This window comes from Chanodichthys erythropterus, chromosome 8 (assembly GCF_024489055.1).
Source record: "Chanodichthys erythropterus isolate Z2021 chromosome 8, ASM2448905v1, whole genome shotgun sequence".
Lineage (NCBI taxonomy): Eukaryota > Metazoa > Chordata > Actinopteri > Cypriniformes > Xenocyprididae > Chanodichthys > Chanodichthys erythropterus.
In genome coordinates, this window is record NC_090228.1 from 44,072,865 (window position 1) to 44,133,812 (window position 60,948).

The 60,948-nt window shown below is 41.3% G+C and overlaps 3 protein-coding genes and 1 pseudogene across 4 annotated transcripts; 3 read left to right on the plus strand and 1 right to left on the minus strand.

Annotated features, from left to right (window-relative positions):
• Window positions 1-18,249: 18,249 nt before the first annotated feature.
• LOC137025040 (microfibril-associated glycoprotein 4-like) lies at window positions 18,250-20,682 on the plus strand. Its single transcript, XM_067393059.1, has 5 exons — window positions 18,250-18,425; window positions 18,551-18,751; window positions 18,832-18,928; window positions 19,009-19,176; window positions 20,112-20,682. The coding sequence occupies exons 1-5, from the start codon at window positions 18,420-18,422 to the stop codon at window positions 20,366-20,368; spliced, it is 729 nt and encodes a 242-aa protein (XP_067249160.1). The 5' UTR covers window positions 18,250-18,419; the 3' UTR covers window positions 20,369-20,682.
• A 2,981-nt stretch (window positions 20,683-23,663) lies between these two features.
• On the plus strand, window positions 23,664-36,865 carry LOC137025297 (uncharacterized). The gene is made up of 3 exons (XM_067393304.1): window positions 23,664-23,830; window positions 33,595-33,839; window positions 33,920-36,865. The coding sequence occupies exons 1-3, from the start codon at window positions 23,664-23,666 to the stop codon at window positions 34,465-34,467; spliced, it is 960 nt and encodes a 319-aa protein (XP_067249405.1). The 3' UTR covers window positions 34,468-36,865.
• A 6,749-nt stretch (window positions 36,866-43,614) lies between these two features.
• Window positions 43,615-45,406, plus strand: LOC137025298 (piggyBac transposable element-derived protein 4-like; annotated as a pseudogene).
• A 9,745-nt stretch (window positions 45,407-55,151) lies between these two features.
• Window positions 55,152-59,793, minus strand: LOC137025032 (gastrula zinc finger protein XlCGF57.1-like). 2 transcript variants are annotated; one of them, XM_067393048.1, is made up of 2 exons: window positions 59,605-59,793; window positions 55,152-56,846 (listed from the first exon to the last, which is right to left on the minus strand). In XM_067393048.1, exons 1-2 carry the CDS (start codon window positions 59,687-59,689, stop codon window positions 55,969-55,971), a joined length of 963 nt encoding a protein of 320 aa, XP_067249149.1. In that variant the 5' UTR covers window positions 59,690-59,793; the 3' UTR covers window positions 55,152-55,968. The 2 variants fall into 2 exon arrangements, with proteins under 2 accessions (XP_067249149.1, XP_067249150.1); XM_067393049.1 differs by having other exon boundaries at window positions 55,152-57,649; window positions 59,605-59,664.
• Between the last annotated feature and the right edge of the window lie 1,155 nt (window positions 59,794-60,948).

The following is a 60,948-nucleotide window of genomic DNA, read 5'->3' on the forward strand; positions in this document are numbered from 1 at the left end:
TTTCACCTTAAAATACCCCCTAGATTTTTTTTAATGATTTTTTTAACTGCCTATTTTGGGGCAATATTAAATATTCGCCGATTCAGGCTGCGGCCCCTTTAATTTATCGTGCTCTCCGCCCCCAGAGTTTGCACTTGCCTTAAACAGCATAAACAAAGTTCACACAGCTAATATAACCCTCAAATGGATCTTTACAAGATGTTTGTCATGCAGTGTATCAGATCATGTAAGTATAGTATTTATTTGGATGTTTACATTTGATTCTGAATGAGTTTGATAGTGCTCCGTGGCTAACAGCTAATGCTACACTGTTGGAGAGATTTATAAAGAATGAAGTTGTGTTTATGAATTATACAGACTGCAAGTGTTTAAAAATGAAAATAGCGACGGCTCTCTTGTCTCCGTGAATACAGTAAGAAACGATGGTAACTTTAACCACATTTAACAGTAAATTAGCAACATGCTAACGAAACATTTAGAAAGACAATTTACAAATATCAGTAAAAATATCATGATATCATGGATCATGTCAGTTATTATCGCTCCATCTGCCATTTTTTGCTGTTGTTCTTGCTTGCTTACCTAGTCTGATGATTCAGCTGTGCACATCCAGACGTTAATACTGGCTTGAATACCTTGAACATGGGCTGGTATATGCACATATTGGGCACTGGTGTCAAAAGTATTCACATTCATTACTCAAGTAGAAGTATAGATACTAGGGTTTAAAAATACTTCTGTAGAAGTTGAAGTATCAACTCAAGCTTTTTACTCAAGTAAAAGTATAAAAGTACTGGTTTCAAAACTACTTAAAGTATAAAAGTAAAAGTAATGTAGGGGAAAAAATGCCATTAAGGACAAAAGCTTAGGCCGTGCCACAGGGGCCTATTGTGTACTCCACCTCCTCAAAAAAACATTTTTCTAAAGGCCATAATGACCATAATGTTATATTAAAATGTTAATGTTGAAAAATTTGGGATGCACTAGGCTACCCGTTTCAGCCGCATATATGTCCATTGAAAATGAACACATTTTAGTACAATGCAAATACATTAAAGCACCATATATGTGTACTACTGACCATTAACATGGGTTTCATGGAGTGGAAGATATCATGACTAGTTGCCTATAAGTATTCTAATGGTGCAAAAAGTCAAAATTCAGAGGCATTAATAACCTTTATTGGAATGTAAATGTACATCCAAGCTTAACTGCAGAAATTTGTGAGGGCAACGGACAAGAAAAATACGGGTAGTTTTGGTGTACCCAGGGCAGGCTTAGTAACAATCAGGGCTTGACATTAACACCTGCCAGCTGTTTTCAGCTGTTTCAGTTCACACCGCACCAACAAACGCCAGCAAACTCTCTGTTGGAGTTTGTTGGATAGGTGTTGGCGTTGGTCGGAGTCTGTTTACCCGACTGAACATGTTTAAAGGTGCCATCGAATGTTTTTTTACAAGATGTAATATAAGTCTAAGGTGTCCCCTGAATGTGTCTGAAGTTTCAGCTCAAAATACTCCATAGATTTTTTTTAATTAATTTTTTTAACTACCTATTTTGGGGCATCATTAAATATGAGCCGATTTATGCTACTGCCCCTTTAATTCTCATGCTCTCTGCCCCCAAGCTTGCGCTTGCCTTAAACAGTACATAAAGTTTACACCCTCAAATGGATCTTTACAAAGTGTTCATCATGCATGCGGCATGTATGCGTCGGATTATGTGAGTATTGTATACTGTTATATTGTTTACATTCTGAATGAATTTGAGGCTGTGCTCTGTGGCTAACAGCTAATGCTACACTGTTGGAGAGATTTATAAAGAATGAAGTTGTGTTTATGAATTATACAGACTGCAAGTGTTTAAAAATGAAAATAACGACGGCTCTTGTCTCCGTGAATACAGTAAGAAACGATGGTAACTTTAACCACATTTAACAGTACATTAGCAACATGCTTACAAAACATTTAGAAATACAGTTTACAAATATCACTAAAAATATGATGTTATCATGAATCATGTCAGTTATTATTGCTCCATCTGCCATTTTTCTCTATTGTTCTTGCTTGCTTACCTAGTCTGATGGTTCGGTTGTGCTGCTCCAGACGTTAATGCCTGCCCTTGTCTAATGCCTTTCATAATGTTGGGAACATGGGCGGGCATATGCAAATATTGGGGCGTACACCCCGACTGTTACGTGACAGTGGGTGTTATGTTGAGATTCGCCTGTTCTTCGGAGGTCTTTTAAACAAATGAGATTTATATAAGAATGAGGAAACAATGGAGTTTGAGACTCACTGTATGTCATTTCCATGTACTGAACTCTTGTTATTTAACTATGCCAAGATAAATTCAATTTTTGAATCTAGGGCACCTTTAATCGGCGTTTGTTTGGTCGTCTGAGCATCCAACAAACTCTGACGTAATCTGACCTGTTCACGAACCGTTGCCATGACGACGAGGCAAGCCCCCTTTAAAGACAGCTGTTTGATCGCGCCTGCGCCTCACGCGCACACAACAAAGCACTGGAAACGTGACATCGCAGCTTGTTCGTTATGAAAAATAAAATACAGTTTAAAAAAAAAACATATAAAAGGTACAATAGTCTGTAGTGCAATCCGTGCCATTCAGCAAGAGCACTGCTCCACTTCACTGAAAGAGAGAGGTATACCATGAAAGCAATGCAGGTTTACCTTAAGTTTCGTTTTAAATTAATTCGTTTTGGCTTGTTTAGTTACATGGTTGTATATGACTATGTGTCACATAAATAAAAGGGTCGCGCTTAAAAAAAAAAAAAAAAAAAAAGTTTAAAAACCGGTATACGATTTAAACGTCTCTCTATCGAACTAACATTACGTTACCTAGCTTAATTTGCAGAGGATGAAGAGAAAGCACCCGTTTGATAGCCTAAATGAGCCAGTAGTGTAGAAATAATAACTTATAAGAAATCATCTTTTTTGAGTAATGCCCCCAACACTGACTATTACTGCGTTCACGTCACCTCGTATTTACCGGAATCTTGACATGACAACACGTGACGTTATATTCGGAGCTGTTCACGTCCTTTTGGTCCTTGGACTAGGAATTATGCGTTTCCATGACACCACTATCAACACCTAAATGAATCTACAGCGGTCAGGTGGAACATGTGGGAGATCTCAGAAAACTACCAGCTTACAAGCTGTAATTACGATCTCTACGAGGACGTGAACGCTTTTTACAAGCTCGAATCTCGTAACTACAGGAATTACAAGGCCGCGTGAACGCACCTTTTAGTCCTCCTTGCTGGAGTGTGACGTGATTTGATGTGCAAGTGTGATGGATTACGTACAAACCAATAGGGTGTCAGAATGGTACGTTATATGTTTTATCTTCTCATCCAACCACAATCAAATTCACTCTATCCGGATGGCGCGATTTATCTGGATAGTTTTTTTTTTTTAAAGGCGGAATGAAAACAAGCCGAAATGAAATAAGAGTAACGAGGCTATTTTTAAAATGTAAGGAGTAGAAAGTACAGATAATTGCGTGAAAATGTAAGGAGTAGAAGTAAAAAGTAAGCTGAAAAATAATTACTCCAGTAAAGTATAGATACCCGAAATTTCTACTTAAGTAAGGTAACGAAGTATTTGTACTTCGTTACTTGACACCTCTGATATTGGGGGCGTACATATTAATGATCCCAACTGTTGCGTAACAGTCTGTGTTATGTTGAGATTCACCTGTTCTTCGGAGGTCTTTTAAACAAATGAGATTTATATAAGAAGGAGGAAGCAATGGAGTTTGAGACTCACTGTATGTCATTTCCATGTACTGAACTCTTGTTATTTAACTATGCCGAGGTAAATTCAATATTCCATTCTATGGCACCTTTAAGGTGTTGCTTGCTTTATCTGTGTTCTCCCACATGTGACAGCATTGTCAACATAAAAAAAATGATCTAACTTTCAAGATTAAATTCTTAATTTTCATTACCAAAAGCATTTATTAAACTAATTTTCCTTCCATAGACACAGTGTGGATCATAGGTAATAGCTGTGTCAGGCATGGTGCCCAGAGAGCTTCAGCAACCATGCCATGTAAACTCAGTCTGCGTGTCTGCTGGTTCGACTGAGGTGGAGAGGACTTCTCCCCTTCTTCTCCCACTCCCTGTGAGGAAGAGCAGCACCAGATGTCCTCTTCATCCACTGCGGTGGAAATTATATGGGGAGGTCAGCAGCATGCAGCTGGTGAATACCATGATCATGTTGTCGGCTGTGACCTAGAGGTGCTGTTGGAAGGCTGGTGTGAATCTGGTGAAAATTGACAAGTCTAGGAAGTTTGTTAACAGTATTGTAGCTTAAATGGTGGCATGATTGAGCACCGTCACAGTAGCTAACTGCCCTAGGGGTCACATCCTATTGCAGTGAACTGCTTACAGTTGGCAGTGTCACTGCTTTTGTTAAGACTAAATATAGCCCTGACTATCATGATGAGTTACGTCCACCCTTTATCCCCAACACCATCGCCTAACCTTCCCATGGACTCTGCAGCAATATCAACCTGAAGACTAAATGAAGCATGGCTGTCTACTTGTAGCACTTTTAAATAAATTAAATAGATTCAGTCTTACACCGTTGTTTGAACTCTTTTTACGGCATGCATTGATTTTTTTTTTTTTTTTTTCATTGCTTTATAAATTATTTTGGATTAATGTTTTCATAATTTTTTGAGTGTGATAAATAAATCAGATTTTTGAAGTGACAAGTTCTTAAAAGTTAGTTGCCACAAACACCACTTTAAAGGGATAGTTCAACCAAAAATGAAAATTCTGTCATCTACTCACTTTTAAGATGTTCCCAACCTGTATGAGCAGATCTCAGCAGCCATTGACTACCATAGTATTTACACATCTGCACTGTAAAAAGTAATTCTGTGGGTTTGTAGATTTCATTAAATTTAATATGTAAACTTTAACTAAATTAATTTCTTGTTTTTTAAAAGTGTTTTTTACTAGTCTAAAATTAATAAACACTTAGAAAACAGAAAAAACATTGTTTACATGTGATTCATTTAAAATACTTCTAAAATCCAAATATGATACTAAATCCCACAGAAAAAAAATTGTTACATGCTGCCTTTTAATTGGATCATTTCACATTATAAAGACAAACTTTAGCTGAACAAAGGTTAGGCTAATTCAAAATGTTTTCAGACAGAAAAATAACACAAGCAAGAACAAATTTTAAACCAAGCACAGCAATTTTCATTTTACAATGATCTCTCTGTGTGTACACGCGCATTTTGTGTGTATGAGAGAGAGCTTGTGCAGCAGCACTGAGACAATGGTACTTTTAAATGCATAAGTAACTAATGTGCTAGTTTTCATACAAAATAAGTAGGCTGTGTAACATAATAATTTTATAACACAATTTTTTCTTAAAATAATAAAAAGATTTCTGTGCCACCCCAGACTGGTTGCTGGCCCCTGCCTGGCCACCCCTATGAAAAAATCCTGGCTCCACCAATGAGTGTTTGTCATTGTTGAGGAGTAGGACATGAGCTGTTGGCACTACTTGCATCTTAGGCTGAAGCTAAAAAGAGAGAATGTCAAAGACACTACATACTATGTCAAAAAGACAATAGAGATGGTAGAAAGGACTATTAACTTTTTCCACTGTTTGAAAGATGAATTTGTGGAGGACATCCAGAAGTATCTGATCTCAGGAAATCTTTCTGCACAGAATCTCTCCTGGTGTTTGTGCTGCTGATGTCAGAAAAGACCCCCTGTGGTAAAAATCAAGTTTTTAATGTTGTTTATATGTCTATGTAGTGTTTTTAATATGCTTTAATATAAATAATGTGCAAATTCATAATTCAGCACCATCGCTAAGTATTTTATGTTTGAAACTGCAGTAAACCAAAAACCTGCGGTTTGAAATCGGTGGTGTTTGTGACGACACAGATGACCTTGTAACCAATCACAACAACGTGCCAGCAGGCTTTAGCATATCATTAACTATGACTGCTCTGAAGCAGGAAAGTCTCGAGAGAAGCCAGGTTATCCCGGTATATTTTCTGTTGATATGAAAAATTGTGTAGATTTATCAATATAGCGAGTCTATTACAATTTTATGATGAACTATAAGCCTTTCTCCACTGACGTTCTGAGTTGTTCAAAGCATTTGTAAGGATACTGATTGTTAGAAGGCAGCTGTCTGACTCTATCTGAGATGAAGAACAGGAACATGTGTGTAACATTAGCAACACATTATTAGCCATTTGATAACGCAGTCAAGCAAAAGGCTAATTATATTAATTCATATTAATTAATGACAGAACCGTTGCAAGGTCTGTGCCAAGTGTGCGAGCGAGACTGTCCTCCAAAAAAAACAACCCTATAGGTCGTTTTTCAAGCACCTTATTACGACCTATATTTATGTTTTTAAGTCATGCGCCCTGTGGGCGTAAAAATAATGACAGTGTTGTGTTACGTCTGTCGTCATGAAATGACGTATGGCTGTCATTACCAAATCAAAAAGCCTGTTCATTTACAGGTGCTGGTCATATAATTAGAATATCATCAAAACGTTGATTTATTTCACTAATTTCATTCAAAAAGTGAAACTTGTATATTATATTCATGATATATTTCAAATGTTTATTTCTTTTAATTTTGATGATTATAACTGACAACTAAGGAAAATCCCAAATTCAGTATCTCAGAAAATTATAATATTGTGAAAAGGTTCAATATTGAAGACACCTGGTCCCACACTCTAATCAGCTAATTAACTCAAAACACCTGCAAAGGCCTTTAAATGGTCTCCCAGTCTAGTTCTGTAGGCTACACAATCATGGGGAAGACTTGACAGTTGTCCAAAAGACGACCATTGACACCTTGCACAAGGAGGGCAAGACACAAAAAGTAATTGCAAAAGAGGCTGGCTGTTCACAGAGCTCTGTGTCCAAGCACATTAATAGAGAGGCAAAGGGAAGGAAAATATGTGGTAGAAAAATGTGTACAAGCAATAGGGATAACCACACCCTGGAGAGGATTGTGAAACAAAACCCATTCAAAAATGTGGGGGAAATTCACAAAGAGTAGACTGCAGCTGGAGTCAGTGCTTCAAGAACCACTTCGCACAGATGTATGCAAGACATGGGTTTCAGCTGTCGCATTCCTTGTGTCAAGCCACTCTTGAACAACAGACAGCGTCAGAAGCGTCTAAAGACAAAAAGGACTGGACTGCTGCTGAGTGGTCCAAAGTTATGTTCTCTGATGAAAGTAAATTTTGCATTTCCTTTGGAAATCAGGGTCCCAGAGTCTGGAGGAAGAGAGGAGAGGCACACAATCCACGTTGCTTGAAATGTAGTCTAAAGTTTCCACAGTCAGGCACGGTTTGGAGTGCCATGTCATCTGCTGGTGTTGGTCCACTGTGTTTTCTGAGGTCCAAGGTCAACGCAGCCGTATACCAGGAAGTTTTAGAGCACTTCATGCTTCCTGCTGCTGACCAACTTTATGAAGATGCAGATTTCATTTTCCAACAGGACTTGGCACCTGCAAACAGTGCCAAAGCTACCAGTACCTGGTTTAAGGACCATGGTATCCCTGTTCTTAATTGGCCAGCAAACTAGCCTGACCTTAACCCCATAGAAAATCTATGGGGTATTGTGAAGAGGAAGAAGCGATATGCCAGACCCAACAATGCAGAAGAGCTGAAGGCCACTATCAGAGCAACCTGGGCTCTCATAACACCTGAGCAGTGCCACAGACTGATCGACTCCATGCCACGCCGCATTGCTGCAGTAATTCAGGCAAAAGGAGCCCCAACTAAGTATTGAGTGCTGTACATGCTCATACTTTTCATGTTCATACTTTTCAGTTGGCCAAGATTTCTAAAAATCCTTTCTTGTATTGGTCTTAAGTAATATTCTAATTTTCTGAGATACAGAATTTGGGATTCTCCTTAGTTGTCAGTTATAATCATCAAAATTATAAGAAATAAACATTTGAAATATATCAGTCTGTGTGTAATGAATGAATATAATATACAAGTTTCACTTTTTGAATGGAATTAGTGAAATAAATCAACTTTTTGATGATATTCTAATTATATGACCAGCACCTTTAAATGCAATGTGTGGACTTTTTATACCATTTCTCCTATTTCAATTTAGCAAAACTATTGTTTTTATTAACGACTACAACCACCCCACCCCTAAACCGAACCTACCCCTAAACCTAACCTTAGTGATTTATAGTGCATATACACTTGTGTTCCCTGGGATCAAACTCACGATCGCACGATCACATGATTGTATATTGCTATTGCAATGCTCTACCAGTTGAGCTACGTGGAGGAGGAGCTCCGGAGGCATAAAAGGAGAAGCGACATCAGTGAAGGACGAGAGAGGACCAGGCCTGGACTTTATTTTATGTTTTATTATGTTTGTGTGGCTGGCAGACGTCCGCGAGGGTCTGCTGGCATTACTTTCGTTTTGTTGTTTGTGTATTTTTGAATTAAAGTTACGTTGAATGTTCGCCGGTTCCCGCCTCCTTCTTCCCATATCTACTGACCTCGTTACAGTCGTATTTCAGGGAAGTGACTTATATGGTCGAATTGGTTGGAGAACATGTTGGTGTGAGCGAATAGCGGCTCGCGCCAAAGTAAAGTGACAGCTGACTTGAAAAAAGCCAATAAAGTTCATATTTTTGTCCTTCTAAATATTTTAATACTATAAAACATAGCTAAAACAATATTGCCATAAATCCATAAATGGGTCAGAAATATCAGTGAAATACAAAGGAATCAGGAAAGGAGAAAGAAATTGTCAGTTTGGATACAGCAACAAATCCTGGAGTTTGTTCTGCACTGCTAATGGATTCACTGTCTGGCACAATAATAACAGAACTGCCATATCTACCCCTTCACACACCTCTGTCGGTACTCTGTCCTTCTACAGTGTCTCTGACACCCAAACACTAACACACTTACACACATTCACTGAACCCTGTGTAAGTTTACACAATATTAAGCATATGTGCAACTCAATTTAAATGCAGAATATGGAGGTCAAGAACCACCTGACATAGACAAGATTAAAAAAAAATAAATCAATCATCAAGTCATCAAATCATCATTGTTGTGAAACGATCATCACCCGGTTGTGGCTGGAGTCCCAGTCTATGGTAGCTGAGTCGAGAGACTCCTGATTTCAACCATCTGTAAGAAACTGTGTGCAGCATATTGAGAAAACAAGAACATTCCCAAAGTCTTAGATAACGTATGTAAACTTCTATTTATGACTCAGCACAAATGAAAGTGTTGATCATTAGTAGATGCAGCATATTGAGAAAACAAAAACTTTCACAACCTCAGCCTTGCATCTGTGAGGATTCTGCACGTCTCCACTGATTTTGAACATTTAGTCACTGACGTTCTTCCTTACTCATATTTGCTCGAGAGGCATGGATGTCTTGCGATTCCTTATTTAATTTAACCTTTACTTTATGAGTTAAATTAATTTGCTGTGTTTTCTCCACATTAGCCCTTGGAGTCTTTAGTGAACTGACCTATACTATTGTAACACCGTAAATATGTGAATGATTATGAGTAATTGCTGGTTTGTTTATTAAAACATATTTACGTGTTTACATGTAAATGAACAGCTGAAATTGTAAAGACCTAATGTTTTTGGAAGTAGATTAATGGTTTTAATGTTAAAAACAAATGTAATTAAAATGTAATACAAATGTATTAAAAATAAAAATACCTCATTTAAAATTTATCAAAATAAAATATATTTGGTATTTTATTTTGATAAATTTTAAATGAGGTATATATATAAAATACCAAATACTGTGGGGAAAAATGTACACTACAAAACTTTGTCTTAAAAATTGTACAATTTCATGAATAAATAAATAAATAAGCATTTTCACTGGATCAGCAACTACACAGCTTCTAAATAAAGCAACTAGCAGCATTTCATCAATGTTTCTTGGTCATCTCTTGGACTGCACTTCAGCACAATGATGACCCACAAAACTCCTTTTTTTGAGTACATTTGTGAAATTTCTTTACTTCATTACTCACACATGTTGTTCCACACCCGTAAGACATCTACATCGGTCATCTACGGAATACAAATTAAGACTTTTTTTAGATGAAATCCGAGAGGTATACGACTCATCCATAGACAGCAATTTAACCAACACTTTCAAGATCCAGAAAGGTACATTGTTAAAACAGTCGAGGTGACTGCAGTGGTTCAACCTTAATGTTATGAAGCGACAAAAATATTTTTGGTGCGCAAAAACAAAACAAAAATAACTACTTTATTCAACAATATCATCTCTTCTTGTAATGATGGGTCGACAGAATGGGGATCCATTTGCAGCTTTATTTAACAAAGGTATACAAACAGGTGGGACTTTGGGCAAGAGCATAAACAGGGACAGGCAAGGGTCGAGACAGGCGGCTTTACAATCAGAGTCCAGATAACAGGCAGTGTTCAAGGCAGGCGGCAAGGTTCAACAGAGGTAAACAGTCCAGTCAGTAACAATAGGCAGTACACAGGGAAAAACGCTTAGAAATGATCACCTTGGCAAATCAAGACTTCGCGAGGTATGTATGCATGTGAGAGTGTTATATAGTGTGAGAGTGATTGAGTTCAGGTGTGTGTGCAATCAGTCCCAGGAATGAGGGCCCATGGGAAATGTAGTCCGAATCAATGAAGTTCAATATTCAGGTGATGGCTCCCTCCGGCGGTCCGGAGGACGAGCCGAAGGAGCCCCATTCATGACACTTCTGTAGCATCTGAATTGATCAAACACAATTGTAAAGGTTACTCTACCAACCCTTCACCCATGCAGGCCCCGTAATGTCTGGCTCCCCAAATGAGCGCTATCACCCTTCTGCTTCAATCACACACTTCAAAGACACTTAGCACAATGATTTTTATCAAAACAAGAACCAGACATGCACATATAGAAATGGAATCCTTTCCACTAATTCATTCCCAAATTTGCTTAAATGAAGGAACATGCATTTGCCAGTACATTTTGTGTATTATTACTGTTTGTATATTGTTATTTTGTATATTGTATAGTGTTATGCATACCCGAGGACAGAACTGTTAGGTAATGTTGAAGCAAATGAGCTCAAAGGGGAAATATTCATAACTTTTATGATTAATTTTGAATATTCAAAACAGTTAATCAGACAATAACATTACAATCAATCAATCAGTTTATCCTGTAAACACTCGGTATTGATTATTAATTCTAAGAAAAGGGTATTTTTCACGGCCACAAAAAAATTATTCTTTCTTAGAATTGACAGCGCTTAGAGCGTGTAACACCACGAGATAATTTAAGTGACATTTATTTTCAGGCAGGGTGTCAGGACCAAATATGTATTGTGCACAAATTTTTACTAACTAAATCATGAACTAATCTTACAAACACAATCACACTTACATAGATAAGATGGAAAGTGACAGAATGAAGCCAGAAATGGCGACAGGGAATGAAGCTATGGAAAAGAGTAATTTAACCAGGAAAAGAACCACCAGTATCTGATTTCAAAACACCTCGTTAAAAGGGTTTTACTGCTTATTCTAAAACCTCTGTTTCATGAAAAGATTCAGTACTTACATGCCTTGCAGTAGCAGCAGTCTGTTGTTCTGAACAAGTTCTTGGTGATTCCGTGAATCGATGGTATTAAAGTTGCAATACATTTCTCCTGTGTTGAATTGAAGAAATGATGACAAAATTGCATGGTTAGTTTGACTCATGTAGTGGTGAAGAGTTCTCTCTCTTCTAGTTAAGCACATGGCAGGGTGCAGGTCGAGGCCTGTGAGGCACCCAGCAGATGCGGAATGTCGGTCGGAGGAGGCAAGAGAGAGATAGAGGACAGAACTTTGTGGGGACTTTTAACCTCTGGTGTTGGCCTCTCCTCCTAGGGGTCAGTGGGCCAATCATACTCAAGCTTTCAGAGGGAAAATTAACGATCCTTTGTCTTGAGCAGATCGTTTGCATATGTAACTGGATTGGTTACAGATGAAGAAACTATTGAAGTTTCTTGTAATACCAAATTATAATGTAAATTATCAACTAGGGAAAAAAATGGAATTTATAGATACTAAACATGCAACCCATGTGATCTTAGTTGACCCTAGTATGCGGATCTGAAACATTAATGCAAATGAGTTTGAATTAATACATAGGCCAAACCCTATTCATGAAAATCATGAGATGGGAAAATTTGGAGAATTCAGTGAGAGTCAACACTCCCTTCAAATTCCTTTGTAACATAAAAACTGTCTTAAGGCAGGAACACACCAAGCTGTTGGTCGGCCGTCGGGTAGTTTTTGTTCGTCGGCCGACTAAGTTTTCTCAGTGTGTTCCGCACCGTCAGTGAATCAGTGTTGGAGCTTGTCGGGCCATTGAATCATTCTGATTGGCTGTTCAGCTACTGCCGCCTGCTGGTACGGGAAGGCATTTCATCTCACGCAGGCACAGAAATGACGTGCTACTTGGCCGTCGGCTGTTTAGCGTCGGTTTGGTGTGTCAGGGCAACTTTGGACACAGACACTGCCGACGTGAGCCAACCACACAGTCTGCTTTTGTCGCCACTAGTTCGTCGGTGTCGACTTGGTGTGTTCTGGCCTTTATCAGATGGTGTCCATGGTAACTGAGGCCCCTCTTGCCCTAGTTGGTCTTTTGGGGGAGGATGGTTCCAAAGACCACAGAATGAGTTTCAAGGGTTATTTGTTAAATATAACAAATAATTGTGTCTGATTTGTCGTTACATGTAGTTCATCTAGGTGGTGTTCATATGAAATTACTCCTTGTTTAATGACTTACACTATGGTAGACATGAATTGTATGTTTGTTATATTTATCAGAGTATAAATGGACACAAAACTACAAGCTTACTCCCCTCATGCAAATGAGTCCTGCACCTTTCTCATTGATCAAGCCAAAACTCAAAGGTGTGACTTCTATAGAGGTTAAAAAGCCCCCCATGCAGATCACACTCTCTTCTTCTGGTCTTCTTTTAGTTCTTGCTGATTCTACTGACTGCTGGTCAATGGCAGGCTTCACTCACTTCAAGCCATGCACAACACTCGACAACAGGGTCAAATTAGCAGTGCAAGTTTGTTATCATTTTCTTCATTCAACACAGAAGATATTTACTACAGATTTCACACTAAACCATCAAGAATTTCACCTCAGCCTGCATATCCGGATGCTCAACTGCTAAGGCATTTGCAAGTATAGTACATTTGAACACTAAATGGCGATTTAGTATTACGTTTGAAACCCTTTGTTACCACAGGTGCTTTATAGCGAGAAACTGATGGTTCTTCCTAGTGATGGGACGGTTGATACCGGGGCTTCGATGCTCCGACAGTTTTCAAAGCACTATTGTATCACACAGTGTACTGATGCTTGTATCGAAATGACAATACCACGTGATTGATGACGTTTGAAGCTTCAAACGTCATGCAGTATCGGAAAGTCGAGACAGCTGGTTTGAAAACATTGGCGCTTCACTGATAGCCTACATGAAGGAAAATGCATTTAATCATGTTTTATTGCTGGGGTCTCAGACAACCCGAACAGAACATAAGGGTGAAACAGCTCATCTAAAATGTTTTTTAACTACTCATGTCAGTTATGATCACATCATTGTATATTTTATATTACTGATCAAATATGTGAATCTGTTGACCATGCAGGTTACACATGACACGAGTTTTAGTCTCTGTCACAAATTAATTTAGATGAGATTACAACAGATTCAAGACAAGAGTGATTCCGTATGTCACGGACTTGAAGCTTTGGTCATGTGATTTTTCAAACCGCAGATCTGCTCAACAATTAGATATGGTGAAGAAAACAAGTTTGACCACCAGATGTCACTAATGCGCACTGTGTTAAAAGCTTCGAGTAATTAACCATTTTTCGGCACAATTTGATGAAAGCCTCAAACGCTTCAGAAAGCCTCGGTTTCCCATCACTAGTTATTCCAGCTTGTTAAATGACTCTTTTCATAGCTTCATTCCCCTGTTATGCTATGGTTCAAATTCATATCCACTCAATCATTTCCTGTGTATGCGATATTACCGTAAAATGAAGGGGAAAAAACAGTAATATTCAGTAAATAATAACAGTTGTAAAGTGAGTCCACTGGAGGCGAGCCTAGGTAGAACCCAAGTGCAGTTTTAATGACATAAATCCAAAATACAAACAGGAACAGGAACAAGAACAGGAACACAAACGTGGCTTGACATGACTTGACTATAGATCCTGACACTCACCAACAACAGGTTACATAAAACAAAGCTAGACAAGATAACAATGGAACATGAGGGCTATTTATACAAAGAGACTAATGACAAACAAGGAACACCTGTGAACAATGAAGACAAAGGACCAATGGCAAGACAGAACTGAAATCACATGACAATGACAACCAATCGGAACATGACACATGAGACAGGGGAAGCGAAGCACATGACATGATCACATGAGGGCAATGGAATCACATGATACAAAACACATGGCAAAACAAACAAAACTATGAAAATAAACCAAAAATCATGAACATGAAACAAAACAAGACATGACAACAGTCAGATTTTCTAAACGATTCAAGTTAATTTCACTGAAATATTACTGAAAGTTAATAGAAAAAACTGATAAGGAGAGTAAATATTTAACTGAAGTGTTTTATGTGTTTTTGTACAAGATGATATAGGAGATATCTTTTAGTTTATTTCATTAATTGTACGGGGTTACCATTATGCTGGAGACTACAGCCTGTGCTTCAGTCAATGATGAGCTGAGAAACACTGATGTTATGCTGCATGTTTATTTAAAGGCAGTGACTGTGTAGTTGTAGCCTGGGTGCCAGCCCAAACCCCGCCCACAACATTTTTTGGACGGGAAGTTCTGTCTGGACTCAATCCATTGTGGAGTAATTATGCTCGGCTCCCAGAATGCCGAGCCAATCAAATTGCCAGGGCGGGCTTTAATCGATGATGGACAGGCAATCTGTGGTTATGTAACCACCCAAGTCATCAAAGAGCGCTTGGGTTGAATTGGTTTTCACCAACGATGACTGCAGCTGGAGAAGTAAGATGTTTAGATTCCGCTATCACGTCTGTAATAAAAGAAATCGACAGCACATTCATTTTAAAAGACGAACAAAGAACCGCAATCAAGGCATTTGTCGATGGGAAAGATGTGTTTGCCGTCCTTCCAACGGGATTCGGCAAAAGTGTAAGTACAAGTTCAACATACGTCACTTACTGCGTTGCTCTGATTGGTTGTAGGTCTATCCAATTGAGTGCAGAGGTTTTTTTTTTACTGGTTCGGTTAAGACACGCCCCATAATTCAAGTGCAATGGAGCAGTATCAGACTCACATTCTGCCTAGAATATGAGTATGACGAAATCAGGCTAGTGTAGTTGCTGATTCAGTGATAAGCTGTTTGCTAAGTATTTTAACACCCGTGTGCTATGGTTAGCGTAGACAAACTGCAAAGATTTGAGTTAGTCATGTTTTAATTATTTCACTATTAAACATTGTTTGCAGTTAAATATTAATTTTCAGTTGATTCAAATGAAATAAGTTACTAATGCTGTATAAATACTGTTTTTTAAACTTGGTTTCCCAAAAGAAATGAGTTAATTTCCATGGTAGTATTATGGTAACATACTGTTAAAAAAGAGAGCTGTAAATTTACAGTAGAGGGCTGTAAATTAACAGGACATTACTGGCAACCACAGCTGCCAGTAGATAACCGTTATTTTACAGCACAATTTTTTACAGTCTAAGTTGCTTGTATTAATGTACCCCATAAAAAAAAAAAAAAAAAAAAAAAAAAAACATTAAAAAAAACTACTTTTTTTTAGTGTTTCTACTGCAAATAATACACTGTAAAAAAACTGAAAGTTAACTGTCACCCCCACTTTTTTTTTTAGACAAGAAAATGCACTATCCAAACTTAAATGGTTGTAATTCAAGCATACTTTGGAGTATAGACAAAAGGCTGGTCTTGTTTTAAAGATGAAATTTGGCAGATTATTGTAGATGTGAAAAAACTTATGTAAGTGAAACAGAAAAAAAGTTATAGAAGTTTATGTTTATGAAAATGTAAAATGTAAAAATATAATATTTTATATTTTACATAAAATATATATTTTACAAAACAAGTTTTACTCTAAAGCTGCAAGGAAATCAAAGCCAAAAATCTGAACAAGTTGTGTTCCAAATTTCAGGTTGATATCTCAAAAAATGAGCTTTCAGTAAGATTTTGTTTGGGCGCAGTACCACACTTTTTCACTAGATGATAACCAAGCTCCATTACTGACCATATAAAGGCGCCTCCATTTCCATATATGGTTTGAGTGATCTGAACCATATATTTCCATTATTTTCATACAATTTATGAAGTAGATATCCTATATAGAAGTAGTATGGGAATTTTGGCAGAATTTGATATGAATTCAGCCTCTAATAAACATAAAAATAACATGTATGTAGGCATAGGTTATAGATCGGCACCACAATCATAAATGTATTTTTTTTCCTATTAAAAACATTTTCAGACTTTTTTTTCTCAAAAAATTGAATGGATGTTATCTTTTGAACTCTTGGCATGAAAACAAACATGTTTCAACCAATCTTTAATGATTTTTCATGTTCATTGCAATTTCAAAATAAAGGTCTGAACATGCCTTATGAGTATGAAAATATGCTTGTTGCAAATTGATAAATTACTGCTCCTATGTCAGTCACCAAATATGTAAACTAGAGATTCTAAGCTTTCAAATGATATATAGTTTGTCAAGATTCATTTAGGTTTAGTATAGAATATTACTGTTTTAAATATGTAATGGCAAACGTCCCACCTGTGGGACGGTGACAGTTAAGGGGTTAAAGGGTTAGTTCACCCAAAAATGAAAATTCTGTCATTTATTACTCACCCTCATGCTGTTTATCACCCGTAAGACCTTCATTAATCTTCGGAACACAAATTAAGATATTTTAGTTGAATTCCGATGGCTCCATGAGGCCTTCATAGGGAGCAATGACATTTCCTCTCTCAAGATCCATTGATGTACTAAAAACATATTTAAATCAGTTCATGTGAGTACAGTGATTCAATATTAATATTATAAAGCATCGAGAACATTTTTGGTGCACCAAAATGAATCAGTGTATCGAATCTGCTCTTCGGAGCACCAAGGTCATGTGATTTCAGCCGTTGGCAGTTTGACACACCCGATCTGAGTCATGATTCGATACACTGATTCATTTGTGCTCCGAAACTTCCTAAAGCAGTGTTTTGAAATCGGCCATCACTAAATAAGTCATATAAATATAATATATATATTTTTTTTTTTGGCACACCAAAAATATTCTCGTCGCTTTATAATATTAATAATGAACTACTGTAGTCATATGAACTGATTTTGATGTTTTTTTTAGTACCTTTATGGATCTTGAGAGAGGAAATTAACTTGCTCCCTATGGAGGCCTCACAGAGCCATCGGATTTCAACTAAAATATCTTAATTTGTGTTCCGAAGATTAACAAAGGTCTTACGGTGTGGAACGACATGAGGGTAAGTAATAAATGACAGAATTTTCATTTTTGGGTGAACTAACCCTTTAACTTTACTTTTTGAATTATCTTTTTTTTTTACATTGACTCAGTTAAGTTGTATTTACTTCGAATTTTAAGTACTTTCAACTTGAAAAATGTAGTTATTTTTAACTAAGTTTAGTCGGAATAACTTTACAAAAGTAAAGTGAACTTACTTTTTTAAAGTTATTCTACTAAACTTTTTAAACTAATTAACTACAATACAAATAACTACATTTGTCAAGTTGAAAAAACTTAAAATTCTAAGTGGAACTTAACTGAGTCAAAGTAAAAAGATAACTCAAAAAGTTAAGTTAAAGAAACTATACTTTTTTTTTTTTTTTTTTTTTTACAGTGCTGTGACAAAATAATGCAGATTTCTCTCTGTGACACTCATTTCCTTATTTTACCATTTCCATATTTACAATTTTAAAATATTCATATTAAAATTTCATTTATGCTGTATGAAGTTTTCTAACAGATATTTTACCAAGCTTCATAATGGACATTTACATAAACACACAGAGGAGGAGCTTGAGAATCTGACAGATATAAAAAGAGTGTTTGTGTCAGACTGAACAACACAAACGGTGAGTTACTGTTTTATTCTTCGTTTACCTTACCTGACTTCGTTTACCTTACAGTTTATTTTCTTACCCTTACAGTAGGGTAAGAAAATAAACAGATAAAGATATACATATGAAAACATTTATATTACTTTCTAGATTGAAACAAATCTCTATCTGTGAACTACAGAGGAAAGTTTCAGAAGATGGCAGTAAGTTCATTTGCTTGTTTTGTGTCAGTTACTCTAAACTCCTGATTAACATTTAATTTTACTATGATTTCTTCATTATACACGTGTAACAGGTTCACTTATCTCTTTCTCTGTGTCTCTTGTAGATGATGCTGTTTTTTGCATTTCTTCTCCCAGTTGTATTGGGCAGTGACTGTAAATTAATGCCATTTGACTGTTCTGACATCTACAACTCAGGAGAAACAGTCAGTGGGATTTACACCATCTATCCAGCAGGTGACATTCCTGTTTGGGTTTACTGTCACATGATCTCAGGTGGGAAAGATGAAGACAACGGAGGATGGACGGTACAAATGTGACTTTAGATCATTAAACACACATCAGAACATACATCATGAATCATTTATTCTATATAAATCCATCACAGGTGATTCAGAGGAGAATGGATGGCAGTGTGAATTTCTATCGGCCGTGGAAAGAGTACAAGAGAGGATTTGGGAATGTGGAGGGTGAATACTGGCTGGGTAAGGTCTCACAGCGTGTGTCCATTTGTGTGGATGATCATGTGTTTAGTTGAACATGTTCTTTATGTGTGTCTGAACAGGGCTGGAGAACATTTACCAGCTGTCACGTAATAGGAAGTATATGCTGAGAGTGGATCTGGAGGACTTTGAAGGAAGGAAGGGTTTTGCTCTGTACTCGTCCTTCTCTGTGGATTGTGAATGTGCTGGATATAAACTGCGTGTTTCAGGATTCACTGATGGCGGAGCAGGTAGGGTAATTTCATTTATAGGAGTTAATGTGAACTTGATCATGCACTAACAAATGTTTTTATAATTTCAATTTAAAGGGTTAGTTCACCCAAAAATGAAAATAATGTCATTTATTACTTACCCTCATGCTGTTCCACACCCGTAAAACCTTTGTTAATCTTTGGAACACAAATTAAGATATTTTAGTTGAAATCCAATGGCTCCGTGAGGCCTCCATAGGGAGCAATGTCACTTCCTCTCTCAAGATCCATAAAGGTACTAAAAAGTCAAATTTATTTATATAGCGCTTTTACAATTGGTAATTGTTTCAAAGCAGCTTTACATATTAGAAGCACAGAAAAAAATGGAAGTGGTTAAAACTGTACAAACAAGCGTGGTAATATGTAACATATACAAGATGGTGCTACATTAAGTCGGCTGACTTCCAGGGGTGGAAAAAACCCCTGGAAGTCAGAAACACATTTAAATCAGTTCATGTGAGTACAGTGGTTCAATATTAATATTATAAAGCCACCCGAATATTTTTGGTGCACCAAAAAACAAGATAACAACTTATTTAGTGATGGCCGATTTCAAAACACTGCTTCAGGAAGCATCGGAGCACAAATGAATCAGTGTATCGAATCATGATTCAGATCGCGTGTCAAACTGCCAACGGCTGAAATCACGTGACCTTGGCGCTCTAAACAGCTGATTCATTTGTGCTCCGAAGCTTCCTGAAGCAGTGTTTTGAAATCAGCCATCACTAAATAAGTCATTGCTCCCTATGGAGGCCTCACGGAGCTAAAGTGTGAGTGTTACTCATAACATTATCTGGGTAAAATGAAGCTTGTTAAGCAGAAAATCCCTTGTTTATTGCAAAACCTACATGGAAAAAGAAGTCAAAACGGGACTCTGTTATATAATATGTTAATCATGTTTCTCCACTCTGCAGGCGACTCTTTGACCTCCCACAATAATCAGAAGTTCACAACCTTTGACAAAGACCAAGACGCCAATGAAGAAAACTGTGCCAAAGTGTATCTCGGGGCATTTTGGTATGCAAACTGTCACAATGCAAATCCCAATGGTGTGTATTTGTGGGGAGAAGATGGTACTCATTTTGCCATTGGTATTTCTTGGTACCACTGGAAAGAGAATTTTGCTGTCAGTATGAAATCCATCAGCATGAAGATCAAAAGTATATCCTAGAAAAATTACAGTGTTAAAAGTATACTCCAGTTTTCACGCTTATAGTATGCACCGTTAGACCTTGCCAGGTATTTTACAGTAAAATATTGGCAACACTGCATTACAGAAATGTTTTTGGGAAACACCTGCAATTGTTGATAAAAAAGCAACTCGACAAGTCAAGGATCAAGAGCTCAACTAAAGCAAACATTGATCTACATAATGGCGACTTCAAACAAAACATTTTCAATAAGACATCAACATCTAAACCTCTGTTAATTCTCAAAACGAACTGCTGTAAATGTGTGACAGAAATAAAGTTAGTAATAAGTGAAGCTGGTAATGCTGTTTGTGGAGTTGTTTAATCAGGCCTTGAGAGATTTAATGTCTTTTATCTTCAGTTCATCTAAGGCTGTGGCTGAAGAAAGTTGTAGTTTGTGTTCTTATTTCTCTTTCTTTCAGTGCTTGTTCACAGCAGGTGTTTGAATGATTGAAAGAATGTTTCAGGAACATCACACTAACCTTTAAATAACATTCCACTAACATTATATGTTCTTGGAATTTTAGAAGTTAAAGTTCATAGAATGTTTAATTTTAAATCAAAATTAAGTTGAAAGAACATCATACCTTTTAAAACACATTCCTCTAATGTCAAGAAAACCAGACTTTTTTATGTTCCCAGAACCAAACACGGAATATTTAGAGAATGTTCTTAAAACAAAATTCTGTTAGCGATGTCATTTGAATTGCCAATCATATTATCACACCTTTCAATCATATTATCACATATGTTTCCATTAGTCATTCTATTAAAATATTTCTGAATCACGCAGAAATTATATCACAGTCTATCTTTCTGTGTTTCACAATTTTTTGTCATTTTATTAGATGCCAATTTATTAGATTCCCTGGTTGTTAACATGTTGACCTAAATTTTGTGAGCATATAGTAAAAATGGAGATTGAATCAGTAATACAAAGCAATTTGAGTGTACTGTATTATGTACAGTATATGTAAAAATTCAAGCAAAAAAAAAATGTTTTAATACAGACATTTCTTTCAGAAGTCAAATGGAGAGAAAATTATCTAATACCTCTTAGAAAACTGTCATATATTAAACCTTTAGTTTGTTTCCTGCTGTAAAAGAACAGATAAGCTGAAAGACTCACTCACTATCTGAGAAACACTAAATAGGGCAGCGTGGGTGTGTTGTTTCTATGGAGAGTTAGTTAACGTCACACTTTGACTACTGCATGTTTCCATACTGATCCTGGATCATCATCAGCGCATTTCAGATGTTTCTCTTGTTGAACCCGGCTGAATTAACTCCTCATGATTTGTAGACCTGACACGTCTACAAACATTTAAAATGTGCTGATGAGGCTGAAACCCCTGGATTACTGGGAACACAATCTGTTCATAAAAGACATTTTCTCACTTGTGTGTATTTTAATTCACCTGATCATGTGATGTAATAGTGCTGTTTTCCTTAAGATGACAGTTTAAAGAAAAAGAAACATCTACATTTATCATCATTCAAAGTGAGTTAGATATTTTACATTAAATAATTGTAAATAAAAGCCAAAAATCAAAGACTGATGCTCCAGAATAACTGTAAAAAAAAAAAAAAAAAAAAAAAAAAAAAAAATCAATTTTCAATGTTTCTCAACTGAACTATGATGAAAAATGTACATGATATCCAAATTTTTATCAGAATAAATTGAATTGATTTGTAATATGATTTTTGTTGTGTTCAAGGCTGCATTTACACTGCAGGTCTTGATGGTAATTTCCGTTCCCATTCAGTCGGTCACGTTCGACGTACGTCGGACAGACAGACGAATAGGAATCTCGCTAGAGAGGCCAATCTACTTCGAGTGTAACTAAACGAGCCAATGCACATTGGCATGCAATCATATGCATCAGCTGCTTGCCTCGCAGCGCGGGTATATAATGAGCAGCAGGTGCGTTGCATCTTCAGCTTTTCGCTTCGGAGCCAAACCTTCTCAACACTGAAGAAGATAGCTACTGAAACCACGAGTGTGAACGAGTCTGCTCTTCGAGACGTCTCTTGGTTGCGGTGCAGGCGGACAGCGCAGCAGCAGGGCCGATTTCTCCTTTGTTTTTCTTTGCCTTTTTTATTTGAGCAAAAGCTGTAATCAGCGTGAAGGCCGTTCTCACGGCTGGTGAAACGGTGCGCCTAGAGCGCTAAAAAGCTGTTATTACAGCTGGTAAGAGAGCGCCTTCAAGGAGAGTGCACACGACAGGCTGCACATTTCCCTGTCTGTGCTGCAGCGGCTTTTCCCCTGCGTGCTTCAGCACCTAAAAGAGTCAGTCCTTGAAAGAGCTTACACGAGTAGTTCGCGTCTTTTTAAAGATGTCGTTCTACTTGTGTGCTTCTGGATGCGGTCGTTACCTGGCGCCTCGGGATGGTCACCAGCGCTGTATCGCGTGCTTGGGCTTAAGGCACGCTGAGGCGGCGTTTGTGGACGAGTCATGTACCCATTGTGGGAAGATGACCGTCGCGGAGCTGCGGTCGAGACTCCACTTTCTGCAAAGGGGTGGAGTCCCGGTCCCGACGCCTCGTTCCAATCCTCCTCAGAGGGTTGCTTCGGGCGGCGGGGCTGGTGACTTGAGGATCACGGTGAGCGCGTTTCCTTCGGGGAACCAACCCCCTAGGAACCCTCACCCCTCTTGCGCTCCGCAGCCAGTAGAGCTGCCGGGGGAACGCGGTGGACCACCCCAGAGGTGTGTACCATCCGTATCCTTCGGAGCTCCCCAAGACGACCGGATGTCGATCGCTGCATCGGAGGGTGAGCCTGACGCTTCTGGGGATGACGATTCGGCGCAGCTGCCTCCCTCGGGAGTGACGACTGTGCCCGATTCAGACCCGGAAATGATGGCTATGCTTTCCCGGGCCGCCAACAGGGTCGGGCTCGTGTGGAACCCTCCACCGTGTCCCGAGCCCTCGAGGTTGGATGATTGGTATCTCGGGGTGGCAAGGGCTGGTTCTCAGCCCCCCACCCCAGTGCCTTTCTTCCCGGAGGTGCATGAAGAGCTCACTGGCACGTGGACGGCACCTTTTACTGCCCGAAGCCGTGTCGGTGGGTCCTCCTCCCTCACCACCCTTGATGGTGGAGCGGCTAAGGGTTATACGCGCATACCCCCTGTGGAACGGGCCGTTACTATGCAACTGTGCCCTAACTCCACCTGGCGGGGGGAGCCGTCTCTCCCTTCCCGGGCCTGTAAGTACTCGTCGGATCTTACCGGCAAGGCTTATCAGGCCTGTGGGGAAGCCGCTTCCGCCTTACACGCTATGGCGTTGTTGCAGGTCCATCAGGCCAAGGCACTGAGGGACCTGCACGAGGGTGGTCACGATCCGCAAGTTCTACAAGAACTTCGTGCCGCGACGGACCTCGCGCTCCGAGCGACAGTGGGTCGTGCGATGTCCACCATGGTGGTCCAGGAACGCCATCTCTGGCTGTGTCTTGCGGACATGAGGGATACCGACAAAGTCAGGTTTCTTAATTCCCCCGTGTCCCAGACCGGCCTCTTCGGCGACGCGGTCGAGAACTTTGCCCAACAGTTCTCGGCTGTACAAAAGCAGTCAGAGGCGATCAGTCACATCCTGCCGAGGCGGTCAGCTGCTGCACCTCCACCGCCGGCGGCACCTCAGACTGCCCGTCGCCGAGGGCGCCCCCCTGCAGCCGCCCCCGCTCCGACGCCCCAGCAGCAGCAGCCTCCATCCAAGCGGCGTCGTGGAGCCGGTCGCGGGCGGGGTGCCCAGCCCGTCCATTCACCCCCTAAGAAGAAGGGTGGCAAGGCCAAGTCCAAGCGGCCCTAGGACGGGCGACCCGGAGATGGACGGGACTGCTCTTCAGGAGGTGGTGACCGCACCGCTCCTTCCCCCGGAGGAGGGCCGGGTGGAGAATCTTTTGTTTCCCCTTTTTGTTCCGCCGCTGGCTCAACGGCCAGCGGTACCCAAATTTTCAATAAAAGAGCAGTTTCCTCTATCTCCGGGTCCGAAGAGGGCTCGGAGAGCAGTGGGAGGGCTAGAACCTCACCACTCTCATCCACCTCTTCTGTCGCCAGCGGACAGCAGCAGGTAGGCAAAACCTCGACTGCCCCCTCTGTCCACCCGTGGAAGCAGGTAAGTGTTGCACAGCACACTGTGACCCCGCTTCGGGCCGCCTCACACAGAGAGCCTCCCGGGCCGCGTCCCTGCGTTCCACCTCGCTGCCCCGCGGCGGGTACGCCGGTGGTCCCCTTGGTGCCGCCGCTTGCGCGGTCTCTGGGAGCCTGGCTAGCGCTCCCCAGTCCGTCTCGCTGGCTCCTTCGGACCATCAGGCTCGGCTATGCGATTCAGTTCGCCCGGCGCCCCCCCAAGTTCAGGGGCATCCTCTTCACTACAGTGAAAGATGCCGATGCCCCTGTTCTGCGTGCGGAGATCGCAGTCCTACTGGCGAAGGACGTGATAGAGCCGGTCCCTCCAGCCGATTTGAGGTCGGGGTTCTACAGCCCCTACTTCATTGTACCCAAGAAAAGCGGCGGGTTACGACTGATCTTGGACCTGCGAGTTTTGAATCGGAGCCTTCACAAGCTACCGTTCAAAATGCTCACGCAGAAACGCATTTTCGAGTGCATCCGTCCCCGAGATTGGTTTGCAGCGATCGACCTGAAGGACGCGTACTTCCATGTTTCGATTCTTCCGCGACACAGGCCATTCCTGAGATTCGCGTTCGAAGGTCGAGCATATCAGTACAGAGTCCTACCCTTCGGGCTGGCCCTGTCTCCCCGCGTCTTCACGAAAGTCGTGGAGGGAGCCCTTGTTCCCATGAGAGAACAGGGTGTTCGCATTCTCAACTATCTAGACGACTGGCTTATCCTAGCACAGTCTCGGGATCAGTTGTGCGAACACAGGGATTTGGTGCTCAGTCACCTCAGCCAGTTGGGGCTTCGGGTCAACTGGGAAAAGAGCAAACTCGCCCCAGTGCAGAGGATCTCTTTTCTCGGTATGGAGTTGGATTCGGTCGAACAGATAGCACGCCTCACAGAGGAACGTGCTCGGTCGGTGTTGAACTGCCTGAATACGTTCAATGGTAGGACAGCGGTCCCACTGAAGTTCTTTCAGAGGCTCCTGGGGCATATGGCGGCTGCAGCGGCTGTAACACCGCTCGGTCTGCTTCATATGAGACCGCTTCAGCACTGGCTTCACGGCCGAGTCCCGAGATGGGCGTGGCAACGCGGCACGTTCCGGGTGCCAATCACTCAGGAGTGCCGCCGAACCTTCAGTCCGTGGTCGGACCCTTTGTTTCTTCGGGCAGGAGTGCCCCTAGAACAAGTGTCCCGGCATGCTGTGGTTTTCACAGATGCTTCTGCCACCGGCTGGGGTGCCACGTACAACGGGCATGCAATCTCAGGGAGGACGAGGAGCAGGTCTTGTTAGTTGCGCCTTACTGGCCCAACCGGACCTGGTTCCCAGAACTCTCACTCCTCGCGACAGCCCCTCCCTGGCCCATCCCTCTGAGGAAGGACCTCCTCTCTCAGAGACGGGGCACTCTTTGGCACCCGCGTCCAGACCTCTGGAAACTCCATGTCTGGTCCCTGGACGGGACGCGGAGGTTCTAGGTGACTTACCCCTTGAGGTACTTAACACCATCACTTCGGCACGTGCACTGTCTACGAGACGTGCTTACGCCTCGAAGTGGAACCTGTTCGTCGAGTGGTGTTCTTCTCGTCGAGAAGACCCCCGAAGATGCTCGATCAGAGTCGTGCTTTCCTTCTTGCAGCAAGGGTTGGAGCGTAGGCTGTCCCCCTCCACCCTCAAAGTCCATACTGCTGCCATATCCGCTTACCACGACCACATAGATGGCAAATCTGTTGGTCAGCACGACCTGGTCATCAGGTTCCTTAGGGGGCGAGACGGTTAAATCCTCCTCGTCCCCCTCCATACCCTCTTGGGACCTTACTCTGGTGCTCAGAGCACTCCAGATTGCTCCCTTTGAGCCTTTGCTGTCAGCAGACTTAAAGATTCTCTCTATGAAGACTTTGCTGCTGGTGGCATTGGCCTCCATCAAGAGGGTAGGGGACCTGCAGTCATTTTCGGTCGACGAATCGTGCCTAGAGTTCGGGCCGGGTGACAGCCACGTGGTACTGAGACCCCGGCCTGGCTACGTGCCCAAGGTTCCTACCACTCCCTTCAGGGACCAGGTAGTGAGCCTGCAAGCGCTGCCCTCGGAGGAGGCAGACCCAGCCCTGGCTTTGCTCTGTCCAGTTCGCGCCTTGCGACTGTACTTAGACAGAACTCGAAGCTTCAGGACCTCAGACCAGCTCTTTGTCTGTTACGGAGGCCAGCAGAAGGGAAAGGCTGTCTCCAAGCAGAGGATGGCCCACTGGATAGTGGATGCCATCGCCCTGGCTTACCAAGCTCAGGGCGTGCCCTGCCCGCTCAGGTTGCATGCCCACTCCACGAGAGGTGTGGCATCCTCCTGGGCGCTGGCTCGTGGCGCCTCGCTAACAGACATTTGTAGAGCTGCGGGCTGGGCGACACCTAACACGTTCGCTAGATACTATAGCCTTCGTGTCGAGCCGGTCTCCTCCCGTGTTCTCGCCTCAGGTCAGAGGCACGGAGAGGCCCCGGCTTAGTGTCGGCTTGCTGCGCTACATGCGCATTCTATTCTCCAGAGAGTCCCTACGGGCAGACCCTGTTGAGTCCTCCGGTTACCCTTCGGCAGCCGACGTGGCGGAGCGTCTGGCGCCAGGCCTATACTCCGTTGTATCCTTGAGAACCGGATTTAGGCTGGGTTCCATATGTGTGACCCTACGGGGATCCCATATGGCTTTTTCCACGGCTGCTCCTAAACGAAGCCCGTGTCTTTCCCTCTGGGAGAACCCATCTCTCATCGAGTGGAGTCACCCCAGTTCTTCCATATGTTGTACAACCTACAAGGTTAGTCCATATGTACTTATCCATATAACTCCTTCGGGGAAGGATATGGCTTCCGCAGCGTTCCTTATCGCATGTAAGGCTACGCTTTCCCAGCGTTATCCAATTGTCGCACTGAGTGGGTTTTGGGAACAACAGTGATCGAAGAGGGCAGCTCCTGTGGCGCTTTGGTAGGGATTCCTATTCGTCGGTCTGTCCGACGTACGTCGAACGTGACCGACTGAATGGGAACGTCTCGGTTACATAGGTAACCCTCGTTCCCTGAAGGAGGGAACGGAGACGTACGTCCCGTCGCCACAGGCGTTGTCCTGCTGATGCTGCCGCCTGCTCGGTTTGGCTCCTCAGCGAAAACCTGAAGATGCAACGCACCTGCTGCTCATTATATACCCGCGCTGCGAGGCAAGCAGCTGATGCATATGATTGCATGCCAATGTGCATTGGCTCGTTTAGTTACACTCGAAGTAGATTGGCCTCTCTAGCGAGATTCCTATTCGTCGGTCTGTCCGACGTACGTCTCCGTTCCCTCCTTCAGGGAACGAGGGTTACCTATGTAACCGAGACGATTTTGTGATTATATATTATATATTTTATTAGCCTGACTTTGTCATTCTCATATTCTAGGCAGAATGTGAGTCTGATACTGCTCCGTTGCACTTGAATTATGGGGCATGTCTTAACCGAACCAGTAAAAAAAAAAAAAACTCTTCACTCAATTGGATAGACCTATCGATTTCTTTTATTACAGACGTGATAGCGGAATCTAAACATCTTACTTCTCCAGCTGCAGTCATCGTTGGTGAAAACCAATTCAACCCAAGCGCTCTTTGATGACGTGGGTGGTTACGTAACCGCAGATAGCCTGTCCATCATTGATTAAAGCCCGCCCTGGCAATTTGATTGGCTCGGCATTCTGGGAGCCGAGCATAATTACTCCACAATGGATCGAGTCCAGACCGAACTTCCCATCCAAAAAATTTTGTTGGCTGGGTTCGGGCTGGTACCCAGGCTACGATTTTATGGACGACGTGCTTAAATTTATTTTAAAAGTGACCTGTATCCTGTCTCCTTTTTACACTGCATTTGGTGAAATGTACCAAAAATAGCATATATGAGATCACAAATCAATTTCAATGGTACACTGAGTTTAATTTATTCACATGAAATTCATATAGAAACCTTTTTAATGCAATAGTTAGATCTGTAAATCAAAATAATACAAATTCTTCACGAAGCGTGCGAGAGGAATAACACTCGCGTAGATATTGTTAAACATGTCACAGCTTCTGGGTTCGAATCCGCCGTCGTATACTAGTATACTACTCATTAAAGCCAAATGCGTTCATCAGTGATTGTATAATCAAGGGCAGGTACAAGTTTTTGTGCTTTTTATTATGTGGTTTCAATGGAACGAATGGGTAGAGTCTCCACAACGGGGCTGAAGCACGAGTCAATCGTCACTGACAACAGTGGCAACAAGCACTCAGTGTGATTTCAAAGGCAACACATTTCAACGTCAGATCACCTTTTATTGCCAGTCAACTTGAGATGTTTCTTTTGTTATGAGTATGTCTGTACTGCGAAATGTTAAATTCACTTTTCAATGATGCAGGAGTCGCATTTAGAGGGGAATATCACCTCTGCAAACACACGTATCCAATTCATATCTGGTTTATTTCCACATATGAATGAGGCCTGAAACCGATCTGTGAATATTGGCATCCATGCGCTTTTTTCCTGCTTACACGGTCGTGGCTCATATCTGATCTGTGCCACATGGGAGGAAAAAAAAAATCGGAATTGGGTCACTTGAACCATGCAGTGTAAATGTGGCCGATATCAATACGAAACCAGTAGGGATGTAACGATTCACTCGTTTCCTCAGTGTTAAATTAACACCCCTCAGTGTACATATGTGTCCACACTACAGGGTTCAAAGTAACACTGAAGCAGTGTTAAACTTCATGAGATAATTAGGTGATGATTGACCATTATTGATGATACCTGATGTTTATAAGCAGAATCACTGAAGGAACGAGAAACAAGAAGAACCGAAAAAAAGAGAGGCACAACAAGAAGTGACTTCCACTTTTTACTAATCAGTTTAACTTTATTTCTGTCATACATACACAAAACCTCTTATTGATAATTAACAGAAGTTTAGATCTTGATGTTTTTATGTAAGGTTTCGCCATGATGGAGATCAGTGTTCACTTTAGTTAGGCTCTTGACCCTTTCCTTTTTTAATATTAGTTTTTTTTTGGCTGCTTCAACTTGCATTTATAAAACACATTTGTCATGGCGAGACCTGATTCACTGATGTCATTCATGCTTGATAGGTAATTTCAGGTGATTGTAGACCTGTGATTTTACAGCTTGAGATCCAACAGCAATATGAACAATTTCAAAAATACATTGTGCACAGAAGCTACTGTTTAGAAACACACAGACATCAAGAATCAGCATATGATTCTCAAGAACTGTGACAAAAGAACAGCAAAATAAAAGCAAACAGGAACAATCAATGAAAATTACAGCTGCATAATTTATTCATGCTGCAGTGCATGATGGGAGTCATGATTGATGAATTTTGATTGGCTCTCATCATGCACTGCAACATGAAGCACTTTGATTGTTACCATTGTTGAGGTTCATATTCTGATCCTTGATGTCTGTGTTTAAAAACAAAACAACAGAAAAACCTGTAGATTATAAAAGCAGTGTTGCCTAGTCTGTGGTTTTCACCTGGAATTGGTCTACTTTTACACTGTTGCTGCAGGTTGTTTTTCATGTCCGTGGGTTGAATCAACCCCAAATAACGTGATATTTAGCACTTGAATGCGAATTTTACCAGGGAAGCCCCACCAAAAATGTGGATTTTTACCCCCCGGAATGTGATTTTTACAGTGGAACCCCCCTGAAATGTGATGGGCTATTCTATTCTACTTACGGAACGAACGTGGCGCCAGTTACATTTTTTCCGTAAGTAGAATAGGGAAGGCGTAGGACATTCAGCGTAAGAATGTGGAAACGGGAAATCCATTCAAGGCGATATTTTGTGTTTATAAAGCATAAGCGGTTGTATTTTTTTCAAAAATGGCCGATCGTTTCGCTAGATAAGACCCTTATTCCTCGTCTGGTATCGTCTAAAGCCCTTTGAAGCTGCACTGAAACTGTAATTTGGACCTTCAACCTGTTGGTAGCTATTGAAATCCACTATATGGATAAAAATCCTGGAATGTTTTCCTCAAAAATCTTAATTTCTTTTCGACATCTTTTTGAACATCTTGGATGACATGGGGGTGAGTAAATTATCAGGAAAAGTTTATTTAAAAGTGGACTAATCCTTTAAAATGTATCTTCTTCAAATCGGAACAAGAGTGAAATATAAGTAGCTATAAAGTTATATATTAAATTATAATTTGAAACACAAATTAGGCTATAGTGGCAGAAATGAATTTATTTAAAGCAAAACTGAATTGGGCTCACATAGCCTACCTTTCTCATTCGGAAGGAATCCAAACGTTTCTATATTTGTTACGGTATGCTGGTGTAGAGATGAGGCAGATACGGATTTCCACAATTAACATAGAACTTTAATCAAACAACGGCAAGGAAACACCAAACATAACGTTAACACAACAGAGAACGGACAAGGAGTGCAGGGAGTGAGTGCATTATAAAGGGAGTGCAGAGTTGACTTTCTCTCCACTTATTTTCTGATAAATGACTGAAATGTAAAGTTAGCAACGCTAGAACTGATATGTTGCGTCTGCGTGTGTGAGGCGCCCGCGCAACCAATTGGATTGAATAAAATATAGATAAATATTTAGTTGTATATTATTGTTTTTCTCTGCGTTGCAGGTGCATGATGTGTGAATCCATCTGTTGATGTTGCCATTTGCTCCATTATGCAACTTCTGGCGTAGGATCGTTTGATAAATGATGGCTAATGTCTCTGAAAGTCAAGATATGTCAATCAACATTTATTTGTTGAGCACATTTGAAAACAACACAAGTTGACCAAAGTGCTTTACAAGTCTAAAAATTACTCAAGCATACAACAGCTCATTCTGTCGAGTTGCATGATCTGATATGCAGAAGAAGACTATTCCAAAGATGTGGCTAACTTTGAGGGACCAAAAAACACCACTTCAGATTTTGACTCATTGAACTGCAAAAAACTTGCAGCCAACCATGCCCTCCCACTAAACAAAGTTATGTCCAGAAGACATCTTTTCATCATCACAAAACATGTACGTTGAAAAGACGCCCACTGAGGAGCCAGAAAGAACCTTTTTATGACGTTATTCTGCACGTCTGATATAGACGATCATAGAACCTCCGTACAAGGTTAAAAAAATAAAACCTCAGCCATGGATCTATCTATAGGCAGTAAAACACACCTTTTGACAGCTTAGCATCTGTAATTCACACATCTTTAGATTGTGTTCTGAAGGAAAGTTTTGTTCTTTAAGTTTGTGACAAGCACATAAAAACTTTTTCTCATTAGAGTAACAATAAAGAAGCTGTCCTACATTCATTAGTCTAACTGTGTTGTGCGCGGAAAACTACAACATTAAAATAAGAGAGAGAAATTAATAAATGTATAGACATCAGTATCGGTGAGTACTAAAAAAGTATCGATACTTGTACTTGGTAGTACTCGTACTCGTAGGCTGCTCTGCACACACATTCAATACAGCAACAATTATACTCTAATAGAGTCCACTAACTACGCCATTACTTAGGTTAAAATGACTCTGATTGGCTAATAAAAAAATAGTAATCTTCCATACATGGACAGATAGTCAGAAGCATATGTCTATCCATCATGATGCTGATGCTCGGACCCTGGATTTAGGCACAGGATGTCTTTCTAGATCATGACAAGGCATCTGCAGGTCTCGAGCAGAATGCCAGCTGTCATCAGTACCAATACTTGACCTGTACAGAACACAGCACACATACAAAATTACACATGATTCACAACTTCTTCAAGGTTGAAGTTAGCCCAGCCTTGAACTACTGTATAAAAAGGAAAGGTTCCCAAAACTTACGGATAAGTTGTACTTTTCTCTCAGAGAAAGGTACAGACAGTAATCATCATTATTCTCTTGCGTTAAAGATGAAAAGGATTTGTAAAATAATTTAATATTTAGAAATATAAATGTTGATTAATAACTTGATTACAATTCACTCGAAACATAAATTTTGAGCCGGCAATGGATTCCAGACTCCAACCCTTCAGCGGTCTGGTGGAAGCCAGATATTTTACTTTATAACATGTTAAATATGAATATTTCTCTTACACAAATGCATCGGTTCGCTTTAGAAGGCCTTTTTTCACACTTGGAGTCGTGTGGAGTATGTTTAAGATGGATAGATGCACTTTTTTGAGCTTCAAACTGGTGGTTTCCATGCACTGCCATTATAAGCATCAGAGTGATTATTAAAGGTGCTCTAAGCGATGTAACTCGTTTTTAGGCCAAAACATTTTTTGTCACATACAGCAAACATCTCCTCACTATCCCATAGCTGTAAAAAATGCGGTTTCTGTAGTCGGCACAAGCTCCAAAGATGGCAACAAAAACTACCTGGTGCAGTCTGGACAACGAAACATAATAAACATGCTCCAGCCAATGACCTACAAGAATGATTTTAAATGCGCGTTCATGACTGTTTCAGGAAGCACGGAGGGGAGGGGGAAGAGGAGGGAGGGTCTAGCTAGCCTCTGTTTTGTTTGACAACACTTCGAACGTCAACAGGAAGTTACTCCACGCAGGATCGCTTAGAGCACCTTTAATATAACTCTGATTGTACTCGTCTTTTAACTTCTGGTCTGTGTGTTGAAGGGACCCTGGGAAAAAAACTTTTAGCGCATCGAAATGTTTAGCGATATAGCCGATGGAAATGCCATTTGATGATAAAATTTCTCAAACGTCGACACAATATTTTTCTATTCATCTTTAGCACATAAATTCTATGACAATACTTTAAATGGCAAATTGGTTTGGTTTCTATAGCCTATTAATATGTTGCCCTTTTATATGGAAGAGGATTACGGCCAAGCAATAATAAAAAATAAAGATATTCTCGAGATTAAAGTTGTTAAATTTTGAGAAAAAAAGTCTAAATAAAATGTTGAGAATAAACTCATTAAATTACGAGAATAATCTCGTCGGGAGCATTTCCGTTGTGTTGTAGCTTTATTCCGTTGTGTTGTGACTGCTAACAAAGGCCACAAATATGCGCACAGTGTTTGGTTTGTTTGCCTGCGTAACCCTATTTACCCCATGTGAAGCAGTGGCACGATCACTTCAAGGAACCACAGCTCTAGGATCCATGGAAGCTGGCAAACTCCTGGCAAACAACTGGGCACACTGCGACAGGATGAAACCATCACTGACCTTGTGGTCAAGACCAAGCAATATGCAGAGCGTTACGACCTGAAGCCGCCACATCCAGTGTGCAGCAGCAAGACAACTGCACACTTTCGCTATACACAAGAGGAGGATGCCAATGACCAAGAGTGCAGCGAAGTGGAGGGTAAATGTTTGTAATAAAAAATACACAATTGGTCTTTTCAGTTGTAGTAGGCTAAGGTTATTTAATATTTCTGTATTCAGTGTATCCGAACGTGTGGAAAAGGGAGATGTTTGAGGCGCTGGACCTGGTGTGCTCAGAAGTGGAGAGGCGTTTTGACCAGGTCAGAATCCAAGTTGCTGCAGGGCGAGAGCAGATCATTGAGGCAGCTCAAGGAAAAAAAAATTATGTGACTTCTCTGAAACTCACCGGTTTTACAAGAGAGCGACTAAGTCATGAGTTGGACATACTGTGGGATATCTGTACAGGGCGTGAAGTTAACACAATTAGGGATGTTGTGCCCATTCTCCAAACCGTGCAACCACAAACCCGTTCCATGCTGTCAGAGGTGAAAAAGCTCATTAAACTATGCTTGTGCCTGCCCATATCTGTCGCTGCATCAGAGCGCTCCTTCTGGACTTTGCGCAGGTTGAAAACCTGGCTGCGTAACACCATGTCACAGGAGAGACTAACGCACTTGGCCATTATGGATGCCCACAGTGATCTCCTGGATGAAATCGATGTCTCGACTCTGATAAAAAAATGTACAAGTCGAACAACTGAAAGAAGATCCACCTTTGGAAATGCATGAATTAATTTTTTTGGTTTAATGCACTTTTTGAGTAGCGTATGTGTCTACTAGCATGTTCATAGCTTTAAATGTTTTGACTGTCAATGCTATTTCAATATAGGGCTCTATATGTTCGTTCAGTGGCTTTATATTACTGGTATGAATTTTCATGTTCCAAAATAAAACAGCTCACCCTCGTTCATTTCAGGGGTTCTATTTAATTACCATTTGTGCATTTCATTCATTGCGCCTTGACACCAGTTCAAAACTGAGTCCCAAAAGTCCGCGTAAGAAGCATAGCACGTACAGACTCCATGTAGCCCTATGATTCGCTCTTTTGTTGTTCTGTTTTCTTTCAGGATCAAAAATACAACAAATGAAAGCGTTTATCTGTATTTCCGACTGATGAGAACTATGCATATACATTCATAAATCAGTCAATTTTGTATTTTATTATGAGATATTTTATTCTAATGTGATCAGTGACTCAAGCACTGATGGACCAAAGAGCGCGCATTTCGACATTTGCAGTAAAAACTTGAAATATAAATTCTCAGAAAATGCATTTAATACTAATATATTGAAATGTCTGTTTATATACTCCATTAATAAAGGAGTCATTGGAAAAATATCAGTCCACATGCGTTTTATATTTAATATGAGGAAAATAGACATGCATGTATGCGTGACACAAAAAATCTTCAACTTTTAGGTAGCAAAATATTTTTTAGTAATTTTGTCAATTACACTAAGGTTATTACATTGTCTGCTATATATTTGCTTCTTATTTATTAAATACGGACAATTGATTGATAAAACATTTATCAAAATTAAAATACAATTTATACAAAACGAATATCTTTTAAAAAGAGTTTTCTATAAAACAAAACTTAATGAAGTCGTCAAAATCATGTTTTTCCAAAAACAGCGCCGTTGCTAGGAGGGCGCCAGCGCCTCTGCCTTTCAGCGCCTATGCCTCGCGAGTGGATGATAACCCTGAAGACGCCTAGCAATGATATACCTTTAGAGGTAGTAAACCTTTAGTTAAGTTATACCTTAAGAGTCTTCGTAGCGCGCTAAGAGACAATGTTATCGGGAAACGCAGCCCAGGTATGATGTTTCATGCGTAATGGAGATTCCAAAGTGCTATTCTTTGGTCAAAACCATGGAGAGCGATCGCGGATAGTCTGTCCTAGGCACCGAAACTTTTAACAATGCAAAAAAATATTTAAAGAGCATCAAGCTATTAAAATCTATATTATGTATACGCACAGATAATATAACAGTAGGCTATATTGGTCAATATTTTTTTTAGGTAAAGCAGTGATTGGATAATGTTTTTTTTTTTTTATTTAACATTTTTAATTTAAGGCCCACCCACAATTGGTCTGGCCCATCCAAAACTGGAATCCTGGCGCCGTGCCTGGGCCACACTGAGCTGTGCGTAACGCCCACAGACGTGAAGTGAACGAGACAGAGGCTGTCCTGTACTGTCTGAAATGGCTAACTCTGTGGCGATGCATGTGCAAAACAGATTTAACTAATCATAAAGTCAATCAGGATACATAACACATCCTACTATATGCCTACACTACACTTTACAGTTTTATTCCTATCTATATTCTGAAGCTTTTTACTGAGGGGTTTGTTGATTTATAATTTATATATCAATTTATACAGCATTTTATTCCTAAAAAAATTGTGAAAATTATTTTTTTTCTGGCTGTTGATAGTATATTCTGAGTTATGGAGTGATAAAAAGAGATGTCCAAAATTCCTTCTGTAAAAACCTTTTAATTTAATATGTCCAAAAAATTAAACAAGAATTTTGAACCTGACTTCATCCAATATTCAGATTTTTGTTTTAGAAATGTATGCAAATTAGTGCATATTTAATTAGACAACGGCTCATTTGCATATTTAAACAGAACATTTTAGATAAATTGTAATACAAAAAATGTTTGCAATTTTTTATGTAATCAATCAGCTGGGGAAGTATGGTGATATCTATTAGTTAATTTTTTTTACCCTATTCACCTGGGGTGTCTCACCTAATCCCTCGTTATATGACTAACTTCTTGATATTCTTGAATACTTGATGTGTTTTGCTGCTATTGGTCCTGTCTATTCATTGTCAACTGTTTTCTATAAATATGTTTGTATTGGCAAACCTTTATTCAGCGAATGTTTGTCTTGTTTATAATTCAAAGACAGCACGTTACAAATAGAAACCCTTTTTTTTCTGTGGGATTTAGTATCATATTTGGATATTGGAATAAATTACATATTTTAAGTGAAACTCAATGATTTTACTGTTTTCTAAAGGTTTCTTAATTGTTTCCATCACAAAACCTGTATAAATGACTTGACTGTCAGGTTATTCGTATTATGTAAATACAGCCTATTTGAAATTGCAAACAAAAAAATATTTTAGTCCATATTAAATATATGAATGTGATTCACTTGTGGTTGTCAGTTTGTATAAGCACACATTATGCAATGCAATATTAATGATGAATTTAAAAAATGCTTTTGAGCAGGTATAGTGAAATTTTTAATTGTGTCAAATTAACCTTTAACAGTCAAAATTAGATTTATGAAGATAGATAGATAGATTGATTTAGCAATAGCATTGATTTGTTTTGTTTTGTTTCTGTTACGATCACCGTCTGTTCCTGTCAGTTCCTGGACTCTATTTCCCATAATCCTCCCTGCCAGTCACATGCACTCACTCCACCAATCATCTATTGACACATACTGCTTAGCCTACTACCTGGACTATATAAGACTCACACACACACCAGCTCAGGGCCAGGTCTTGTTTACCCAGTGTGGCATTTCCTAGCGTTTTCCCCTGTGTATATTGTCCTGCCTATTTGTTCCGGTTCCTGTTCCTGTCTGGATTTCCTGTTTATGATTCTTCGCTGCCTGCCCTCTGGATTGTTTATTGATTCCTGGTTTTGTGAACGTTTTCTGCCTGCCCTGATCTACTGCCTGTATCCTGACCACGATTCTGCCTAGCCGTTGCTGTTCCTGTTTGTGCCTGTTTGACCCTGCCTGTACGACCATGCTCACCTTTTAATAAAAGCTTGCATTTGGATCCCTGCCTCAGTCCCGCTCCGTTACAGTTTCATTGCTTTATGAATTAATTTAGAATAATGTTTTGATTGAGTGTGATAAATAAATAAATCTGATTTTTGAAGTGACAAGAAGTTCTTAAAAGTTAGTTGCCACAAACACTGCTTTAAAGGGGTAGTTCACGCAAAAAATGAAAGGAACAAAATTAAAGCAATATATTGTAATTTAAATAAAGTGCAAAAAACTTTTCATTACACTTTTTTTTTTTTTGCAGGAATACACATTACAGGTATTCCCTGAATTATTACAATAAAACACCTTCACTGCAAAACATAATCTTAAAAAAAAAACAGTGACTAAAATGTGAATCTCTTGTATTTAACCAAAAACAGCACATGAATGAATTAATGTAACTATTTGTCACTGCATCACAGTGACTGCCTCTAAAATAAAGCAATTTGCAGCATAACACCAATGTTTTCTGGCTCATCCTGGGCTGAAGCACAGGCTTTACTCTTCAGCACAAAGGTGACCCACAAAACTCAACAGAAACCCCTTAAATCCCAACAGAACATTAAATACTAACAGATCTCTCAAGAGCTCAGCATCTTCACTTATTACAATCCAGACTTTATTTCTTTTACACTAAAGTTCCTGTTGATAATTAACAGGTTTAGATGTTGATGTTTTATTGAAAATAATAAAGTTTGAAGTCACCGTTCTCGTGGTCAGTGCTTGTTTTAGTTGTGCTCTTGACTCTTTAACATTAGTGTTTCTATTGCTGTGTTTTCTGATACATGTTTGTTATAGCAGAAAAGAAAAAAGCAAGAGAAACTCTGATCAGATGATGTTGGACACTTTTTAAGTGATGATGTAGTCATCATAAAGTGGTCAGATGATTCACTGATACAAATCTCTGACTAAATTGTTTAATATTAGCTGTAATTTCACATGCCAGTACTATTGCAGTGCTGTGATACTATAAACAATTTTATTAAATTTTTATGTAGAAAACATTTTGTCAAGGTCATACAGACTCACACAGACATTAAGAACCAGCGTATGAATCTCAACAACAGTGACAATAAAAAAAAAAAAATCACAAAACAAGCTACTAAAGTAAAAAAAAAAAAAGCTTAATTGATTGTCACCGTTGTTGAGATTCATATGCTGATTATTGATGTCTCTGTGCTCAAAGAAAAGAAAGAAAAGAAAACATTATCTGCATAATAACTTAAAAATCAGAATACCAGGTTATAATAATGATTCCACAATATCACAAGGTTACAGAAAATCATATGAAATAACAGTTAATATACTATATAATATACTAATTTTGACACTATGGCTACGTCCACACAAAGCTGGAGCTTACCCTAAACCGATCTTCTTTTTTTTTCCTCGTCTCAAAAAATATCTGCATCCACACGAAACCACTAAAATGACTCAAAACGATGTAGTATACATGCCAGACCATTATGTGGCACTATAATGCTGTCACAGAAATGCACTTAAAGCACTTTATTTTGGTTCAGTAGCTTCTGCAGCATGTAGAGTCGTCTATTGCTGTTGTTGGTGCTGTTTTGTGGTGTTAGCGCGTCTGACTAGCGTCGACACGCGGGGTGATGACATCATCGTTTCAGAAAATATACGGATTTCACCCGTCCAAACGACAACGCCAAGACGGCGTTTTCAAATTTTTCCACTCTGGGACCCGGTTTCACCTTTCGAAAAAGCCAGATCCGTGTGGACGAAACGCCTATGTGATAAAAAATGTGTGCAGTTTCACTGAAACACGTCTCCGTGTGGACGGGGCCTATGTGATATCAGTGGATCACTGAGCCACTTCATGATCATCAATAAACAATCAATATCTAATCAGATGTTCTCCTGAATTTTTTGCTATAACAAACGTGCATCAGAAACACACAGTTAAAGCAGTCAGAGAAAAACTAACATGAAAAAGTCAAGGGTCAAGAGCTACATAACGGTACGAACCTTTGTATAAAAGAAATGAAGTCTGTAATAAGTGAAGATGCTGAGATCTTGAGAGATCTGTTAGTGTTTGATGTTCTGTTGTTGCCAGTCATTTGAATCAAATCAGGAAATACCTGTAAAATAACAGTGTTTTTTAACATCTAAAGTAATTTTTTGTTAAAGTTTTTTGCACTTTATTTAAATTAGGATATTTTACTTTAATTTTATGGTCTTTTTTTTTTTTAACGATTTATTTTAAAGTGAAGATATTTCATTGTAATAATTCAGGAAATACCTGTAAAATAACAGTGCTTTTCAGTTTATTCAAATTAGGTTATTTTACTTTAATTAAATGGTTTTTGTTTGGCAGCTGCTGCTGCTAGTCATTGACCATTTTTAATTATTTATTTAAAGTGAAGGTATTTGATTGTAATAATTCAGGAAATACCTGTAAAATTACAGTGTTTTTCGGTTTATTTAAATTTGGGTATTTTACTTTAATTCTACTGGGTTTTTGGCTGCCATTCATTTGACCGTTTTATCATTTAACTGTTTTGTTACTGTTTAATTACTGATTGTTTTTGTAATTTTACATACATTTGTTTATAATTTACGAAAAACAGAAAAATTAGGATTTTTTTTTTTAACAGTGTGGTTAAAAGCCCACTCACCAGGACAAGGTGCAGGCCAAGAGTGGGAACATATAACATGGTACAAACATACAATTCCTCTTCCCTGTGGAGCCCTTCCCACATTGGTTTTTCCAAAGCCACTGAAAGCATCTTTCTGTAGCTTGGAAAACTGCAGTGATGCCTGAAGAAGGTTTCTGTAGCCACCTGTCCTTCAAAGTAATGAAACGATGCACCAAGTCATCTCAGGTCAGTGCTTGTGAGCAAGGCGTACATGTGACCTTCTCTTTTTTTTTTTATCTTTTTTGAGCAATGTTCACAGTCGCAGTTGTTGAATCAAGGATGGTTGTGCCCCTCGGAACTGCCTTACATTGGGCTTGATGTAACCTCCACACACTCTGACTGCAGAGAAGAACAACTCCAAGTGGTCCTGACTGAATTGGTACGTCAGAAGGTATCGTATATGCCCATCACACTTCTGCCACAAGCAATGAAACCACAGATGGATGTCTTTTTCTGTGTGCAATGCACATGTACAGGTGTGTTGTCCCTTTCATTTTGAGTCCATGGAGAAGTGACTTCTAAAATACCCTTAGCGTGGTGTTTAGTGGTTGGCTTTATGGGTGCTTTGTGTCCTTTGCCAAGTGGGTTGCGGCTGTTTAGGACATCAAAGGCCCCATCAATTGTGTGCAGGAATTGAACTGTGGCTGCAAATCCACTGATACTTCTGCTCCTCCTCACAATACTCAAGGGCATCAGCCACACTGCTGCTGAAGAGCTTGTGTGATGATATTGACCTCCATTTTCTTATTTCGCCACTGAATGTGCGGCATTTTAAGTTTGTTGACAAGACGCAAGCCTTCCTTCTCCTGAAGCTTGTGGAGCTCCTCAATGTACCACCACCTTATCTGCTGGCATCTTCTCTTTCCAGAACCTCAACTGTTGAGAACACAATCTGAAGAGGCTTGAGCATGTGACATGGATCCACATGGACTTTTTGTGTGTGATCCTCTGGATGGAGAAAGTAAGGTCTCATGTTCATGATGCCCAAGTTAGCACCCAGCTTCCTGATCATTGCTAAGTTCTCTCGGATGATGTTTGCTATCTCTGGCCCTGGCATGCTGTTGATAAGAAAGTAAGCAATGGGAATCTTCCAAGACTCGCCGATTGCAGCAACCTTGAGGACCAGTGCTTGTGTTGCCACAACATTTTCAATCTCACCGATGTCAACTCCGCCAAACTCAATTTGCTTATAAATGTACATTTCATCCATCATCAGTGAGCAAACCTTTCCGACTTTCTTCTGCTCAGCAACTTGACTATTTAAAGCTGTGAATGAAGCAACAGTAAATCCAGGATCTGCATAGATGCTACTGTACTATTTTCGTATAGTCTTAGAATGAGACAAAACAGAGAGAAACTCCTCTCTCACATAGTCATAGGCTTTTGGAGAGTAGAAGTGCAGTATAGTTGCAAATTGCTTCAATTTTTCGCAAAACACTGACTTTTTCTACCTTTGGATTCTCTGAAAGATCTCCCGGGGAACATCATCCATACTTTTAAGAAGAGAGGATTGAAATGATAAATTTCTTCTGAAGCACTTTTATTATGCTATTCAAGGAAGAAACTCTTGCTTTAGTCTCCTTATCTGTTGCCTTTTTAACCAGTTTTTTTGTGAGCTACACATAGCTTTTCCTTATAATCTTTCCTTTTAATGTGACTTCAAAAAGAATAAATCTTGTGGCCACACCCTATCTCCATCAGGCAAGAAAGACGCAAAATCAATCTCTTCACAGCTAAGCCAGTGCTGCGGATGGAGAAAGGCAGTCATTTTGCTACTTTTGGAACCTGTGGAGGTCTTTGCACTCTTACTGCTGATATTTTTTGGAGGGTCTTCTCCTTGCCAGCATGGTCCATAGTTCTTGTTCATGGACCTTGTTATACTCCCATGTTTGCTTGCGAAAATGTCAATGTCAATGTGGGTGGTTCAGTGGGTTTTTCTAGGCTTGACTGTGGTTATGGGACCCAGTTTAACATGTCTTAATGCTTCGCTTAAAAAACAAAACAAAACAAAAACTCTGTTATCATTTATGGTCATACAGATAAAAGCAATACATCAATACAATGATCTGAGGCAATCCATGCAAATAGTGTCAATGCCCAAATCAACTTGATAAAACCTCAAAAGGTGCAATGACTATTTGTGGTTCAGAACCCTCGGATTTCATCAAAAATATCTTAATTTGTGATTTGAAGATGAACAAAGCTCATGGGGGTGAGTACTTAATGACAGAAATGTAACATTTGGGTGAACTAACCCTTTAACATTTTGGGAATTGGCTGGAGGTCAGCATGATCTAACATCTTCACCCATCCTATCCTTTTCATGTGGGTCTAAAGCTCTAGATTTCCTGTAAAATAATTAATGAATGAATTAAAATGTTAATTTTTTTTGAGAAACTGCAGATTTCAGTTGAATTGTGTCTGTGTTCACTCATTGCTAAATGATTTGAATAACTTAATAGGCAGCAACTCACTATCTTCTTCTTGATATATATATTTACCTTGTGCATCCTTATGGACATTTTTGTCCATTTCAGTTTAGTTTTTTGTTATAAGTGTGCTTTTGTTAATGCCAACTACATGAATTTTGGCTCAGGTGTTTATTTTTATTGGAATTTTAATATTTTATCCTCATTTCCTTAAAAAAATCAATTTTACCCTCCGTACAAAAAATACTCACACTCAGGACCTTAAGGACAAAAATGTCCACATTGAAACCCATTAAAACTGCAATTTTTTAGCCCAGGGCCATTTGACTATAAAATGATACAATATTTGCAAATAGGCATTCATTCTGTCGGCAAGGCTTCAAATTTTACATTTTTACCATTTTTTACTAGATTGTGCCATATTTTCAAATTTGGCATATAAAAGAAATACTTGCTTTATTTGTATTTTCTACTTATGCATATTATAGTCTATTATAGAGTCAATTGGAAAAATAATGCAGCTATAATTGTGTGGGTATATTGGTAAGGATGTCAGAGTGTAGTTTGCATGTGTTTACTGAAAATTTAATGTGTGTAATTAGTTTGAAAGAAATTATATTGTACTTTCAATCAAAAATCTCCATGTATGAGTCACACCCATGGCAGGGTCAAAGGGCCATGTGAGAACTATGAAAAAGGTCAAAGAAGGTTAATGAGCTTTGAGGTTTTTCTTTTTCACCCAAACACGCATCTTAACCCTTGATTGCACTTTTTCACTTGTTATTGTTTTTGTACGGAGATAAAAGGTGTGCTTGAATTTGAAGTAGAACTTCAGAAGCCCCTAAACACATTGTTTTAGTTTTCACCACAACAAAATGCTGATTGTTTAGTCTGGTAGATTTTATACAAAGTTTGAGTTCACACAGGTGTTCTCACTTACAAACCTATAAATATGTGGTGCTTGGGGGGTTGATCATTTCATCGTTTGCAAGATGAAGAGAAGTTACTCAGCAGAGGAAGCTCTGAAGCTAGTGTTGCCCACTGAAGCTGAGGATGAAGAGTTGGGCTCAGAGGATGAAGTGTTGAGCTCAGAGGATGAAGAGTTGAGTTCAGAGGATGACGCTGAGTTTGAGCAGGAGTCTAACCCCTCTGATAGCTCTTGTTCTTCTGATGAAAGCACTGAGAGTGAGCACATGGAGGATACAGCACATTCTCAGTGGAATTCAAAAAATGGCCAGATTGTTTGGTCTTCCACTCATGCTGAGACGCTGCGCTACTGTCCTGCCAAGGGTATGACCCCGGGTCCCACACGCTATGCCATTGCTCGCATCACTACTGTCCAGTCCTGCTTTGACCTCTTCATCACCGAAGACATCATTCAGCTGCTTCTGGAAAATACCAATTTACAAGGGAGGAGTTCTGTGAAAAACTGGACTGACTTTGATTCCACTGACATCCAGGCATACATCGGGCTTCTAATTCTGGCTGGAGTATACAGGTCCAGAAATGAATCAACACGCAGCCTGTGGGATGTGGAAAGTGGTAGGGCCATTTTCCGAGCTACCATGTCCCACCGTAAATTCAGGCTCCTGAGCTCCACCCTGAGGTTTGATGACAAGCTGACATGACCTGCACGTCACAGGGTCGACAAGCTGGCTGCATTTCGGACCATCTGGGAGAAGTGGACAGATCGCCTTCCTATGCTGTTCAACCCAGGCCAGGATGTCTGTGTGGATGAGCAGCTGGTCCCTTTCAGAGGCCGATGTGGATTTCACCAGTACATCCCTAGCAAGCCAGCCAAGTATGGCATAAAGGTTTGGGTCACTTGTGATGTCAAAACATCCTATGCATGGAAAATGCAAATATACACAGGGAAGTCTCCTGGAAGTCCTGCGGAGGTGAACCAGGGAAAAAGGGTTGTCCTGGACATGACGGAGGGGCTCCAGGGAAACACTGTAACCTGCGACAACTTTTTCAATTCTTATGCACTGGCTGAAGAACTTCTAAAGAGGAAGATGGCCCTAGTTGGTACGATTAGGAAGAACAAGCCAGAGCTTCCCCCACAGCTGCTGGATACAAGGCAAAGAGCACTACTGTCCTCCCTCTTTGCTTTCACAAAGACACACACAGCGGTTTCCTATGTACCCAAACGTGGGAAGAATGTGCTGCTCCTTAGCACCAAGCATCGAGAGCCGGCTGTGAGTGACACAGAAAAAAAGAAGCCAGTGATCATCATAGACTACAACCGCTGCAAAGGAGGTGTCGACAACCTGGACAAGGTATATGCCATAATCATCAGTTCCACACACATTTATTCTTACTGCATAATGTTTTGATTATTCATTAAGAGAGGAAAATTTTATTTATTTCTTTTTTCTTTTGCAGGTTGTTGGCACCTACAGCTGTAGGAGAAGAACATGTCGGTGGCCAGTGGTTCTCTTCTACAACCTTGTTGATGTCTCAACCTTCAACTCGTTTGTACTGTGGACGGCAGTGGACCCCTCCTGGAACCAGGGCAAAACATTCAGACGGCGGCTGTTTCTCGAGGAACTGGGGAAGATGTTGGTAATGCCACAAGTATCGCGAAGACAGCGGATCCCTCGCCAACCTTCTGCCTCCACCATGGTGGAGGATCAACGGCAGGAAAACCCAAACACCCGCAAGAGAAAGTTATGCACGTTCTGCACTGACAAAAAGAAAAAAGTTGCCTCCATCTGCAAGAAGTGTGGCAAGCACATCTGCAAAGTCCATGCACTGACATACTTCACCTCCTGCTTTGAGTGAATTCCCTCTCACTCAGTTCATCATCTATATTCATATTCCTGTTCAAATACCTGTGGTTTCTGTTCTCTGTGTTCTTGGGTTTTGAACAATAAATCTTGATTTTGTTCAAAGTGATCTTGTATTTGTTTTATTTCTGGAGCAAAGATGGCTACTATTCTATTATTATATTTATTATCTAATTTATTATATTTTTTATTGAAAATAACAGCGCCATTATGTAAAGAAATAATAATTTCTAATGATTTTAAAGCATTAAAATTCTGAAAATGAATTAATGTTTGGTAATTATGAATAGAAGAGATGCTGATAAAAAAAAAACAGTCAGTGAAAGTGGAAAAAAGTATTTATATAATATTTCTATGACAGTTTTTTGGCATGGACATTTTTGTCCATTATTGACCTAAGTGTTAGTTTTTTTAAAAATCTGACACTACATAAAAAATATAAATGCCTCAAAATTAATTTTGTTGTTCTTCATTGACCCACCCAAGAATCTAATTAGCAAAGAAAAAAAAATTCTGCTTTGCATTTACTTTATGAAAATAAACTACTATTTTTAATTTTTTCATAAAAACACACCTATGGCATTATGTAAACAAACCAGATTTTAAAGGGTTAAAGTTTTTAAAATTAATGTTTGGTACCTATGGAAAGAACAGATGCTGGTTAAAAAATTGACATCAGTGAAAGCGGAAAAAAATATTAATAAATCATATTTCTATGACAGTTTTTGGGCATGGACATTTTTGTCCATTATTGACCTATGTATAACTTTTTTTTTTGAATGCACAAGGGATATATATATATATATATATATATATATATATATATATATATATATATATATATATATATATTTATTTATTAGGTATTTTAATATCAAATTAACTTACTAGGACCACTGAATATAAACAAGTTCAAGTTCGGTTTATTTCTAAAGCACATTTAAAAACTGTCACAGGCCGACCAAAAATAAATAAATAAATAAAATATGCAAGAAACAGTTAAACGCACTAACTATGCATTTTAGTACTGACATATATGAACTCACACTCTATTTAACATTTTATTTTAGGCATTAATCACATTTTTCAATGTCATATAAATTTGGTACAAATGGTTATAACATTTGCCTTTTACACAACATCTTTCACCCATTGTAGTTCTTAATATTTTCATCACATCATTGGATAACATGTATTTAAATATGCATTTCTCTAAGGATTTAAATCTAAATTTCTCTGACATGTATTTAATATTGCACTTCTGTGATTTTAGACAGAAGTGTGTGAACAGGGCTTTTATTTTGGTACGGTGGTGTGACGTCATAAGGCTGCGCCGCGCTCTGTTGTGATTCGACTGAAGAAGGTTTGTGCTTTATCCATCTGAAGTGTTTGAAATAAACCAATTCGTTTAGGCAATTCTATATTTTTTAGAAATTATATAAAATTAGTTATTTATATTGAATTTAGCATTGTAATACTTTATCTGTTTTGTGTCAGTAAAGCAAAAGTAACAGTAAAGTTGTTGTAAGTAGTGATGAGAGAAACTGAGTTCCCTTTCGATACTTCACTCGTACTGCGTATGGGGAAAGGTCTCCCTTTTTCCCCGCTGCTGAAGCCTTTTTCAATAACGCAGTGTAACTGCACCGTCATTGGTTCACTCATAGACAAGTTGTTGAACCAATGGCGGCGCGGCATAGCTGCGCGGCCTATGGCGACAAAGCGCGCGAATATTCCCGCCGAAATGGGCGGGGTATAGGGCTATATAAGCAGGCGTTTCGCCATAGGATTTCAGTGTTTTCTCCTTCAGCGACGACATCTACTTCTCTTCGCTGATCTCCGCCTGAAGCCGAAGAAGCTCGCCGCCTTCTGCTCTCGCCGCCGTCTGAAGAGGCTCCCGCAGCGGACTCGCCTGGACTCGCCGGTGGAAGAAAGCGCCGGCGCCCTCGCGGACTGCAGCTTCTAGCGCCGTCGCCGAGCCGCCGCCTCCCGCTTCCCGCTTCCGGCCGCTTCCTGTCCGTCCCCTGCCGCCATCCGGCGCGCCGCCTGAGAGCTTCATCCGCGGCTTAAACGCCGCTCTAAAAGAGCGATTTCCAGCGGTTTTCACCGCTTTAAGAGCTTCCGCGGCCCTCGCCGCTCTAAAAGAGCCACCCAATTGCCGTTTTCACGGCAGCGGCGTCTCACGATGCCCCGCCACTCATGTGGTACTTGCAGGGCCCCCCTGCACGACGACGATGGACACAGCGAGTGTGTCGCTTGCCTGGGCAAGCCCCACGCAGACGGCGCGCTCGCTGGAGACTCATGCCCGCACTGCGAGTGTATGAGTCTCGCTTCCCTGCGCTCGCGGGTCGCCTTCTTCACTGAGGGCGATCTCGCCGCTCGCGCCCTCCCGTCTCCTTCCTCCCGCGGTCCGGCGAGGAAAAGACAGCGGGGTAGAGCGACTCAGCGCCAGGAGTTGAGCGAGCTCACGCCGGCCCAGCCCCCGCGTGCCTCGCCCTCTCCTCCCAGGGAACTCTCTCCAGTTCTGTTCTCTCGCCCTGAGCAGCGTCCCTCCGCAGAAGCGAGTGACCTCGTCTCATTCGGGGGAACAGACGACGAACAAGACGACTCCATGTCTCTTGCGGCTTCCGAAGCGGAAGGATGGGCTGGCGAGCCGGAAGACCCCGCTCCACCGCCTCCCTTGGAACCCATCGAGCATGGCCAGGGCATGGATGCCGAGCTCTTCCGCATCCTGTCTAGAGCCGTTGAAGAGCTGGACCTCGAGTGGGCCCCTCCAGAGGAGCCGTCTCGCAGCCGCCTGGACGAATGGTTTCTGCCAGGCCGCCGCCAAGCACCTCGCCAGCGTTCAGCGCCCTTCTTTCCTGAGGTCCACGAAGAGCTGACGAAGTCGTGGCGCGCTCCTTACTCTGCCCGCCTCCACACTACGCACCGCTCCGCCCTCACCGCCGTCGACGGCGCCGAGGAGAAGGGATACGAGCGCTTGCCACCCCTAGATGAAGCGGTGGCTGCTCACCTCTGTCCTCCCGCGGCTGTGGGTTGGAAGACGAAGAGGGCCCTTCCTTCCAAGCCCTGTCGGACCACCTCTACTCTGGCTGGACGGGCTTACACCTCGGCGGGCCAAGCTGCCTCTGCGCTCCACACCATGGCCATATTTCAAGCATTCCAGGCCAAACTCCTCCGCTCTCTGGATGAGTCTGGAATCGACGCGCCAGCCTTCAAAGATCTCCGCAGCGCCACGGATCTTGCCCTGCGAGCTACGAAGGCTACGGCCCAGGCCATCGGTCGTTCCATGGCCAGCCTGGTCGTGTTGGAGCGCCACCTGTGGCTCAACCTAACGGAGATCAAAGACCTAGACAAGACGGCCTTCTTAGACGCCCCGGTCTCGCCTTCTGGTCTCTTCGGGCCTGCAGTGGATGGCTTCACTGAGCGCTTTACTGCCGCGCAGAAATCGTCTCAGGCTATGAGGCATTTCTTGCCTAAGCGCTCCAGCTCCGCTTCTGCGTCTAGCCGCCCCAGGACTGCGCCGGCTCAGCAGAACAAACCAGCCCCACCTGCAACACAGGCAGCGCCGCCCCAGGAGCATCGCCAGCGCTCGCGCCCTGCGAAGCGCCCTCCCTTCCCGAGGCGCCAGGGACCCCGGCCCAGGATTGTGCTGGACCCGGTGCCTCCGAAGTCGTCCTGATTCGTCGGACAGGAAGAGGATGGGGGACCGTCCCGTTACGACCGGACCACCCCAAAAGCTCCCACGGGTAATTTCCCCTCCGCCTCGTTTATTTCCGGGCGTGGGAAACATACTTCAAGTGACAGCTGGGCCCACACCTGTTGCGCCCACTCCAAACGCCGTTTTCACGGCGGAAAAATTTTTACCTCATCACAAAAAGAGCAAATTTCCTCTTCCACCCCTCGCGGTGTACGACCCTCTCAACGGCGGTCTGTCACCCAACATTATTCAACCCCTAGCCACTCGGGCCGAGGCCTGGCAGGCCATCCCCGATGTGTCAGAATGGGTCATGGGGATCGTAAACCAGGGCTACTCGCTCCAGTTTGCACGACGGCCCCCCGCTTCGCCGGGGTGCTTCAAACATCGGTCAATCCGGACGACGCTCATGTCCTCCGGGCCGAAGTCATGTCGTTGCTGGAAAAAGGAGCTGTGGAAATGGTTCCTCCGTCAGAGAGCGAGACAGGCTTTTACAGCCGCTACTTTCTGGTCCCCAAAAAGGATGGCGGTCTCAGACCCATCCTAGACCTCAGGCTTTTGAATCACTCCCTCACGAGACGGAAGTTCAAAATGCTGACGCTGAAGCAGATCCTCGCGCACATTTGCCCCGAGGACTGGTTCTGCTCGCTGGACCTGAAGGATGCGTATTTTCACATCCAGATAGCCCCCGTCACAGACGATTCTTGAGATTCGCATACGAAGGGGTGGCATACCAATATACGGTCCTGCCCTTCGGGCTGTCTCTGGCTCCCCGCACTTTCACCAAGTGCATGGACGCGGCGCTTTCCCCTCTGAGACAGATGGGAATCCGGGTTCTGAATTATCTCGACGACTGGCTCATCTTAGCCCGTTCGCGAGACGAGCTGGAACGCCACAGATCCGTGCTCCTCAGCCATCTACAATGCCTGGGTCTCAGGGTCAACTTAGCCAAGAGCTCGCTATGCCCCACTCAACGAATCTCGTTTCTGGGAGCAGTTTTCGACTCGGTCCGTATGACGGCAGTAGTCTCGCCAGAGCGCGCCCTGGCAATTCAGCAGCTCACGGCATCTGTCACGAACAAAGCCTATCTCCCTCTGAAGTTTTTCCAGAGGCTGCTAGGGCTGATGGCTTCCGCCTCCCCGGTGCTGCAGCTAGGCCTTCTTCGGATGCGGCCTCTTCAGTACTGGTTGAAGTTCCGGGTTCCTCCCAGCGCATGGCGGCACGGCCGCCTATGTCTCAAGGTCAATCGGGCCTGTCTTCTAGCCCTGAAACCTTGGATGGATCCAGTATGGTTCCAACGCGGAGTCCCTTTACAGGCGGTCTCACGGAGGACGGTGCTCTCAACAGACGCCTCCAACTTGGGCTGGGGCGCTGTGTGCGAGGGCAGACCGGCCTTCGGCTCGTGGAGCCACGAGGAAAGCCATTTACACATCAACTGTCTAGAGATGCTAGCAGTGATGAAAGCCCTTCAGTTCTTTCAGGCTTACTTGACGGGACGTCATGTTCTAGTTCGGTCAGACAGTATGACGGTGGTGTCATACCTGAACCACCAAGGCGGTCTTTCGTCCAGCCGCTTATGCGCTCTGGCGAAACGTCTGCTGGAATGGGCTCTTCCGAGGCTTCAGTCGCTCAGAGCGACTCATGTTCCTGGCAGGAACAATCTGGGTGCGGACATGTTGTCACGGAGCAACATCCCCTCCGACGAGTGGATGCTCTACCCCCAAGTGGTCCTCACGATCTGGGAGTTCTTCGGGAAGGCAGAGGTAGACCTCTTCGCCTCAGAAGACAACTCTCATTGCCCAACATTTTTCTCGAAGGAAGTAGATGCTCTGGCCCACACATGGCCCAGCACGCTCCTTTATGCTTTCCCTCCGATCGCACTGATCCCCCAGGTCATCAGGCGTATCAGAGAAGACCAGCACAGAGTCCTTCTGGTGGCCCCGCTCTGGAGGAACCAGGTTTGGTCCTCAGAGCTATTCAGGCTCTCTCTAAGAGCCCCGTGGCCGATTCCCCTGAGACGGGACCTCCTCTCTCAGGCAAACAGAACAATCTGGCACCCACAGCCGCAGCTCTGGGCTCTGCACCTCTGGTCCCTCGATGGGAGCCGACTAGCCTCCCCGAGGACGTCCTAAATACCATTTCTCAGGCTAGAGCCCCATCTACGAGGCGCCTCTACGACCAGAAGTGGTCAGTCTTTGTTGATTGGTGTTCAACACGCAACATAGACCCTGTGGAGAGTGACGTATCTTCCATACTGTCTTTCCTCCAAGAACGCTTGGAAATGGGGCGCTCCCCTTCCACGCTTAAGGTTTACGTAGCAGCCATTGCAGCGTTCCACGCTCCTATTGCTGGCCAATCGGTGGGACGAAACGGGCTCGTGATCCGTTTTTTGAGAGGTGCTAGGCGTTTGAATCCTCCTCGCCCTCTCACTATTCCCTCCTGGGACCTCTCGTTGGTCCTCAGGGCCTTGAAAGGAGCCCCATTTGAACCAATGGGTTCAGCCGACCTCAGGCCCCTAACGCTAAAAACCGCTCTGCTACTAGCACTAGCATCGGTAAAGCGTGTTGGCGATTTGCAGGCCCTCTCCGTGAACCGTGCGTGCCTCGAATTCGGGCCTGGTGACTCTAAGGTCGTTCTGAAACCTAGGCATGGCTACGTCCCTAAAGTGCTCTCAACTCCGTTTAGAGCTCAGGTCATCTCGCTCTCTGCTCTTCCTCCCTCGGCGGACGAACCAGAGCTGCAGCTACTCTGCCCAGTCAGGGCATTGAGGACCTACATAGACCGATCACAGTCTTTCAGACAGTCAGATCAGCTCTTTGTTTGTTTTGGCGGCCGCACCAAAGGGTCTCCGGTCTCGAAACAACGCATTTCCCGTTGGATAGTGGATGCTATTAACCTGTGCTACTCCTCACTGGGCACTAATTGCCCCATAGGAGTCAGGGCCCACTCCACTAGAGGAATGGCTTCCTCGTGGGCTTGGTCCAACGGAGTTTCCATCCAAGACATCTGTGAGGCGGCCGGCTGGTCTTCGCCGTCCACCTTTGTCAGGTTCTATCACCTCGATGTCCCGACCTTACAAGCTCGGGTCCTGTCGGTGTGATTAGCGGCTTCCAACAGGTCCCGCTTCACGCCACCATAGGAAGTATCTTCCTTCAGTGTAACCATGGGTTCGGTTAGGCTTTGCCTCCGCTTGTCCTTTTTGCCCCCCTCTGGGTGGCCAAATGCAAGCTATATCGTTCCCAGCCGTGGCACGGCGTGGTTGAATTCGTTCCCCATACGCAGTACGAGTGAAGTATCGAAAGGGAACGTACTCGGTTACTAACGTAACCTCGGTTCCCTGAGATACGGAACGAGTACTGCGTCACTTGCCGTGCCACGAGGCTGCGGCTCAGGGTCGTCGCTTCAGTCGATTGACACTGAAATCCTATGGCGAAACGCCTGCTTATATAGCCCTATACCCCGCCCATTTCGGCGGGAATATTCGCGCGCTTTGTCGCCATAGGCCGCGCAGCTATGCCGCGCCGCCATTGGTTCAACAACTTGTCTATGAGTGAACCAATGACGGTGCAGTTACACTGCGTTATTGAAAAAGGCTTCAGCAGCGGGGAAAAAGGGAGACCTTTCCCCATACGCAGTACTCGTTCCGTATCTCAGGGAACCGAGGTTACGTTAGTAACCGAGTACGATTTTGTTCAACAGTGCTGATTAATTATTCATGACTCTCTGTGGTGATGTCACAGTCAGCACACTATAAATGAAGCTGCAGGATTCCTTGAGCCCACATTTGTCTGCAGTAGTGATTACAGAGCAAACTTCTCCTCTTATCAGTGATTGATGATAGATTACAATGGCTTGTAATACTAGAGTTCAAATTCACTTATATTCTAGTTATAACTTATTTTTAAATAGTTGTGTAATTGTATTATTACACTTTTTGGTTACACTTTATTTTGATGGTCTCTTTTAGACATCCTGTTGACTATACTGAACTTACTTAAGCTGGACAATGACACTAATTTCAGTCCCACTTTATATTAGGTGGCCTTAACTACTATGTACTTGCATTTAAATTAATCATTGATACAATGCACTTATTGTGTATGTACGTTTTTACATTACGATGCCACGATTTGGTAATCATAAAAAGGCGCGATTACAAAAAAATCCATTTCCATCATTATTCTGCGTGCTTAAGAGGTGTATTTAGAGCATGTTACGTAGTGAGAGGCAAATCACGACTAATTCAGAGTGTAATGCTGTGTTCACACCAAACGCGAATAGAGCGTCTGGCGCGAATGATTTCAATGTTAAGTCAATGTAAAGACGCGTTTACGCGCGTCTGGAGGTCTCGCGGCGCGAATGAGGCGTTTAGCGCGGCGCGGAAGACGCGGGTCGCCTCATTCGCGCGTCTAGTTCGCGCGAATGACGCGGGTGAGCGTTTCGCGCGATACGCGCGTTACGCGCGAATGGTGCTTTTTGTGCATTTAGCGTTTGACGCGAATTCGCGTCTGACGCCCGAGTTGAAAAATTTGAACTTTGGCGTAAATTCGCGCCGCGTTAACCAATCAGGAGCCTGCTTGCTGCTGTGGCGGCAGGCCCGCTCGGAGTCACTCATTCAAAATGGAGGAACGACTGATATTATCAGTGAGCAGTCACCCAGAGATTTATGACACAAGTTCATACTTCAGACAGGAATAAAAAGGAGCTCGCTTGGAAGAGTGTCGGTGAGGAGATTGGGCTACCTGGTAAGTTGTAAATACACATTTCACTTTTAAATCACGTACACGTTTATCGACCCGCGGCCTTCCCGCGACGCTGACTCCTACGCCGCTGTTCTGCTCTCCAGAGCAAATACAAAGTGGTAGCTCTCTCGATGAACGCACGATCAACATCAGCCATCTTGCAAACAGACAACCGCCTAGCACTTGCCCCTCCCACTCGCCTCGGACGCGCGTCAATTTCGCTTCAAACTCTTGTTTTTTACGCGCGTCTATTTCGCTCTAGACGCGCGAATGCATTCAAAATGTTCAAGCGGCAAACTAGACGCGGTAGACGCGAATTTGACGCTCTATTCGCGTTTGGTGTGAACGCAGCATAAAAGGTCTAACCCAGCACAAAAGGAACTACCAGTGATGTAAGTGTATGCTGATTGGTCGAACTCATGCAAAACACAATGAGCGTCTACACCATGAATGTAATCCAGTCCAATGCGTTTTCGACTACCTCTGGAAGGGGTCGAAAGTGGACAAGCTCAGAACGTTTTGCACCCCATTTACACCTGTATTTAGTGTTGATTGACCAAAATGCATATTAATCCCAGGTGTAAACAGGGCAAAAAAGTTTCCAATTGGTTGCAAATCCTCACTTTTGAAATGTGTCTTTTTGTAGACAAGCCTGAAGGGTGACGTAGAATAATTAAATATAGTCCTGTGTGATTTTTGCCACAGCTGAGAATGAAGTGTTTAAGGTGTGGAGAGGAAGGACATCAAGTTTGGTTTTGTCCAGAGCAAAACAGTGCTCCCCAAAATGAGGAAAATGTGGCCATAAAGGAAGCTGAGCCAACCTAAATTCTCGTGAAGCTTTAACTGCTAAGGAAAATAGTACTGAGGTCAATGGAAAGAGTTATGATACTGATTAAAAGGTGTTGGATTGAGAAATGATGAAAGAAGTGATAGAGGCTATATGATAGATGAGGAACGTATAATGATGGAGGATGAAGAACTAGTGTTTAAAGTCCATGTAGTGAAAAGGAAATCAAGACAAAGTGAAAGGGGTCAAAATTAAAGAATCAACTATAGCGAAGGGTCAATAAAGGATGGAGAAGATTATTGTATTGAGGAAACTGATGTTCTAAAAGTGGAAATAAACTGCGAATGAGTGTTTAATAATATTAAAAGTGTTTATTGGGTAGGGTTAGGGGAAGGAGTAGGGACAATAATTCTCACAATAAGGCAGCATCCATTTAATCATTTTAATAAATATAATCATTTACACTCAATGATATTATTGCATCCTGTTAATGTTCGAAAAAACTGGTGCAAATAGTTTCTGTTAATATAAAGTATAGATAGCATCTATTTACTTTTACATGGTGTAAATAGAATCTATTGCTATTGTCACTTAGTGTAAATAGGCGCTGCTATATATTTAATGCAGTGTAATACAGCTGTTTGTGAATGTAAAAGGTCTGCAAAGTTTTAAAGATCATAGTGCATAATAAATACATTTATTGTCTTCTAAAAGTAAGAATCGACTCAGAACAGCTTAAACGAGGTGCTAGGAATTCAAATCCTCCTTTTGTGACCTGCCACAACACAAAGTAATGCATTTGCCTAATTCATAATTAAATCTTGTTATTACTATATTACGGAAATAGTTCTGCTAATCAGCTGTTGGCCACTACTACTTAAAAATGGCTCCATTAATGCAGACTGTCTGTCTTTATTACTATGTAATGATAAAGGATGGAGCAAGATTTGTTTTACAAACTTTAATGTTACATCAGTCATTCATGTTAGCGCTCGGCTAACATATGCACCGTTATTGATACAGTTAATGATACAGTTCCCACATGTGCACCTCAAATTAGAAATATACACATGGGTTTGTTGATGGACATACACTTGTTGCTAATGTAGAAGAAATTACAGTTGCAACATCTAAAAAATGTACATCAAACTAAGTAGCACATCACTGAGAAACGTCCTGCTAAATTCGTCCTTGTGATGGAGGTTTTGGTTGAATAACTAGTTCTTCCAACGTTTCATCATCAGTTCTTGCGCTCAAATTGACATCGACGCCATCGTTACGGTCCTTACAATGTGAGCAATTGCTGAGCTTCAAGAAGTCTCCAGAGCAGAGATTCACATAATGGGCTTTTTGTTTCTACGTGCAGTAACCGGTAGACCAATAACAACACTGTTATTTCCAGAATGAGCTTTCAAATGAATTTTCAGGTCTCTTCGATATGTGAAACTCATCTCACACTGAAGACAAATGAAAGGTTTCTCTCCAGTGTGAAGCCTCATGTGGACTTGAAGGTTTCCTTTTTCATTGAAACCTTTTCCACACTGTTGGCAGGTGAAAGGCTTCTCTCCAGTGTGAAGTCTCACGTGAACCTCAAGGTTTGAATTGCTTGAGCAAGTCCTTCCACAGTGAGGGCAAATGAAACGCTTCTCTCCAATGTGAGTTATTACATGTTTCATCAGGTGATCGCTGTCTGTGAAGCTCATTCCACACTGATGACATTTAAAACAGTTATCTCTTGAGTGAAGCCTCATGTGGCCCCTAAGGTTTAATTTACGTCTGAACCTCTTTCCACACCGATCACATGTGAAAGGTGTTTCTCCAGTGTGAAGTCTTTTGTGGTAACTAAGCGTACCTAGATGTGCAAAACTCTTTCCACACTGTTCGCAGGTGAAAGGCTTCTCTCCAGTGTGAACTCTCATGTGAGCTTTAAGGCTTCCTTTTCCACTGAAACCTCTTCCACACTGTTGGCAGGTGTAAGGGCTTTCTCCATTGTGAACTTTCATGTGAGCTTTAAGGTTTTCACGTTGTCTGAAACGCTTTCCACACTGAAAGCAAGTGAAATAACGTCCATCCCCTGTCTTTCGAGCTCTTTTTCGTGAGGAAGTCTTTTCAGTCTGTGAGCAGCTGAGATCGTTTTCCCCAGTTATGAAATCTGGTTTCTCTTCCTTTACATCATTCAGTTCTTGAATCTCCTCGTTCAGCGGCATCGGGTCTAAGGTCAAAACAGATAAATGCAAGTTTAAGCCCAGTTTAATGACACAAAATGACAAATACATGCATACTCAGAGCACTCCACAAGATATGTTCATTTATACCATCTGGATACTCCATATTGATCGGGTGAATGCACATTTTAAACAGTTTATCTAATCTAAATCACTGATCTAAATTAATGTGCTGCTACATTGTACTAGAAAATGGTGAGTTTAATCAGGGTTGGAACTAAACTCATACTGTAATGCTCACCTTGGGAGAAACATTGCTGCTTTTTGAAGTTTTTGAAATCTGCTGGACAAACTCCAGGTATTCACACATGCATCTCTCTCAATGACTCAAAATATAGCTGCAAGCAGTGATACGGGGCTGGAAGCGCAATGCGGAGCAGGAAGTAGAGGTGGGCAGATCGATACTAATATAGATACCAACGTTGGTATCGGTATTGATCGATACCAACGTGAAAATATCGATACTTAAGTTTCAGTTTCTCTCGTTTTGCGACCTGGCCGTGTTTGTCAAAATGCTGCAGCTGTCACAGAGCAGAGCTCTCAAGAGTGCTGCTCGTGCTCGACACTGCTCTCCTCCCCCTCTCCTGTGTTGTACCGTCACGCGACTCACCACTAGCGCTACCACCAGCAGTCAGGCGCGCGCAGCCGCGCATTTCTAACAGCAGTTACAACGCACAAACATTCCCCTCTCTTAGCAAACTTGCGAAGAAAAACCTGGGAGTGGTTGCAACATCAGTGCCAGCTGAGAGGATTTTTTCAAAGGCAGGACAGTTAATTAATCACAGGCGATCTGCAATAAAGGAAAAAAATGTGAACATGATTCTGTTCCTGAACAAAAACCTCTAACCAAAACCTCTTTTCTGCACAGGGGAACAGGGACCACAGGGGATTCTGGGAGTATTTCTTTGAACTGAAGGCTTTGGGTGTTGTTTAATTTTTACATTTTATATTTACAGTAATTGGTTTTTATTTATGATTATTATTTTTTTTAAATCCTGAAAAGAAGTGCACTAAAGAGGAGAAACGTTATTTTGTTCTCATTATATCGTATTACAAGGAGAATTTGTTTTACATTTTTTATATTTATTGTGAAGTAAAACTTTGTGACTTTGTTTATTTAAGAAAAAAAATCCTGAAAAGAAGTGCACTAAAGAGAAACATTTTTTGTTAACATGCTACTTGAAAAGAGAATTTGTTTTTACATTTTTTATATTTGTGAAGTAATCATTTTGTAACTTTGTTTATTTAAATAAAACAGAAGTAACCAAAAGTTGTTTCTGAACAAAAGCTGATTTACTGATTAATAACCCAAAATGCAAATCACAAAAACAAATTGAAAGTCATGAAAATTCATTTAGATTTAGGTTGAAGACGCATTCACCTTAATTATTAAAAAGTATTGGTATTGGTATCGGTATCTGCGATACTGGCCATGTATTTACTTGGTATCGGATCGATACCAAATCTAGCGGTATCACACACCTCTAGCAGGAAGAGCAAAAACAACAGAAATTGAATGTACATGAAAAACAGCTGGTTTTGAAGTAGGGCTGCAACAGCTATTCGATATAATCGATAATGAAATCATCTACAACGATTCTCATTATCGATTAGTCAGGTCTGCCCACTGTGTACAGAAATCTTCTGCCAGACTTGTCAAATTACAGCACTGAGTAATGCATTTCTATAGACAAAAACTGCATCTAAAATGTCAATTGAAAGTAGTGGAGGAAACAAAGTGAGCTGCTGCAGGAAAGGTATGTGATTAAAGCCACCCAAAACATGAGAATTCTTTATTTAAAGGGGCTACATGTAAGATTTCTACTTAAATAAAGCATAAAAATACCCCAATATGTTCGCAAATATTTAGGAAACATGCTAAGTTCACCTACAATGCTACAGCCAGATATTCTACTTTGAAATGTGCGTTCCGTGTCGGAATGTCGGTCTTTGTTTTGGTCTGTGCGAAACTGTGTTTATGCTTTATGTCCTACGCCTTTCTATTTTTTCCGTAAGTAGAATAGGGAAGGTGTAGGACATACAGCGCAAGCTTTTTGAAGAATACAGAAATGCGGTTTTGGCTGAACCACTTGGAAGGTGATCATTTATTTATATAAAAGCATATACATTTACATTTTTATCCAAAAATGACTGATCGTTTCGCTAGATCAAACACTTATTCCTCGTTTGGTATTGTTTAAAGCCCTTTGAAGCTGCACTGAAACTGAAATTTTGACCTTCAACCGTTTGGAGGCCATTGAAGTCCACTATAAGGAGAATAATCCTAGAATGTTTACATCAAAAACCTTAATTTCTTTTTGACTGAAGAAAGAAAGACATGAACATCTTAGATGACATGGGGGTGAGTAAATTATCAGGAAATTTTATTTGAAAGTGGACTAATCATTTAATGCTATGGTAGTTTATGGTTAACCAATGAGGATGCTTAGCTAACAAGTATAAGACAATAAAAACAGGCATGCTCAACTTCAGTGAGGTATTTCTCAGAAGCAAAAATCAAACATTTGTTCATCTAATCAGATTCTGGACAAAATTTATTGGAGAAATAATGAAAACCTTTTCCATTCACTTCAAAATGGTGAACAAACAAAATAACGTAAAGTGAAAAATGACATAGCGCTACCTAGTGTTCCAGTGATATAAAGATTTTTACAAAAATGCTTTCATTGTTTGGATTGAGCCAATTCTGCCGGTGTTCAACCCCAACATGAGAATGAAACCAACCTGTTTGTTCCTCAGTATCTTCTTGTTTCACACTGAATGTTTCTTCAATCTTCATGTCTTCAATCTCCTCTTTAATAAATGGCATCTTTACACACGTGGATCTCAGTCGCTTCACCAGGAGTTTTTCTGTGTGTTTGTCCTGTTTAATTTGAAAATAATTAACAGAAAGAAAAATAAATCCACACTAAATATCTGGGTGCATCTCAATAAGCTCTAGTTCAGTTAATAAACATTAGACAAAAAGTAATTTAAATACTAAAACTTTGTACTATATGAATGAAAGAACATAAATGAAATAGACATAGACATGACCAAATTACTTAGAATTTATCTGATATGTATATTAATAGACCGCACTTTACAGTTTTTTCCAATTGCTAACACACTAAAATGACATGCACAGCACAATTATTTAAACTGACACACAGAGAGCAAAGCTTCTTCTCAAGTCTCCAAAAGTCTAAACACCTTTTCTGTTTTACACACATTTTGCATTTCAAAATAGCACTTTTTAAATTCACTAAATACAGTTCTCTGCATAAGACACAACAATCTGACATAAAGTCACATGTTTGCCATTTCAAAACACTGCCATTCAAAATGACACTACATGAGCTAATTGGCCAATTACATGTGCCACCTGGCCAAACACCTCAGTGGTTAATTGTTAACACTTCAATCAGGATGTAAGCACTATGAAAAGACCACAGGTGAGAACCTTTTTTTTTTACAACAACAATGGAAGACATTGCAGAGAGAGGAAGAGGAAGAGGGAGGTTGAGAATAAGAGGGGGAGGAAGAGTGAGAGGTAGGGGTAGAGCAGGTAGAGGAGTTCATGGCCAAAGAAGACAAACACTTTCAAATGAAATCAGAGCAACCTTAGTAGATCATGTCATCAACCATGGGTTGACAATGCGTGAGGCTGGACAGAGAGTGCAGCCAAACTTGAGCCGTTTTACTGTCGCCTCTGTCATCCGGACCTTTAGACTGGAGAACAGGTATGTAACCAAAATTTCATGTAGTACACATGTAGTATACCCCATGTCATAGTGTATCAGTTGGGTGACACCTGTTTACTTAGTGTATGACATCAGCCATTCATGAACTGTACAAGTTTCCTGTACAATGTACTCTACTGTGGGGGAAAATATTTAGGCTGCATTGTCCAAGCCCTATATATATTTTTATTTTATTTTTTCTAAAGGACTGAGAGACGACACCATGGTGGAGGAAGGGGCCAAATGTTCACCGGGGTACAGGAAGCTGCCATTGTAAACTTGGTTTTGGAAAATAATGAAATCAGATTACGAGAAATTCAAAGCCACATCATCCAAGACAACACCT

Excerpts from the sequence above, each read along its gene's own strand:
- LOC137025040 (XM_067393059.1), top strand. Across the intron at positions 18,752-18,831 it reads AAGACAACGGAGGATGGACG|GTGATTCAGAGGAGAATGGA; the intron begins GTACAAATGTGA and ends AATCCATCACAG. Across the intron at positions 18,929-19,008 it reads GGAGGGTGAATACTGGCTGG|GGCTGGAGAACATTTACCAG; the intron begins GTAAGGTCTCAC and ends GTGTCTGAACAG.
- LOC137025297 (XM_067393304.1), top strand. The coding sequence starts at position 23,664 with ATGGCGTTGTTGCAGGTCCATCAGGCCAAGGCACTGAGGGACCTGCAC. Across the intron at positions 23,831-33,594 it reads CAGGAACGCCATCTCTGGCT|CAGTGGCACGATCACTTCAA; the intron begins GTGTCTTGCGGA and ends CCCCATGTGAAG. Across the intron at positions 33,840-33,919 it reads AGAGTGCAGCGAAGTGGAGG|TGTATCCGAACGTGTGGAAA; the intron begins GTAAATGTTTGT and ends TTCTGTATTCAG.
- LOC137025032 (XM_067393048.1), bottom strand. The coding sequence starts at position 59,689 with ATGCCATTTATTAAAGAGGAGATTGAAGACATGAAGATTGAAGAAACA. Across the intron at positions 56,847-59,604 it reads AGATACTGAGGAACAAACAG|ACCCGATGCCGCTGAACGAG; the intron begins GTTGGTTTCATT and ends TTTTGACCTTAG.